The sequence below is a fragment of the Oncorhynchus gorbuscha genome, linkage group LG16, assembly GCF_021184085.1.
Source record: "Oncorhynchus gorbuscha isolate QuinsamMale2020 ecotype Even-year linkage group LG16, OgorEven_v1.0, whole genome shotgun sequence".
In the NCBI taxonomy this organism is placed as follows: Eukaryota; Metazoa; Chordata; class Actinopteri; order Salmoniformes; family Salmonidae; genus Oncorhynchus; species Oncorhynchus gorbuscha.
The window spans coordinates 35,556,497-35,628,585 of NC_060188.1; the positions used below are offsets into that span (position 1 = coordinate 35,556,497).

At 45.5% G+C, this 72,089-nt stretch overlaps 2 protein-coding genes across 4 annotated transcripts; both read right to left on the bottom strand.

The window, feature by feature from the left end:
• Positions 1-23,739: 23,739 nt before the first annotated feature.
• Positions 23,740-45,551, bottom strand: LOC123999756 (NACHT, LRR and PYD domains-containing protein 12-like; the record flags this gene model as incomplete). The annotated part of the gene is made up of 8 exons (XM_046305784.1): positions 23,740-25,575; positions 26,770-26,840; positions 27,301-27,347; positions 28,579-28,752; positions 31,891-32,064; positions 34,589-34,762; positions 43,341-43,514; positions 43,717-45,551. Coding segments are annotated over 8 exons (2,676 nt in total), but the record flags the coding sequence as incomplete, so codon positions are not given.
• On the bottom strand, positions 45,413-56,263 carry LOC123999680. 3 transcript variants are annotated; one of them, XM_046305663.1, is made up of 7 exons: positions 56,133-56,263; positions 54,989-55,088; positions 53,791-54,002; positions 48,350-48,466; positions 46,574-46,690; positions 46,215-46,299; positions 45,413-46,085 (listed from the first exon to the last, which is right to left on the bottom strand). In XM_046305663.1, exons 4-7 carry the CDS (start codon positions 48,415-48,417, stop codon positions 45,804-45,806), a joined length of 552 nt encoding a protein of 183 aa, XP_046161619.1. In that variant the 5' UTR covers positions 48,418-48,466; positions 53,791-54,002; positions 54,989-55,088; positions 56,133-56,263; the 3' UTR covers positions 45,413-45,803. The 3 variants fall into 3 exon arrangements, with proteins under 3 accessions (XP_046161619.1, XP_046161617.1, XP_046161618.1); XM_046305661.1 differs by lacking the exon at positions 53,791-54,002; XM_046305662.1 differs by lacking the exons at positions 46,574-46,690; positions 53,791-54,002.
• Positions 56,264-72,089: the final 15,826 nt, after the last annotated feature.

A 72,089-nucleotide genomic window follows, 5' to 3' on the forward strand; every position in this document is an offset into this window, starting at 1 on the left:
AAGGAGATCAATACTACAATCATACGACCGGTGAGGAGGAAGGGAGTTGGCTCGGGACCGACTGAAGACCGTGCGCAGATCATGATATTCCTCCGGCACTCCTGTCAAATCGCCAGGTTCCTCCTGAGAAGTAGGGACAGAAGAAACGGGAGGGATGGCAGACATTAAACACTTCACATGACAAGAAACGTTCCAGGATAGGATAGAATTACTAGACCAATTAATAGAAGGATTATGACATACTAGCCAGGGATGACCCAAAACAACAGGTGTAAACGGTGAACGGAAAATCAAAAAAGAAATAGTCTCACTGTGGTTACCAGATACTGTGAGGGTTAAAGGTAGTGTCTCAAATCTGATACTGGGAAGATGACTACCATCTAAGGCGAACATGGGCGTAGGCTTATCTAACTCTCTGAAAGGAATGTCATGTTTCCGAACCCATGCTTCGTCCATGAAACAACCCTCAGCCCCAGAGTCTATCAAGGCACTACATGTAGCACCCGAACCGGTCCAGCGTAGGTGGACCGACAAAGTAGTACAGGACCTTGATGGAGAGACTTGAGTAGTTGCGCTCACCTGTAGCCCTCCGCTTACAGATGAGCTCTGGCTTTACTGGACATGAATTAACAAAATGTCCAGCAACTCCGCAATAGAGGCACAGGCGGTTGGTGATCCTCCGTTCCCTCTCCTTATTCGAGATGCGAATCCCTCCCAGCTGCATGGGCTCAGTCTCAAAGCCAGAGGAGGGAGATGGTTGCGATGCGGAGCAGGGAAACACCGTTGATGCGAGCTCTCTTCCACGAGCCCGGTGACGAAGATCTACCCGTCGTTCTATGCGGATGGCGAGAGCAATCAAAGAGTCCACATCTGAAGGAACCTCCCGGGAGAGAATCTCATCCTTAACCACTGCGTGGAGTCCCTCCAGAAAACGAGCGAGCAGCGCCGGCTCGTTCCACTCACTAGAGGCAGCAAGAGTGCGAAACTCAATGGAATAATCCGTTATGGACCGTTCACCTTGGCATAAGGAAGCCAGGGCCCTAGAAGCCTCCCCACCAAAAACTGAACGGTCAAAAACCCGAATCATCTCCTCTTTAAAGTTCTGGAATTTGTTAGAGCAATCAGCCCTTGCCTCCCAGATAGCTGTGCCCCATTCTCGAGCCCGGCCAGTAAGGAGTGAAATGACGTAAGCAACCCGAGCTCTCTCTCTAGAGTATGTGTTGGGTTGGAGAGAGAACACAATCTCACACTGCGTGAGAAAGGAGCGGCACTCAGTGGGCTGCCCGGAGTAGCAAGGTGGGTTATTAACCCTAGGTTCTGGAGGCTCGGCAGGCCAGGAAGTAACAGGTGGCACGAGACGTAGACTCTGGAACTGTCCAGAGAGGTCGGAAACCTGAACGGCCAGGTTCTCCACGGCATGGCGAGCAGCAGACAATTCCTGCTCGTGTCTGCCGAGCATGGCTCCTTGGATCTCGACGGCAGTGTAACGAGCGTCTGAAGTCGCTGGGTCCATTCCTTGGTCGGTTCCTTCTGTCATGCAGGTGAAAGAGGACCCAAAAGCGACTTAACAGAAACAGAGTTTATTTAAATCCAAACAGGGAATAACAAAAATCCTCTAGTCTGTAGAGGGGAATAACTAGAGAAGCGGCCACAGACTGCAGGTCGCTTCGGGTAGGCGCAGGCCGTAGTTGATAGAGCCACCTGCTCACACGCAGCATCTGATGAAGGCAAAAAACACGACAGGACAGGGCGAAACACAATCACAGCATGGTGAATACAAAACAAGGAACCGACGGGACAGGAACGGATCACAAAGGAATAAATAGGGACTCTAATCAGGGGAAAGGATCGGGAACAGGTGTGGGAAGACTAAATGATGATTAGGGGAATAGGAACAGCTGGGAGCAGGAACGGAACGATAGAGAGAAGAGAGAGCGAGAGAGTGAGAGAGGGAGGGGGAGAGAGAGGGATAGAAGGAGGGAAAGAACCAAATAAGACCAGCAGAGGGAAACGAATAGCATGGGGAGCACAGGGACAAGACATGATAATAAATGACAAACATGACAGCAGGCCCATAATTCACAGCGCCTTTAGTTTAAAACATAATAAAAACTTAAAACACATAGTTACGTTCTAGCTGTGGGTCCAGGTCGGACATTATGTGAAGGCCTATGTGAGGCTACCCCGAATCCCGAGTTTCGGCTCGATAGGTCCTTCGGTGCCCGAGTAAAACCCTAATTGGTGCTGAAAATCCACTTTTTTCCATGCCTTGCTATGGGGTCCTTGAATGAGCTATCGGACCGAAACGTTGGGGTCCGTCTCTATGGGCCGATCCGGTTTCAATGCACCTAGTCTTGTGTCTCTGAGACTTTTCTAAATGTCGCCATTTTCGTAATGGTCAAAATGAATTGAAGTCATTGCAAATGCACGAGGCTATTTCTCGGTCCGAGAACCTTCTAGAGCCACCTAACTCACCACGCACTATCGACCCGAGGTCTAGAACAGGTTTCTAAAGTTTCGGAACTCTAGGTCTGACGGTTCTTTTTTAGCTCGAACAAAGCTAACTATTGGAGGCACTGTCTGTCTCTACAAACCCCAATACGTCCCTCCTTCCAAGTTGTGTGTCTGTGTGATTTAGTTTTCCTTTGAAATTTTATGGGAAAAATGACTGATTTACAGTTCATGGGGGTTGCCTAATCACACATATGAAGTTTTGGACAGATCTGACTTTTTTAACCGCTCGAAACAGCCCCTGAGACACCAATTAAGGCACTTCCGGTTGGCACAGGAAGCTATAAGTCAACACATATCCTCACTGGGCTATGCTTTTACAGAATCCTGAGTTTTAAGTCCTTACGTTAAGAATTGACTGATTTACACAGGGTTGAATGCACTATGTCTATCAAACTGCAGGCAGGTAATGGAAAAACACTTTTAGGGTGATTTTAACCACTTCCGGTTGGTCCAGGAAGCTTAGAATCAACACAGGTAGACCTCATACTGGCCTGATGGACTGTTACCAAAGACAGGTTCATACAGCATTCATAACCCATATAGACTTCAGGTTGAATTTAGGGGTAAAGGCAATGTATTCCTATGGGGAGAGAAGTCAATGCAAACTCTTTGAAGTAAACACCTTCTTTTAACTATTAAGGGTTAATGCCACACGGTCAACGTTAGGCTTGCACGGATCGGAAGGACCTTAGGAACGTACCTGAGGTCGAATTGTGCTTCTCACCCTAACGGTTCTCTCACTGTCACCCAAAAGCAAATGACGTTGTGGGGCAGGCTTCATTTTGGGCCTAATTTTCTAATGGTCGCTGCGCTTAGACCGAGCGAGCTACGGTCAAGCGGGATATCTCGTTGAACTCGGCACGGTCTAGAGATTATTATGTTTATGCCATTGCCTGCTCTCTGTGTCTTTGAGAACCACACTTTTCACTCCATCCTTGCTGTGTGTGCGTGTGAGAGATTTTCTTTGACATCTGTTGGGAGAAATGACTGATTTACAGTTCATGAGGGTTACCTAGTCACACATATGAAGTTTTGAAAAGATCTGACCTTTTTAACCCATGGAAACTGCCACTGTGACACCATTAAAGGCACTTCCGGTTGGCACAGGAAGCTATAAATAAACTCATATCATGATTGGGGTATGCCTTTACAGAATCCTGAGTTTTAAGTCTTTACGTTAAGAACTGAGTTATTTACGGAGGGTTTAGTGAGTGTGTGTTATTTCAGAAAATCATAGAAAATCACAGAAATCTCGCAGAGCTCCGCAGCACACTTTAAAAAGATTCGTAAGAACACCCTGCAACTGGATCTGTAACCGTTGAAAAAAAAAACACCTATCCGTGAACAATACCAAGGTGTCGTTGTACGATTTCTCTTAAATGACGATAGATAAATGGCTGGTTCTTTTTTTATTGACACCGGAGGCCATAACTGGCCATAACTGGCCATAAATGGCCATAACTCAAAAACCGTTGAGGCCTAGACGCCATCTTGTTCGGGGCCAACTGCCCATTATGCCGCCCCTACGCTCACCGAGTTTCGGCTTCTAAATATTTTCAGTTTTCGAGATAAGGCCCCGTCGTGAATCGTGATGTTTTGTCCAATAGCAATATGATTGCTTATGCCCTCTTGTGGGAATTTCCGGGACATCGGAAAAATGACCTAAATCTTATTATTTTTGTAAAACGGAAACCGAATGTCCGACAAAGTTAATTTGATGACTTCCTGGTAGGTCCGGCCCTGCCGCTCGGCCCGACGCCATCCGTGAATTTTACAAACGATTTCGGACGTCTAGTAAGGGACCGTACATTTGCAATATGGACTTTCTCACTAACCATACAGGTACTGCCGAAATCTTCCCTTAAGGTATGGACGGGCTCGGGAGTGGGGCACAGCTATCTGGGAGGCAAGGGCTGAGTGCACTAACGAGTATCAGAACTTTAAAGAGGAGATGATACGGGTTTTTGATCGTTCAGTTTTTGGGAAGGAGGCTTCCAGGGCCCTGGCTTCCCTATGTCAAGGTGATCGATCCATAACGGATTACTCTATAGAGTTTCGCACTCTTGCTGCCTCCAGTGACTGGAACGAGCCGCCGTTGCTCGCTCGTTTTCTGGAGGGACTCCACGCTGAAGTTAAGGATGAGATTCTCTCCCGGGAGGTTCCTTCCAGCGTGGATTCTTTGATTGAACTCGCCATCCGCATAGAACGACGGGTAGATCTTCGTCACCGAGCTCGTGGAAGAGAGCTCGCGTTAACGGTGTCCCCCCTCTCCGCATCTCAACCATCTCCTCCCACTGGCTCAGGTGTTGAGCCCATGCAGCTGGGAGGTATTCGCATCTCGACTAAGGAGAGGGAACGGAGAATCACCAACCGCCTCTGCCTCTATTGCGGTTCTGCTGGACATTTTGTCATTTCATGTCCAGTAAAAGCCAGAGCTCATCAGTAAGCGGAGGGCTACTGGTGAGCGCTACTACTCAGGTCTCTCCATCAAGATCCTGTACTACCTTGTCGGTCCATCTACGCTGGACCGGTTCGGCAGCTTCCTGCAGTGCCTTGATAGACTCTGGGGCTGAGGGCTGTTTTATGGACGAAGCATGGGCTCGGAAACATGACATTCCTCTCAGACAGTTAGGGGAGCCCACGGCCATGTTCGCCTTGGATGGTAGTCTCCTCCCCAGTATCATATGTGAGACACTACCTTTAACCCTCACAGTATCTGGTAACCACAGTGAGACCATTTCTTTTTTGATTTTTCGTTCACCTTTTACACCTGTTGTTTTGGGTCATCCCTGGCTAGTATGTCATAATCCTTCTATTAATTGGTCTAGTAATTCTATCCTATCCTGGAACGTTTCTTGTCATGTGAAATGTTTAATGTCTGCTATCCCTCCTGTTTCTTCTGTCCCCTCTTCACAGGAGGAACCTGGCGATTTGACAGGGGTGCCGGAGGAATATCATGATCTGCGCACGGTCTTCAGTCGGTCCAGAGCCACCTCCCTTCCTCCTCACCGGTCGTATGATTGTTGTATTGATCTCCTTCCGGGGACCACTCCCCCCCGGGGTAGACTATACTCTCTGTCGGCTCCCGAACGTAAGGCTCTCGAAGATTATCTGTCTGTTTCTCTCGACGCCGGTACCGTTGTGCCTTCTTCCTCTCCCGCCGGAGCGGGGTTTTTTTTGTTGTTTTTTTGCGTGGATTATCGAGGGCTGAATGACATAACGGTTAAGAATCGTTATCCGCTTCCCCTTATGTCGTCAGCCTTTGAGATTCTGCAGGGAGCCAGGTTCTTTACTAAGTTGGACCTTCGTAACGCTTACCATCTCGTGCGCATCAGGGAGGGGGACGAGTGGAAAACGGCGTTTAACACTCCGTTAGGGCATTTTGAATACCGGGTTCTGCCGTTCGGTCTCGCTAATGCTCCAGCTGTCTTTCAGGTATTAGTGAATGATGTACTGAGAGACATGCTGAACATCTTTGTTTTCGTTTACCTTGACGATATCCTGATTTTTTCACCGTCACTCCAGATTCATGTTCAGCACGTTCGACGTGTCCTCCAGCGCCTTTTAGAGAATTGTCTCTATGTGAAGGCTGAGAAGTGCGCCTTTCATGTCTCCTCCGTCACTTTTCTCGGTTCTGTTATTTCCGCTGAAGGCATTCAGATGGATCCCGCTAAGGTCCATGCTGTCAGCGATTGGCCCGTCCCTAAGTCACGTGTCGAGTTGCAGCGCTTTCTCGGTTTCGCGAATTTCTATCGGCGTTTCATTCGTAATTTCGGTCAAGTGGCAGCTCCTCTCACAGCCCTTACTTCTGTCAAGACGTGCTTTAAGTGGTCCGGTTCCGCCCAGGGAGCTTTTGATCTCCTCAAGAAGCGTTTTACATCCGCTCCTATCCTTGTTACTCCTGACGTCACTAAACAATTCATTGTCGAGGTTGACGCATCAGAGGTGGGCGTGGGAGCCATTCTGTCCCAGCGCTCCCATTCTGACGATAAGGTCCATCCTTGCGCGTATTTTCTCATCGCCTGTCGCCGTCGGAACGCAACTATGATGTGGGTAACCGCGAACTGCTCGCCATCCGCTTAGCCCTAGGCGAATGGCGATAGTGGTTGGAGGGGGCAACCGTTCCTTTTGTCGTTTGGACTGACCATAAGAACCTTGAGTACATCCATTCTGCCAAACGACTCAATGCGTGTCAAGCTCGTTGGGCGTTGTTTTTCGCTCGTTTCGAGTTCGTGATTTCTTATCGCCCGGGTACTAAGAACACCAAGCCTGATGCTTTATCCCGTCTCTTCAGTTCTTCTGTAGCCTCTACCGACCCCGAGGGGATTCTCCCTGAAGGGCGTGTTGTCGGGTTGACTGTCTGGGGAGTTGAGAGACAGGTAAAGCAAGCACTCACTCACACTCCGTCGCGGCGCGCTTGTCCTAGTAACCTTCTTTTCGTTCCTGTTTCTACTCGTCTGGCTGTTCTTCAGTGGGCTCACTCTGCCAAGTTAGCTGGCCACCCCGGCGTTCGGGGTACGCTTGCTTCTATTCGCCAGCGGTTTTGGTGGCCTACTCAGGAGCGTGACACGTGCCGTTTCGTGGCTGCTTGTTCGGACTGCGCGCAGACTAAGTCAGGTAACTCTCCTCCTGCCGGTCGTCTCAGACCGCTTCCCATTCCTTCTCGACCATGGTCTCACATCGCCTTAGACTTTATTACCGGTCTGCCTTCGTCAGCGGGGAAGACTGTGATTCTAACGGTTGTCGATAGGTTCTCTAAGGCGGCTCATTTTATTCCCCTCGCTAAGCTTCCTTCCGCTAAGGAGACGGCACAAATCATCATTGAGAATGTGTTCAGAATTCATGGCCTCCCGTTAGACGCCGTTTCGGACAGAGGTCCGCAATTCACGTCTCAGTTTTGGAGGGAGTTCTGTCGTTTGATTGGTGCTTCCGTCAGTCTCTCTTCCGGTTTTCATCCCCAGTCTAACGGTCAAGCAGAACGGGCCAATCAGACGATTGGTCGCATATTACGCAGTCTTTCTTTTCGAAACCCTGCGTCTTGGGCAGAACAGCTCCCCTGGGCAGAATACGCTCACAACTCGCTTCCTTCGTCTGCTACCGGGCTATCTCCTTTTCAGAGTAGTCTTGGGTACCAGCCTCCTCCGTTCTCGTCCCAGCTCGCCGAGTCCAGCGTTCCTTCCGCTCAGGCTTTTGTCCAACGTTGTGAGCGCACCTGGAGGAGGGTCAGGTCTGCACTTTGCCATTATAGGGCGCAGACTGTGAGAGCCGCCAATAAACGTAGGATTAAGAGTCCTAGGTATTGTCGCGGTCAGAGAGTGTGGCTTTCCACTCGTAACCTTCCCCTTACGACAGCTTCTCGCAAGTTGACTCCGCGGTTCATTGGTCCGTTCCGTATTTCTCAGGTCGTTAATCCTGTCGCAGTGCGACTTCTTCTTCCGCGACATCTTGGTCGCGTCCACCCAGTCTTCCATGTCTCCTGTGTCAAGCCCTTTCTTCGCGCCCCCCGTTCGTCTCCCCCCCCCGTCCTTGTCGAGGGCGCACCTATTTACAGGGTACGGAAGATCATGGACATGCGTTCTCGGGGACGTGGTCACCAGTACTTAGTGGATTGGGAGGGGTACGGTCCTGAGGAGAGGAGTTGGGTTCCATCTCGGGACGTGCTGGACCGTTCGTTGATCGATGATTTCCTCCGTTGCCGCCAGGGTTCCTCCTCGAGTGCGCCAGGAGGCGCTCGGTGAGTGGGGGGGGTACTGTCATGTTTTGTCATAGATTGTCATGTCTTGTCCCTGTGCTTCCTCTTCTATTCGTTTCCCCCTGCTGGTCTTATTAGGTTCTTTCCCTCTCTCTATCCCTCTCTCTCTCTCTCTCTATCGTTCCGTTCCTGCTCCCAGCTGTTCCTCATTCTCCTAACTACCTCGTTTACTCTTTCACACCTGTCCCCTATTTTGCCCTCTGATTAAGTCCCTATTTCTCTCTCTGTTTCCGCTTCTGTCCTTGTCGGATCCTTGTTTGCTGTACTGTGTTCTTGTTCCGTCCTGTCGTGTTTTTGCCTTCATCAGATGCTGCGTGTGAGCAGGTGTCTCTATCAGCTACGGCCTGCGCCTACCCGAAGCGACCTGCAGTCTGTGGCCGCTTCTCCTGTTATTCCCCTCTACAGACTAGAGGATTTCCGTTATTCCCCGTTTGGACATTACCTGTTAAGAATTCAGGATTAGTCGTTTTCTGTTTGGGCTGGAATAAACTCTGTTTCTGTTAAGTCGCTTTTGGGTCCTCATTCACCTGCATAACAAGCTTTGGTCTTTGTCATGGTAGCTAGCAACGTAGGTTACGCGGTTACTCCTCGTAGTTCCAGACAGGGCAGGTCACAGGGACGATTGAAAACAACAACCAGCAGGGATCTAGACAGCCACAAACTCAGAACAATCCACGGTCCCAGCTACAATGGCTAAGCTTGTCGCGGGCTGTGTTCAAGAAAACCCTGCTAGCTTGATATGCAGGTAGCTAGCAGCTAGGTTAGCTGCGACACCAAATAGTTCCTCAGAGCCATCCTTGGTCGGCAGGATCACTGGAAAGAGACAAGCAGTCCCAGCAACTGATGCCAACTGCGTCTCAGGATCCAGTTGGTCAGCGCATGCACAGAGTACATGTCCTGGTAATCCATCTGGCCATAAGGCCTTGTGAATGTTAACCTGTTTAAAGGTCTAACTCACATCGGCTACAGAGAACATGATCACACAGTCGTCTGGAACAGCTAATGCTCTCAGGAATGCTTCAGTGTTGCTTGCCTTGAAGCGAGCATAGAAGTAATTGAACTCATCTGGCAGGCTTGTGTCACTGGGCAGCTCATGGCTGTGCTTCCCTTTGTAGTCTGTAATAGTTTGCAAGCCCTGCCACATCCAACGAGTGTCGGAGCCGGTGTAGTACGAATCAATCTTAGTCCTGTATTGACGCTTTGCCAGTTTGATGGTTCGTCAGAGGGCATAGCGGGATTTCTCATAAGCTTCCGGGTTAGAGTCCTGCTCCTTGAAAGCGGCAGCTTTACCTTTTAGCTCAGTGCGGATGTTGCCTGTAATCCATAGCTTCTGGTTAGGGTATGTACGTACAGTCACTGTGGGGACGTGGTGTACTCCTCAATGCCATTGGAAGAATCCCGGAACATATTCCAGTCTGTGCTAGCAAAACAGTCCTGTAGCTTAGCATCTGCGTCATCTGACCACTTTTTATTGTCCGATTTAAGTTTCCCTGCATTAAAGTCTCCGGCCACTAAGAGCACCGCCACTGGATGAGCGTTTTCCTGTTGCTTATGGCCACATACAGCTCATTGAGTGTGGTCTTAGTGCCAGCATCGGTTTGTGGTGGTAAATATATAGCTACGAAGAATTTAGATGAAAACTCTCTTTGTAATGTAGTCTACAGCTTATTATGAGATACTCTACCTCAGACGAGTAAAACCTATTAGATTTTGTGCACCAGCTGTTGTTTACAAATATACACAGACCGCCACTCTTACCGGAGGCGACTGTTCTTTCTTGCCGATGCAGCATAAACCCCACCAGCTGTATGTTATTAATGTTGTCGTTCAGCCACGACTCGTGAAACATAAGATATTACAATTTTTAATATCCCGTTGTTAGGATATATGTGATCGTAGTTTGTCTATATGTTATCCAGTGATTGTACATTGGCTAATAGGACTGATGGAAAAAGCAGATTACCCACTCGCCGTCAGATCCTTACAAGGCACCCCGAACTACGTCCCCAATATCTCCGTCTCTATCTCCTGCGAATGACGGGGACGAGGGCCTTGTTGGGTGTCTGAAATCAATTGTTCGCATCCGACTCGTTAAAGAAAAAATATTTTTCCACTACGGGGTGAGTAATTACTGTCCTGATATCTAGAAGCTCTTTGGTCATAAGAGATGGTTGCAGAAACATTATGTACAAAATAAGTTTCAAATAACGCAAAAAAACACACACAATCGCACAATTGGTTAGGAGACCGTAAAACGTCAGCCATCTCCCCCAGTGTCATTGCATGAATATACTTGCACAGTACAGCTCGGGTTGGCATGACTGTGAAAGACCAATATGGGATTTATCATTTTAGGTCATTCAGAGTGTATGTCACTGTTACTCATAGAAGCTTTCACACAGGGCACATTTTCTTTGCCGGGAAGCCCGTTTGGAAAATGTTTGGCAAAATTACAGTATATTCACTTCTCCAGGCAACTCTACACCACAGCACATCAAGAGACTATGACGGATGGCTTCGCCATGTTCTCAGAATGCCCAGATATAGACTCATTATGGACTTATCTACCAATGTGGATGAAGTGGATTGAGTAATAGAATATTAGATCTTTTTCGGCCATTTTGGACAACTCTGGCTAGAGGGTCTTGTAATACTCTGATCTAGTGTGCCATGAATCTTGGTCATATATACTCTACCATACTCTTTTGCCTGAATTGACAACTTGTCTGGCCTGGATGGTCATATCATAGTAGGTTAGAGTGCATATGACCCAAAGGAGGCTGGTGGGAGGAGCTATATGAGGAAAAGCTCATTATAATGTCTGGAATGGAATGAATGGAACGTTATCAAACATAATGAAACCACATGTTTGACTCTGTTCCGTTTATCAATGAAACGTATTTATAAATCCCCTTTTTACATCAGCAGATGTCACAAAGTGCCATACAGAAACCCAGCCTAAAACTGTTATGCAGGTGAATGAGGACCCAAAAGCGACTTGGCGAAAACAGAGTCTTTAATCCAGTAAAGTAAATATACAATCATAAAGCACAATTCCACTCGTAATGACGAGAACAGACTGGAGACTCGATCATGAACTGCAGGTTGCCTCGGGAAGGCACTTGAACGTAGCAGACTCAGACACCTGCTCACCACGCAGCATCTGAGGGAAACACGACACGACAGGGCGATACACAGACACAGCACGGTGAACAATAGACAAGGATCCGACAGGGCAGAAACGGAAAACAAGGGGAGAAATAGGGACTCTAATCAGGGGAAAAGATAGGGAACAGGTGTGGGAAGACTAAATGATTGATTAGGGGAATAGGAACAGCTGGGAGCAGGAACGGAACGATAGAGAGAAGAGAGAGAGGAAGGGAGAGAGAAAAAGGGGAACGAACCTAAAAAGACCAGCAGGGGGAAAACGAACAGAAGGAAAAGCAAAATGACAAGACAATATAAGACAAAACATGACAGTACCCCCCCACTCACCGAGCGCCTCCTGGCGCACTCGAGGAGGAATCCTGGCGGCAACGGAGGAAATCATCAATAAGTGAACGGTCCAGCACGTCCCGAGACGGAACCCAACTCCTCTCCTCAGGACCGTAAACCCTCCCAATCCACTAAGTATTGGTGACCCCGTCCCCGAGAACGCATGTCCATGATCCTACGTACCTTGTAAATAGGTGCGCTCTCGACAAGGACTGGAGGGAGGGAGGGAAGACGAACGGGGGTGCGAAGAAAGGGCTTGACACAGGAGACATGGAAGACAGGATGGACGTGACGAAGATGTCGCGGAAGAAGCAGTCGCACAGCGACAGGATTGACGACCTGGGAGACACGGAACGGACCAATGAACCGCGGAGTCAACTTACGAGAAGCTGTCGTAAGAGGAAGGTTGCGAGTGGAAAGCCACACTCTCTGGCCGCAACAATACCTAGGACTTTTAATCCTACGTTTATTGGCGGCTCTCACAGTCTGTGCCCTGTAACGGCAAAGTGCAGACCTCACCCTCCTCCAGGTGCGCTCACAACGTTGGACAAACGCTTGAGCGGAGGGAACGCTGGACTCGGCAAGCTGGGATGAGAACAGAGGAGGCTGGTAACCCAGACTACTCTGAAACGGAGATAACCCGGTAGCAGACGAAGGAAGCGAGTTGTGAGCGTATTCTGCCCAGGGGAGCTGTTCTGCCCAAGACGCAGGGTTTCTGAAAGAAAGGCTGCGTAGTATGCGACCAATCGTCTGATTGGCCCTCTCTGCTTGACCGTTAGACTGGGGATGAAACCCGGAAGAGAGACTGACGGACGCACCAATCAAACGACAGAACTCCCTCCAAAACTGTGACGTGAATTGCGGGCCTCTGTCTGAAACGGCGTCTAACGGGAGGCCATGAATTCTGAACACATTCTCGATGATGATTTGTGCCGTCTCCTTAGCGGAAGGAAGTTTAGCGAGGGGAATGAAATGTGCTGCCTTAGAGAACCTATCGACAACCGTAAGAATCACAGTCTTCCCCGCAGACAAAGGCAGACCGGTAATGAAGTCTAGGGCGATGTGAGACCATGGTCGAGAAGGAATGGGGAGCGGTCTGAGACGACCGGCAGGAGGAGAGTTACCTGACTTAGTCTGCGCGCAGTCCGAACAAGCAGCCACGAAACGGCGCGTGTCACGCTCCTGAGTCGGCCACCAAAAGCGCTGGCGAATAGACGCAAGAGTGCCTCGAACACCGGGATGACCAGCTAACTTGGCAGAGTGAGCCCACTGAAGAACAGCCAGACGAGTGGAAACAGGAACGAAAAGAAGGTTACTAGGACAAGCGCGCGGCGACGCAGTGTGCGTGAGTGCTTGCTTAACCTGTCTTTCAATTCCCCAGACTGTCAACCCGACAACACGCCCATAAGGAAGAATCCCCTCGGGATCAGTAGGAGCCACAGAAGAACTAAAAAAGACGGGATAAGGCATCAGGCTTGGTGTTCTTGCTACCCGGACGGTAAGAAATCACAAACTCGAAACGAGCGAAAAACAACGCCCAACGAGCTTGACGAGCATTAAGTCGTTTGGCAGAACGGATGTACTCAAGGTTCTTATGGTCTGTCCAAACGACAAAGGAACGGTCGCCCCTCCAACCACTGTCGCCATTCGCCTAGGGCTAAGCGGATGGCGAGCAGTTCGCGGTTACCCACATCATAGTTGCGTTCAGATGGCGACAGGCGATGAGAAAAATAAGCGCAAGGATGAACCTTATCGTCAGACTGGAAGCGCTGGGATAGAATGGCTCCCACGCCTACCTCTGAAGCGTCAACCTCGACAATGAATTGTCTAGTGACATCAGGAGTAACGAGGATAGGAGCGGACGTAAAACGTTCTTTTAGAAGATCAAAAGCTCCCTGGGCGGAACCGGACCACTTAAAACACGTCTTGACAGAAGTAAGAGCTGTGAGAGGGGCAGCAACTTGACCGAAATTACGAATGAAACGCCGATAGAAATCAGCGAAACCTAGAAAGCGCTGCAACTCGACACGTGACCTTGGAACGGGCCAATCACTGACAGCTTGGACCTTAGCGGAATCCATCTGAATGCCTTCAGCGGAAATAATGGAACCGAGAAAAGTAACGGAGGAGACATGAAAAGAGCACTTCTCAGCCTTCACGTAGAGACAATTCTCTAAAAGGCGCTGTAGAACACGTCGAACGTGCTGAACATGAATCTCGAGTGACGGTGAAAAAATCAGGATATCGTCAAGATAGACAAAAACAAAGATGTTCAGCATGTCTCTCAGAACATCATTAACTAATGCCTGAAAAACAGCTGGCGCATTGGCGAGACCAAACGGCAGAACCCGGTACTCAAAATGCCCTAACGGAGTGTTAAACGCCGTTTTCCACTCGTCCCCCTCTCTGATGCGCACGAGATGGTAAGCGTTACGAAGGTCCAACTTAGTAAAGCACCTGGCTCCCTGCAGAATCTCGAAGGCTGATGACATAAGGGGAAGCGGATAACGATTCTTAACCGTTATGTCATTCAGCCCTCGATAATCCACGCAGGGGCGCAGAGTACCGTCCTTCTTCTTAACAAAAAAAACCCCGCCCCGGCCGGAGAGGAAGAAGGCACTATGGTACCGGCGTCAAGAGACACAGACAAATAATCCTCGAGAGCCTTACGTTCGGGAGCCGACAGAGAGTATAGTCTACCCCGAGGAGGAGTGGTCCCCAGAAGGAGATCAATACTACAATCATACGACCGGTGAGGAGGAAGGGAGTTGGCTCGGGACCGACTGAAGACCGTGCGCAGATCATGATATTCCTCCGGCACTCCTGTCAAATCGCCAGGTTCCTCCTGAGAAGTAGGGACAGAAGAAACGGGAGGGATGGCAGACATTAAACACTTCACATGACAAGAAACGTTCCAGGATAGGATAGAATTACTAGACCAATTAATAGAAGGATTATGACATACTAGCCAGGGATGACCCAAAACAACAGGTGTAAAAGGTGAACGAAAAATCAAAAAAGAAATAGTCTCACTGTGGTTACCAGATACTGTGAGGGTTAAAGGTAGTGTCTCAAATCTGATACTGGGAAGATGACTACCATCTAAGGCGAACATGGGCGTAGGCTTGTCTAACTCTCTGAAAGGAATGTCATGTTTCCGAGCCCATGCTTCGTCCATGAAACAACCCTCAGCCCCAGAGTCTATCAAGGCACTGCATGTAGCACCCGAACCGGTCCAGCGTAGATGGACCGACAAAGTAGTACAGGATCTAGATGGAGAGACCTGAGTAGTAGCGCTCACCAGTAGCCCTCCGCTTACTGATGAGCTCTGGCTTTTACTGGACATGAATTAACAAAATGTCCAGCAAGTCTGCAATAGAGGCACAGGCGGTTGGTGATCCTCAGTTCCCTCTCCTTAGTCGAGATGCGAATACCTCCCAGCTGCATGGGCTCAGTCTCTGAGCCAGAGGAGGGAGATGGTTGCGATGCGGAGCAGGGAAACACCGTTGACGCGAGCTCTCTTCCACGAGCCTGGTGACGAAGATCTACCCGTCGTTCTATGCGGATGGCGAGAGCAATCAAAGAGTCCACACTTGAAGGAACCTCCCGGGAGAGAATCTCATCTTTAACCACTGCGTGGAGTCCCTCCAGAAAACGAGCGAGCAGCGCCGGCTCGTTCCACTCACTAGAGGCAGCAAGAGTGCGAAACTCAATAGAGTAATCCGTTATGGATCGATCACCTTGGCATAGGGAAGCCAGGGCCCTAGAAGCCTCCCTACCAAAAACTGAACGGTCAAAAACCCGAATCATCTCCTCTTTAAAGTTCTGGTAATTGTTAGAGCAATCAGCCCTTGCCTCCCAGATAGCTGTGCCCCACTCTCGAGCCCGGCCAGTAAGGAGTGAAATGACGTAAGCAACCCGAGCTCTCTCTAGAGTATGTGTTGGGTTGGAGAGAGAACACAATATCACACTGGGTGAGAAAGGAGCGGCACTCCGTGGGCTGCCCGGAGTAGCAAGGTGGGTTATTAACCCTAGGTTCCGGAGGCTCGGCAGGCCAGGAAGTAACAGGTGGCACGAGACGAAGACTCTGGAACTGTCCAGAGAGGTCGGAAACCTGAGCGGCCAGGTTCTCCACGGCATGGCGAGCAGCAGACAATTCCTGCTCGTGTCTGCCGAGCATGGCTCCTTGGATCTCGACGGCAGTGTTACGAGCGTCTGTAGTCGCTGGGTCCATTCTTTGGTCGGATCCTTCTGTTATGCAGGTGAATGAGGACCCAAAAGCGACTTGTCGAAAACAGAGTCTTTAATCCAGTAAAGTAAATATACAATCATAAAGCACAATTCCACTCGTAATGACGAGAACAGACTGGAGACTCGATCATGAACTGCAGGTTGCCTCGGGAAGGCACTTGAACGTAGCAGACTCAGACACCTGCTCACCACGCAGCATCTGAGGGAAACACGACACGACAGGGCGATACACAGACACAGCACGGTGAACAATAGACAAGGATCCGACAGGGCAGAAACGGAAAACAAGGGGAGAAATAGGGACTCTAATCAGGGGAAAAGATAGGGAACAGGTGTGGGAAGACTAAATTATTGATTAGGGGAATAGGAACAGCTGGGAGCAGGAACGGAACGATAGAGAGAAGAGAGAGAGGAAGGGAGAGAGAAAAAGGGGAACGAACCTAAAAAGACCAGCAGGGGGAAAACGAACAGAAGGAAAAGCAAAATGACAAGACAATATAAGACAAAACATGACAAAAACCCCAAACAGCAAGCAATGCAGATGTACCTGTAGAAGCATTCCAGCTATTACAATGAGCCTGTCCTTTTATAGCTCCTCCCACCAGCCTCCTCTGGGACATTTGCACTCTTACCTTCTACTCGGTACAGATAAAGGGGGTTCCTTCCGTCTTCTCTTGATTTTTTCTTTGCTGCCGCTTGCTCTTTGGGAGACTAAGCCGGGTTGATGTGAAGCACTCGGACAATCACTGTTGTCAAAAGGGTAAGCCGGGTTGATGTAAAGCACTCGGACAATCACTGTTGTCAAAAGGGCTATATAACTAATATCTGTTTTCATTAATTTTGATGTGTTGCACCAATGCATCATTTCTGGGAGGATTTGCTCTTTTTCTATTATTTTCATGTATAAACATTAGCTTTATTGTTATCTTGATTGTTATTGCAATCATAAAGGAGCATTGTGAATTGCTCTAAAATGGAAATGTTCTCTTCTGAATTATAATTTGAGGAGTGGTGAATGACATTTGTCGTGGAATTTTCCTGTATTACAAAATCATGAGTGAGCAAACCACACACAAGTCAGAGTTATCATAAAGTCCATCTTTAATTATATGAGCTTCACCATAGCCCTGTGACTCTCAGATCAATTCAGTGTCTATACATGAATTCTCTGAGAGTGCTTACAAAACAGTCCTTAGTATCATTTATAGCCAAGACACACCCATCAAAACTCACATGACAAATAGCAGATCTTAGGAACATTATACAAAAAACCTTTTACCAGAGAGAGGAGTATCCCATAATTTATGGCATTAGCTATAAATTATCGTTCAGTTTGGTCTCCTAAACCAAAGCTCTTATCTTGTTCTTGGTAACACTTAGAACCAAAAACATTACCTCATTCAATGGCATATATCAAATACACCCCCTCCTGGACAAGCTTACAGAGAGACGTGACTGGCACACAGACATTGTGGAGCCAACCTAACTGGTTCTCCATTAATCACACCATCCCTTCACATGGTTTAGGAATAGTTTACAGACACATTCACAAAAAGTAACTTTCCCACATAAGCATGCTTATGAAAATGAATAAAACACCTTATTTTTAAATGTTACCTAAAGAATTCTGATTCTGCCACGACATATTTCACATTCACATTACTGAGTACCACTCTCCATATTTTCAGTCATAGTGGTGGCTACATCATGTTATGGGTATACTTGTAATCATTAAGGAATGGGGAGTTTTTCAGGATAAACCTGATTCAGTCTGCTTACCACCAGACACTGGGAGATGAATTCACCTTGCAGCAGGACAATAACCTAAAACACAAGGCCAAATCTACATTGGAGTTGTTTACCAAGAAGACAGTGAATGCTCCTAAATGGCCGAGTTACAGTATTTACTTAATAAATCTTCTTGGCAAGACCTGAAAATGGTTGATCATCAACCAATTTGACAGAGCTTGAATTTTGAAAAGAATAATGGAAAAATGTTGCGCAATCCAGGCGTGGAAAGCTCTTAGAGACGTACCCAGAATGACTCAAAGCTGTAATCGCTGGCGAAGATGCTTCTACAAAGTATTGACTCAGGGTGTGAATACTTATGAGATTAGATATTTCTGTATTTTACTTTCAATACATTTTCTAAAGTTTCTAGCGAAACTTATTGCAGGAAATTAACAATAAACTGTATTTTTTATCTTACTGGGTTCAAGAGGTTAACTTAGGTACCCCAAAAGGCTAGGGGTGGCTCTGACTGCATATGTGGGTATGGATATGGGTATGCAGACCTGTGAGCCCTTCATGATGAGTTCAGATTTTTTATGGCCCCCATCTAAGTTGCCAATCTCTGACCGCTACATCAACTAAAGCACATGTCGTCCCCCATGAATGATCCAGTGCCCCCTTGGGGCAATCAATGTAATTTTGGAAATTATGGATCTCTATGGCAAGATGCATCATCCACCCAAGTTATTGCACGTGACTAATTTACATACAGTTGATTACTATAGTACCCCCCTTGGGGCAAGCAGTGTAATTTGGTAAATACAGAATCTCTATGGCAAGATTTAATTATTGATTTATTTTATTTAACCTTTATTTAATAAGGCAAGTCCGTTAAGAACAAATTCCTATTAACAATGATGGTCTACCAAAAGGCAAAATGCATCCTGCTGGGACGGGGACTGGGATAAACAAAAAAAGTAGGACAAAACACACATCACGACAAGAGAGAGACCTAAGACAACAATACAGCATGGTAGCAACACAACATGGCAGCAGCACAACATGGTAGCAGCACAACATTGTACAAACATTATTGGGCACAGAACAAATGGCAAGAAGATGTATCATTCACTTAAGTTTCGTAAAAATCAGGCCAGTGGTGTCTGCGATATTCCGTGGGTTAGCTAGACTCCTATCCCTGACAATCTGTGCCAAATTTCATCACTCTGAGTCAAACACATCAAGAGATATAAACATGTGCCTGTTATAGTGACACAGTGTGGTTTGCATGACTGTTTTTGCATATGTTGAGTCTTAATCTTGGTTGCCCAGAAGTAAAATTTCGGCAAATGTTTCTGGGGGGAATGACGTTAACCACTGAACCACCAACATAATTTGGAATGACGGAAACTCTCCGCCAACATATTATTATAATTTTCTGTAGTCGCAAACTCCGGCACTGAGAATTCCCAGAAAATAGTCCTAATTTAAAACCTTCCTGACTATTTTAGCCGTATCAATTTCTATTCAGGGTTCATCATCGTCTTTGTCTGAGTCAGACTTTGCTCCTCTCTCCTTTTCCCTTTGTTCTCAGCTCTCTTCCTCACCTCGGCTAACCATATCCTAGCTGCATTTAGCCCCTCTGCCCGTTGTTTATCTGCCTTGTCTCCCCTAACCCTATTTATTTGTTTAATCATTGATTCCAGTTTTTCTTTATTTAAACGTTCATCAAATTTGTACTTACTCCTCCATGTCTGGCTAAAATAGGTGTTACTCTTATCTTCTTCCTGCATATATTTCTCATCTCCCGTTAATTTAGGGACCTCCTCTGAGGATTTACTACTCATGTTTAATAAATCCTTGCCGCTCCTAGTAGCTATCGTATTTATCACTATCTATGTGTATATATTTCTATGATCTATGTATGTGCTGTTTACCATTACCTAGTCACTATGGTTGTTCTACTGCCTGACTATGTGTGTGTCTCTTTAATGCTTACAATCTATGTGTATGGATATCTATTTGTGTTTTCTCCTTTTTGGAAACCTTATCCATAGCTTTGACTGTCGATCGGATATTCTGTCTTACCTATACAACTATAAGCCCAGGGGTCGTATATCCCTAGTTAACATCTTATTTCAGGTTGTGTCGGAGGGCTTTTAAAGTACCCTAATATCTCGTATCTCACTCCACTACTTTAGGTTTCCCTCTCTCCGGGAACCTCTTGTCTATAGATGTGGCTTTTATCCCATTCCTCTAGATTTTGGCTTCCCTCTCCTCCTCATTTTGACTTTATTTCAGTACTGTTTGTTGAATCGGAACGATAGTCAATTCTCCCAGAGTTTAATTGACCATTCAAGTTATCTTGTACACCTTCCTGTCTCCCCAAGCCTAATCCTATGGGTTATCCTATTTGTACAAGATCACTGTCCTATCCCCCAGCACCTATTTAATATCCCCTCTTAATCTCGGACGAACATGCCTCTCATGATTAAGTTGATTTTATTTATGGTAGTGCACGTTACCTCAGGTCATTTCAGACCTGCCAGTGTATTTTGGTCATACAAAACCCAGTGTACTGTATATTGGTCATACAAAACCCTGTGGGAATAGTAAAGCTCCCATTATTGATCAATTCTAAAAAATTTAGAACATCAAATCAAAGATAACTTAAATCATTCCCCCCAGAATCTAGAATATAGGCTACTGACCTTGTCACCGACTGGGAAAAGCAATGTTCGTTGGATCTAGTCACTGTCCCTGTCAGTTTGGGGTGTATACCGGCCTGTTCTTTAACCTCAATTCAGAGGCCAGGTCTTAAAATAACGGGACTAGACCCGCTCGTGCACGATTTTCGGCGTACGACCTTCAGATGACAGAGACGGGTATTTAGATCCGGCTCGAAGGACCAATTGATAGAGGAATTAAATTCCTATATGTTTAATACCCAATTAAATTAATTTGTAAGAAACTTATTTGCATAACATGGGCGGAGACCAGTCTCAAAATCAAGCACTAGCGTTTATTCTCGAGAGTACTGAACATGATACATTTTATACAGGTTATAACTGAAAATGATGTCATTAGGTTTCAAACTGTCCCGTCCCTCCTCCACTCCGGTACAATGGCAGTATAGTTCTCAAGCCTTCCTACATTGTCTCTCACCAAAATTTAGATCATTTATGACCAAGCCAAGGTCTTCCTGTGTAGATAAGCATTCTAGCCAGTCTGACGATAAGTTCATTCGTTTCTACCAGGGAACAGACAGTCATTGTTCTAATTCTTGATTATAATTACACACATTATATTCAGTACTAGGATTAAAATAAAATTCTTACATCTATACAGTAACATAATAGTATTCTGATTTGTCAGTCCTGATTGAAATGTATGCATAATTTGTAATTATTGATAAAAAAATCCCTTAACAGCAAAACGATTTGAACGTCAAAATAAATGCTTCTTTCAACAAGAGGAGAAATGACATGTCAATCAGCATCAAACTGCCAGTAGCGAATTACATGTTGGGGTTGCACCTAGCCAGAGGGGTGTCCGGGGTGGCACTGGACACCCCTGACATCTGAATGCCACCCCGGATACCCCTCTGGCTCCGCACCTGTTGTGATACGGCCTGGATTCAAACCAGGGTGTCTGTAGTGATGCATCTAGCACTGAGATGCAGTGCCTTAGACCGCTGCGCCACTCGGGAGCCCTAGAGATGTAAATAAATGGTGTTTCTTTAAGAAGATGGACCTTGCTGACATGGACTTTTTCCTCACCGTATTCTCCTTGTGGTTATCCATGGTGGTTGGTTATTTACCTGGTAACAACAAGTGAAAACGAAACAAGAACTGAAGCACTCCTCGTTTTAGTCAATTAGCAACTGAATGAAATGGTGTTTCTTTGAAAAGATGGGCGTGTCTGATATGAAACATACATACAAGGGGAAAGAATCCACAGACACAGAGGCTGATTATCTTTCTGCACATCTCTTTATTTACAATGCTGGTTGCCATGGTTAACACAAACACAGGATATTAATTGCTACCTGAATTGACTCAGAATGGTGACATTAGTAGTCCTACAGGGAGGTCACAGAGAGGTGTGTGTGTGTTAGTCAAATTACTCAGTGTCCACAGCAACACTATTGATGATTCTCTACTCCCAGTGTACGTGGTGTACTATTGGTCTTAGCCCCCCCTCCCCCATTACCATTATTTACCATGACTTCTTTATGAAAAGTCATCTGACCATCGAGTCTTGAAGTGTTAATACTTTCTGGGTCTTGTCAGAGCTGGACATTAAAACTGGTTCTTCCCTTATTGAAATGGTGAATAAAAGAACGCACAGCTTTCACTTTCAATGAAGAGAAAATGAATAAATGTTTAGAGAGTTAATGTATGATTTAATACGGCCTGTATCTCTGTATTACAGCACGTCAAATAAAGATGAGTGGAAACAGGAAGTGTGACTTCTTTCCCTAATGTGGACATTGGAGACATGCCTCTGATCATTCTCCTGTATAGATACTGTTCCTGTAATAGTGGAGACATGACTCTGATCATTCTACTGTATAGATACTGTTCCTGTAATAGTGGAGACATGACTCTGATCATTCTCCTGTATAGATACTGTTCCTGTAATAGTGGAGACATGACTCTGATCATTCCCCTGCATAGATACTGTTCCTGTAATAGTGGAGACATGCCTCTGATCATTCTCCTGTATAGATACTGTTCCTGTAATAGTGGAGATAAGACTCTGATCATTCTCCTGTATAGATACTGTTCCTGTTATAGTGGAGACATGACTCTGATCATTCCCCTGTATAGATACTGTTCCTGTAATAGTGGCTTTTAGACTGGTTCCGTTACTGCTATGAATTGAATGTCACATTTCATATTTATCTTATCATCAGTTAGCAGAGTAGCTTCCACGATGGGAGAAAATTAATTTCTCTACACAAATGGAACACCTGGACCAAATGCCCTGTATAAAGTCCTGCACTTGATGTAAGAAACATTGTATGATCTATTGACAGTCAATGAATGCATTGATAAATGCCTCTAACCACATAGAACATCTACAGACTGTGCAGGGTGTCTGGGTAAAGAACAACACCTGATGGAACTACGGAAACCACACCGAAAAAATATGTAAACGCAGCATGCAACAATTTCAAACATTTACTGAGTTACAGTCCATATAAGGACATCGGTCATTTGAAGTAAATGCATTTTTTCCTAATCTATAGGTTTCACATGACTGGGAATACAGATGCTGTATGTGAAAGGGGGGGGGTGACTCTGTACCTTTCTCATTCATCATTATTAACAATTAATTTATGATTATTCATAATCATGGTCGCATCCACATGAATGTAGAAGTGTTCAGAAATATCTATTCCTACTGACAATATAAGTGAAGTGACTCCAAAATGACAAGACATTATTCACCATTCAGTTTCTATTGGGAAAAACAATCTAAAACACAAACAAAACAAACTGCAAATACATTCAACAAGTTACTAGGGTGACAAACTTTATGGAATCAATCACTGCAGGATTGCACACCGCAGCCCGTCTGGTGTTCAACCTTCCCAAGTTCTCTCACGTCACCCCGCTCCTCCGTTCTCTCCACTGGCTTCCAGTTGAAGCTCGCATCCGCTACAAGACCATGGTGCTTGCCTACGGAGCTGTGAGGGGAACGGCACCTCAGTACCTCCAGGCTCTGATCAGGCCCTACACCCAAACAAGGGCACTGCGTTCATCCACCTCTGGCCTGCTCGCCTCCCTACCACTGAGGAAGTACAGCTCCCGCTCAGCCCATTCAAAACTGTTCGCTGCTCTGGCCCCCCAATGGTGGAACAAACTCCCTCACGACGCCAGGACAGCGGAGTCAATCACCACCTTCCGGAGACACCTGAAACCCCACCTCTTTAAGGAATACCTAGGATAGGATAAGTAATACCTCTCACCCCCCCTTTAAGATTTAGATGCACTATTGTAAAGTGACTGTTCCACTGGATGTCATAAGGTGAATGCACCAATTTTACCAATTTGTAAGTCGCTCTGGATAAGAGTGTCTGCTAACTGACTTAAATGTAAATGTAAATGTAAAGAGCAAATACTAAAGGTGAGATTGGCTGGAAGACCAACAAAGTCCCCTGTCCCTGAGGTGAAGAGTACCCCTCCAGTCTATGGGTCTGGTCCCCCGGCCAGGATGGAAACTAACCCCTCCAGTCTATGGGTCTGGTCCCCTGACCGGGATGGAAACTAACCCCTCCAGTCTATGGGTCTGGTCCCCTGACCAGGATGGAAACGAACCCCTCCAATCTATGGGTCTGGTCCCCTGACCAGGATGGAAACTAACCCCTCCAGTCTATGGGTCTGGTCCACTGGCCAGGATGGAAACTAACTAACCCTTCCAGTCTATGGGTCTGGTCCCCTGACCAGGATGGAAACTAACTAACCCTTCCAGTCTATGGGTCTGGTCCCCTGGCCAGGATGGAAACTAACTAACCCTTCCAGTCTATGGGTCTGGTCCCCTGACCAGGATGGAAACTAACTAACCCTTCCAGTCTATGGGTCTGGTCCCCTGGCCAGGATGGAAACTAACTAACCCTTCCAGTCTATGGGTCTGGTCCCCTGACCAGGATGGAAACTAACTAACCCTTCCAGTCTATGGGTCTGGTCCCCTGGCCAGGATGGAAACAAACCCTTCCAGTCTATGGGTCTGGTCCCCTGACCAGGATGGAAACTAACCCCTCCAGTCTATGGGTCTGGTCCCCTGACCAGGATGGAAACTAACCCTTCCAGTCTATGGGTCTGGTCCCCTGACCAGGATGGAAACTAACCCCTCCAGTCTATGGGTCTGGTCCCCAGGCCAGGATGGAAACTAACCCCTCCAGTCTATGGGTCTGGTCCCCTGGCCAGGATGGAAACAAACCCTTCCAGTCTATGGGTCTGGTCCCCTGACCAGGATGGAAACTAACCCCTCCAGTCTATGGGTCTGGTCTCCTGGCCAGGATGGAAACTAACCCCTCCAGTCTATGGGTCTGGTCCCCTGGCCAGGATGGAAACAAACCCTTCCAGTCTATGGGTCTGGTCCCTTGACCAGGATGGAAACTAACTAACCCTTCCAGTCTATGGGTCTGGTCCCCTGACCAGGATGGAAACTAACTAACCCTTCCAGTCTATGGGTCTGGTCCCCTGGCCAGGATGGAAACTAACTAACCCTTCCAGTCTATGGGTCTGGTCCCCTGACCAGGATGGAAACTAACTAACCCTTCCAGTCTATGGGTCTGGTCCCCTGGCCAGGATGGAAACTAACTAACCCTTCCAGTCTATGGGTCTGGTCCCCTGACCAGGATGGAAACTAACTAACCCTTCCAGTCTATGGGTCTGGTCCCCTGGCCAGGATGGAAACAAACCCTTCCAGTCTATGGGTCTGGTCCCCTGACCAGGAATGGAAACTAACCCCTCCAGTCTATGGGTCTGGTCCCCTGACCAGGATGGAAACTAACCCTTCCAGTCTATGGGTCTGGTCCCCTGACCAGGATGGATACGAACCCCTCCAGTCTATGGGTCTGGTCCCCTGACCAGGATGGAAACTAACTAACCCTTCCAGTCTATGGGTCTGGTCCCCTGGCCAGGATGGAAACAAACCCTTCCAGTCTATGGGTCTGGTCCCCTGACCAGGATGAATACGAACCCCTCCAGTCTATGGGTCTGGTCCCCTGGCCAGGGCCAGATATTAGGTAAGGGTGAAATCAATACCTCCACTCTTTCAGGTTGTTGATGAGGTCACATGAAGAAGTATATGGTCCTCGCCTGCAAAGAGGACAACATCCAAGAAGTATTAGAAGTATGTGATCAGACAGAGAAAAAAGTGGACATTGTCCAAGAGGTATTAGAAGTCTGATCCTCTACCACATATATACAACACCAAATCCATGTGTATGTGTGTGTTTACAGCATCATACAATAGTAGAAACAGAATGATTAGTGACTGTGTGTGAGATAAAAGATTCTTCTTCAACTGAATACGACCCATTTCTATGTACTGAACACAACCTCTATTACTGTCCTGTCATATTGTGATCAATATTAAAACATTTCCCCCTCTTTTCTTCCATCTATTACTGTACTGTCATATTGTGATCAATATTAAAACATTTCCACCTCTCCTCTTCCATCTGGTTGATTAACCTTTATTAGTCACATCTGTCATATTGTTTCATTCAGTTGAATTGAGTTTATGCAGAAACAAGAATGTTGTGTCAAGAATTTTTTTTTTTTTACATTCTACAATATTTACAAACACCAAGAAGCCCAATAACAACACGATCAATGATTTGCAAATGAAACCAGTTTTTACAATACAGTGTGGTGATTCATTCTATTAATAAATGACAATTAGTTGACCATGTCTGTCAACTTCAATGGTGTTAATTCATTAATATTTACAATCATATTTTTACGCACTAGAGAGATATTCTACATTGTTGCTCCCCAGTGTGTCTGACTGAACATGACCCTGATTCGAGTGAAACATCATGTTGTGTTTGACACAGGGACCAACTGACACAGGGACACCGAGGAGTCATCCCAAACATACAACCCTGGAAAGAGGGACTTAGTGAATGTGTACAGGTGGGTCAGTGTGTCAGAGGAGGCTCTATAGAAGGACAGAGTGCCGGCTGGCCAGTCCAAATACACTCCTACTCTGTGGGAGCTGGAGGAGGGGACGTCTATGGTAATGTGTTTATTATTGTGCCAGGCAGTGTAACGGTTGTCAGAGCAGACCAGACTCCAGGACTTGTCATTGGCTCCAAGCCTACAGTCATTAACCCTTCCTCTCCTGCTGATTCCTTTATATGTCACTCCTATATCAGCACCTATCCCATTCCACTCTACCTCCCAGTAACAGCGCCCAGTCAGACCCTCTCTACACAACACCTGGTACCAGTCCTCAAATCTCTCTGGGTGATCAGGATATGGCTGCTTCTCTCTCCTACATGTCACCTTTCTGTTCTCCTCAGACAGAGAGAGGAGTCTGTTTACTGTGTTTGGGTCCAGTGTGAGATCACAGACATCTGATGGATGAAACCAGACACAATATTAGAAATCATCATCATTCACATTAGAATGTTAACTCACTTGTCACTAAATCATTTAATGTAGATGTTTCTAGGTATCAAAAGGAGAAGTTAAGGTAACTTGAGATTTGTTGAATGATCATATGTTATACTGTATGGTAATATAAAACACACATATTCCCATTAATTAAACACACACACACACCTGTATGCATGCATGAACATAAACACACATATCTAATGTAACACGAACACACAACACACACACAGACACACACATTGTCAAGACAACTCTTTGTAAACTTTGGTGTCCCTGATTTCAGCTTCTGTAGAACTACAGCTGATATTTAATATGACCAACCAAGTAGGTAATGATGGTGGTCTTTGACTTTGACTTAACTTGAATTAAGACTTATTCTTAGTCATATTCTTCACAGCAGTCATATTCTTCACTCACATTTTCTAATCCCAGGTTTCATTGTGTTCTCTCCACCATGTTCCACACTGTAGCGGTAAGCAGAAGAACAGACAGTCATTGAGGGACACACACACACACACACACACACACACACACACACACACACACACACACACACACACACACACACACACACACACACACACACACACACACACACACACACACACACACACACACACACACACACACACACACACAGACACTGGACACACACGACACACGCACACACACACACACACACACACACACACACACACACACACACACACACACACACACACACACACACACACACACACACACACACACACACACACACACACACACACACACACACACACACATATACTGGACACACACACACACACACACACACACACACACACACACACACACACACACACACACACACACACACACACACACACACACACACACACACACACACACACACACACACACGGTCAGCAAATAACTAAGAATGGTTGTCTGTGTGTGTGTGTTTCCAGTGTGTGTGTGTGTGTGTGTCTCCAGTTTGAATGTACAGTGTGTGTCCATTGTGTGTGTCCAGTGTGTGTGTTCATTGTGTGTCCTGTGTGTGTGTCTCCAGTGTGTGTGTTCATTGTGTGTCCAGTGTGTGTGTGTGTGTGTGTGTGTGTCTCCAGTTTGCATGTACAGTGTGTGTCCAGTGTGTGTGTGTGTGTGTTCATTGTTTTTCCTGTGTGTGTGTGTGTGTGTCCAGCGTGCATCCAGTGTGTGTGTGTGTGTGTGTGTGTGTGTGTGTCCAGCGTGCATCCAGTGTGTGTGTGTGTGTCCAGTATGTGTGTGTGTCCAGTGTCTGTGTGTGTGTCCAGTGTTTCCAGTGTGTGTGTATGTGTCCAGTGTGTGTGTGTGTGTGTCTAGTATGTGTCCAGTGTGTTTGTGTCCAGTGTTTCCAGTGTCTGTGTGTCCTGTGTGTGTCCAGTGTGTGTGTCCAGTGTCACACACACTGGACAAACACACTGGAAACACACACACAGGACACACACACACACACACACACACACACACACACACACACACACACACACACACACACACACACACACACACACACACACACACACACACACACACACACACACACACACACACACACACACACACACACACACACACACACCTTTGTCCATGTGGCGGTAAGAATGTTTGTCTTAACTAGCCTGATAAGTCACACATGTCTTATATGAACATTGACATAAACCCTCTACATACTTGAGTTTCTCCAGTCTGCAGTGTGGATCCTCCAGTCCAGCAGAGAGCAGTCTGACTCCTGAGACTCCTGGGTGATTGTAGCTCAGGTCCAGCTCTCTCAGGTGTGAGGGGTTGGACCTCAGAGCTGAGACCAGAGAAGCATAGCCTTCCGCTGTGACTAGACAGCCTGACAGCCTGCAAAGAGTCAAATCATATTAAAATCACACTGCTATTCTTTGGTGGTGAAAATAGTGGCAGTATATTTTTTCAACATATTCAGATACATCAGTGTCCTGAAACCTGCAATTTCTATTCATAAATGATTGTATCATTACTATAAATGAAATGATCAAAGTATTGCTGTATAGAGAAAAATGTATAGACTGCCTAGACCAGTTTAAAAAGCAGTATCAGTCAAAAGACAGACAGTGAGGTATCAGATTTAGATTGTACTGAGTATACAGTCCACACCATATCTATTTTGACAGTGAAGCTAACATTTTAAATGTGGCTCTATTCTCCAACATTTTGGATTTGGGATCAAATGTTTTATACGAGGTGACAGTATATAATGTCACCTTTTATTTGAGGATATTGTTTGCGTGTCCATTGTTGACTTTTTAATTTTTTTATTTAATCTTAATTTAACTAGGCAAGTCAGTTATTAGAAAACAAATTCTTATTTCCAATGACCGGCTACCCCGGCCAAACTCGGATGACGCTGGGCCAATTATGTGCCGCCCTTTGGGACTCCCAATATCGGATGTGGATTCAAACCAGGGACTGTGTGTGGAATTCATCTGAATTGAGCAGTGGTGTAAAGTTCTTAAGTAAAAATATTACTTGGGAAAAATTATTTCAAGTAATACTTCCTTTACTATTTTTATTTTTGACAACTTTTACTTTTACTTCACTACATTACTGAAGAAAATAATGTACTTTTTACTCCATACATTTTCCCTGACACCCAAAAGTACATTTTGAATGTTTAGCAGGACATAAAATGCTCTAATTCACATACTTATCAAAAGAACATCCCTGGTCCTCCCTACTGCATCTTATCTGGTAGACTCACTAAACAGAGAACATCCCTGGTCCTCCCTACTGCATCTTATCTGGCAGACTCACTAAACAGAGAACATCCCTGGTCCTCCCTACTGCCTCTGATCTGGAGGACTCACTAAACAGAGAACATCCCTGGTCATCCCTACAGCCTCTGATCTGGAGGACTCACTAAACAGAGAACATCCCTGGTCATCCCTACTGCCTCTGATCTGGAGGACTCACTAAACAGAGAACATCCCTGGATATCCCTACTGCATCTTATCTGGCAGACTCACTAAACAGAGAACATCCCTGGTCATCTCTACCTCCTCTGATCTGGAGGACTCACTAAACAGAGAACATCCCTGGTCCTCCCTACTACCTCTGATCTGGAGGACTCACTAAATAGAGAACATCCCTGGTCATCCCTACTGCCTCTGATCTGGAGGACTCACTAAACAGAGAACATCCCTGGTCATCTCTACTGCCTCTGATCTGGAGGACATATTCAACACAAATGCTTTGTTTTTAAATTATGTCTGAGTGTTGGAGTGTGACCCTGGCTATCCGTAAATTAAAATAAGAAAATTGGGCTGTCTGGTTTGCTTAATATAAGGACTTTTGATACCATAATACATTTTTTCCAACTACTTAAAAAATTGTTTAACCTTTATTTAACTTAGCAAGTCAGTTAAGAACAAATTCTATTTTACAATGACGGCCTACCAAGAACAGTGGGCTAACTGAAATCACTTAGAATGTATGTGTTGCCACCCTGGGATCACTACTCACTACTCATAAAGCACCCTGGGATCACTCACTACTCATAAAGCACCCTGGGATCACTACTCACTTCTCATAAAGCACCCTGGGGTCACTACTCACTACTCATAAAGCACCCTGGGGTCACTACTCACTACTCATAAAGCACCCTGGGATCACTCACTACTCATAAAGAACCCTGGGATCACTACTCACTTCTCATAAAGCACCCTGGGGTCACTACTCACTACTCATAAAGCACCCTGGGATCACTACTCACTACTCATAAAGCACCCTGGGATCACTACTCACTACTCATAAAGCACCCTGGGATCACTCACTTCTCATAAAGCACCCTGGGATCACTCACTACTCATAAAGCACCCTGGGATCACTCACTACTCATAAAGCACATGTACAACTTTTACTAATAACAAACTAAACATACCGTCAAATACTGTCATACCGTCCACATACTTTGGCAATGTCGCCCAACCTTAGTGTGTGTGTGTTCTTTGAGTGATACACATGCACACTGGATACACACAGACACAGGAAACACACACACACACACACACACACACACACACACACACACACACACACACACACACACACACACACACACACACACACACACACACACACACACACACACACACACACACACACACACACACACACACACACACACACACGGTCAGCAAATAACTAAGAATGGTTGTCTGTGTGTGTGTGTTTCCAGTGTGTGTGTGTGTGTGTCTCCAGTTTGAATGTACAGTGTGTGTCCATTGTGTGTGTCCAGTGTGTGTGTTCATTGTGTGTCCTGTGTGTGTGTCTCCAGTGTGTGTGTTCATTGTGTGTCCAGTGTGTGTGTGTGTGTGTGTGTGTGTGTGTGTGTGTGTGTCTCCAGTTTGCATGTACAGTGTGTGTCCATTGTGTGTGTCCAGTGTGTGTGTGTGTGTGTTCATTGTTTTTCCTGTGTGTGTGTGTGTGTGTGTGTGTCCAGCGTGCATCCAGTGTGTGTGTGTGTGTGTGTGTGTGTGTGTGTCCAGCGTGCATCCAGTGTGTGTGTGTGTGTGTCCAGTATGTGTGTGTGTCCAGTGTCTGTGTGTGTGTCCAGTGTTTCCAGTGTGTGTGTATGTGTCCAGTGTGTGTGTGTGTGTGTGTCTAGTATGTGTCCAGTGTGTTTGTGTCCAGTGTTTCCAGTGTCTGTGTGTCCTGTGTGTGTCCAGTGTGTGTGTCCAGTGTCACACACACTGGACAAACACACTGGAAACACACACACAGGACACACACACACACACACACACACACACACACACACACACACACACACACACACACACACACACACACACACACACACACACACACACACACACACACACACACACACACACACACACACACACACACACACACACACACACACCTTTGTCCATGTGGCGGTAAGAATGTTTGTCTTAACTAGCCTGATAAGTCACACATGTCTTATATGAACATTGACATAAACCCTCTACATACTTGAGTTTCTCCAGTCTGCAGTGTGGATCCTCCAGTCCAGCAGAGAGCAGTCTGACTCCTGAGACTCCTGGGTGATTGTAGCTCAGGTCCAGCTCTCTCAGGTGTGAGGGGTTGGACCTCAGAGCTGAGACCAGAGAAGCACAGCCTTCCGCTGTGACTAGACAGCCTGACAGCCTGCAAAGAGTCAAATCATATTAAAATCACACTGCTATTCTTTGGTGGTGAAAATAGTGGCAGTATATTTTTTCAACATATTCAGATACATCAGTGTCCTGAAACCTGCAATTTCTATTCATAAATGATTGTATCATTACTATAAATGAAATGATCAAAGTATTGCTGTATAGAGAAAAATGTATAGACTGCCTAGACCAGTTTAAAAAGCAGTATCAGTCAAAAGACAGACAGTGAGGTATCAGATTTAGATTGTACTGAGTATACAGTCCACACCATATCTATTTTGACAGTGAAGCTAACATTTTAAATGTGGCTCTATTCTCCAACATTTTGGATTTGGGATCAAATGTTTTATACGAGGTGACAGTATATAATGTCACCTTTTATTTGAGGATATTGTTTGCGTGTCCATTGTTGACTTTTTAATTTTTTTATTTAATCTTAATTTAACTAGGCAAGTCAGTTATTAGAAAACAAATTCTTATTTCCAATGACCGGCTACCCCGGCCAAACTCGGATGACGCTGGGCCAATTATGTGCCGCCCTTTGGGACTCCCAATATCGGATGTGGATTCAAACCAGGGACTGTGTGTGGAATTCATCTGAATTGAGCAGTGGTGTAAAGTTCTTAAGTAAAAATATTACTTGGGAAAAATTATTTCAAGTAATACTTCCTTTACTATTTTTATTTTTGACAACTTTTACTTTTACTTCACTACATTACTGAAGAAAATAATGTACTTTTTACTCCATACATTTTCCCTGACACCCAAAAGTACATTTTGAATGTTTAGCAGGACATAAAATGCTCTAATTCACATACTTATCAAAAGAACATCCCTGGTCCTCCCTACTGCATCTTATCTGGTAGACTCACTAAACAGAGAACATCCCTGGTCCTCCCTACTGCATCTTATCTGGCAGACTCACTAAACAGAGAACATCCCTGGTCCTCCCTACTGCCTCTGATCTGGAGGACTCACTAAACAGAGAACATCCCTGGTCATCCCTACAGCCTCTGATCTGGAGGACTCACTAAACAGAGAACATCCCTGGTCATCCCTACTGCCTCTGATCTGGAGGACTCACTAAACAGAGAACATCCCTGGATATCCCTACTGCATCTTATCTGGCAGACTCACTAAACAGAGAACATCCCTGGTCATCTCTACCTCCTCTGATCTGGAGGACTCACTAAACAGAGAACATCCCTGGTCCTCCCTACTACCTCTGATCTGGAGGACTCACTAAATAGAGAACATCCCTGGTCATCCCTACTGCCTCTGATCTGGAGGACTCACTAAACAGAGAACATCCCTGGTCATCTCTACTGCCTCTGATCTGGAGGACATATTCAACACAAATGCTTTGTTTTTAAATTATGTCTGAGTGTTGGAGTGTGACCCTGGCTATCCGTAAATTAAAATAAGAAAATTGGGCTGTCTGGTTTGCTTAATATAAGGACTTTTGATACCATAATACATTTTTTCCAACTACTTAAAAAATTGTTTAACCTTTATTTAACTTAGCAAGTCAGTTAAGAACAAATTCTATTTTACAATGACGGCCTACCAAGAACAGTGGGCTAACTGAAATCACTTAGAATGTATGTGTTGCCACCCTGGGATCACTACTCACTACTCATAAAGCACCCTGGGATCACTCACTACTCATAAAGCACCCTGGGATCACTACTCACTTCTCATAAAGCACCCTGGGGTCACTACTCACTACTCATAAAGCACCCTGGGGTCACTACTCACTACTCATAAAGCACCCTGGGATCACTCACTACTCATAAAGAACCCTGGGATCACTACTCACTTCTCATAAAGCACCCTGGGGTCACTACTCACTACTCATAAAGCACCCTGGAATCACTACTCACTACTCATAAAGCACCCTGGGATCACTACTCACTACTCATAAAGCACCCTGGGATCACTCACTTCTCATAAAGCACCCTGGGATCACTCACTACTCATAAAGCACCCTGGGATCACTCACTACTCATAAAGCACATGTACAACTTTTACTAATAACAAACTAAACATACCGTCAAATACTGTCATACCGTCCACATACTTTGGCAATGTCGCCCAACCTTAGTGTGTGTGTGTTCTTTGAGTGATACACATGCACACTGGATACACACAGACACAGGAAACACACACACACACACACACACACACACACACACACACACACACACACACACACACACACACACACACACACACACACACACACACACACACACACACACACACACACACACACACACACACACACACACACACACACACACACACACACTGGAGACACACACACTGAGACACACACAATGGAGACACACACAATGGACAAACACACACAGTTCAAAATGCTGGAGCAGAGCACCAAATGTAAAACTGTAAGCTTCACTGTCCAAACACATATGGTGTGGACTATGTGTGTCTGGTAAACACATGTGGATCTGGTGAACAGTTTTTACTAGTTGACTAACTACAGGAATACTGACCTCAGAGTCTCCAGTTTACAGTGGAGATTCCCCAGTCCAACAGAGAGCAGTTTCAGTCCTGAATCCTTCAGGTCATTGTTACTCAGATCCAGCTCTCTCAGGGGTGAGGGGTTTGAACTGAGAACTGAGCCCAACACTTTACAGGATGTGTCTGTGAGTTTACAGACAGTGAGTCTGCAAACACAGAAGATATACAATGACAGACAGGTTGTATTAAAATGTTACAGTGTAACCTGTGCACAAATAATGTGCTGGGTTTGACCTCAGAGCTGAGACCAGAGAAGAACAGCCTTCCTCTGTGACTAGACAGCCTGACAGTCTGCAGAGTCAAATCATATTAAAATCACATTGCTATTCTTTGGTGGTGAAAATAGTGGCAGTATATTTTTCAAAATGTTCAGATATATCAGTGTCCTGAAACCTTCCATATCTATTCATAAATTAATGTATCATTATTTTAAATTATCATAATATTACTTGCAGAGAGAAAAATGTTTATGTTTAGTATGAATATTTGACTAGACTGACCAGACCAGTTTAAAAATCAGTATCTGTTATGCAGGTGAAGGAGGACCCAAACGCGACTTAACAGAAACAGAGTTTATTAATGCGCAAATCCGAATAACTGAAATCCTCTAGATAGTTGAGGGGAAAACAACTGGAGAGCGGCCACAGACTGCAGGTCGCTTCGGGTAGGCGCAGGCCGTAGTCAACAGAGACACCTGCTCACACGCAGCGTCTGAAGAAGGCACAAAACACGACAGGACAGGGTGATACACAATCACGGCAAAAACACGACAGGACAGGGCGAAACGCAATACAGCATGGAATACAAAACAAGGAACCGACGGAACAGGGACGGAACACAAAGGAATAAATAAACAGCTGGGAGCAGGAACGGAACGACAGAGAGAAGAGAGAGCGAGAGAGTGAGAGAGGGAGGGGGAGAGAGAGGGATAGAACCAAACAAGACCAGCAGAGGGAAACGAATAGCATGGGGAGCACAGGGACAAGACATGACAATAAATGACAAACATGACAGTACCCCCACTCACCGAGCGCCTCCTGGCGCACTCGAGGAGGAATCCTGGCGGCAACGGAGGAAATCATCGATGAGCGAACGGTCCAGCACGTCCCGAGACGGAACCCAACTCCTCTCCTCAGGACCGTAACCCTCCCAATCCACTAGGTATTGGTGACCCCGTCCCCGAGAACGCATGTCCATGATCTTATGTACCTTGTAAATAGGTGCGCTCGACAAGGACGGGAGGGGGGAGGGAAGACGAACGGGGGTGCGAAGAAAGGGCTTAACACAGGAGACATGGAAGACAGGATGGACGCGACGAAGATGTCGCGGAAGAAGCAGTCGCACAGCGACAGGATTGACGACCTGGGAGACACGGAACGGACCAATGAACCGCGGAGTCAACTTACGAGAAGCTGTCGTAAGAGGAAGGTTGCGAGTGGAAAGCCACACTCTCTGGCCGCAACAATACCTTGACTCTTAATCCTGCGTTTATTGGCGGCTCACCGTCTGTGCCCTGTAACGGCAAAGTGCAGACCTCACCCTCCTCCAGGTGCGCTCACAACGTTGGACAAACGCTTGAGCGGAGGGAACGCTGGACTCGGCAAGCTGGGATGAGAACAGAGGAGGCTGGTAACCCAGACTACTCTGAAACGGAGATAACCCGGTAGCAGACGAAGGAAGCGAATTGTGAGCGTATTCTGCCCAGGGGAGCTGTTCTGCCCAAGACGCAGGGTTTCTGAAAGAAAGGCTGCGTAGTATGCGACCAATCGTCTGATTGGCCCTCTCTGCTTGACCGTTAGACTGGGATGAAACCCGGAAGAGAGACTGACGGACGCACCAATCAAACGACAGAACTCCCTCCAAAACTGTGACGTGAATTGCGGGCCTCTGTCTGAAACGGCGTCTAACGGGAGGCCATGAATTCTGAATACATTCTCAATAATGATTTGTGCCGTCTCCTTAGCGGAAGGAAGTTTAGCGAGGGGAATGAAATGTGCCGCCTTAGAGAACCTATCGACAACCGTCAGAATCACAGTCTTCCCCGCAGACAAAGGCAGACCGGTAATGAAGTCTAAGGCAATGTGAGACCATGGTCGAGAAGGAATGGGGAGCGGTCTGAGACGACCGGCAGGAGGAGAGTTACCCGACTTAGTCTGCGCGCAGTCCGAACAGGCAGCCACGAAACGGCGCGTGTCACGCTCCTGAGTCGGCCACCAAAAGCGCTGGCGAATAGACGCAAGAGTGCCTCGAACACCGGGATGACCAGCTAACTTGGCAGAGTGAGCCCACTGAAGAACAGCCAGACGAGTGGAAACAGGAACGAAAAGGAGGTTACTAGGACAAGCGCGCGGCGACGCAGTGTGCGTGAGTGCTTGCTTAACCTGTCTTTCAATTCCCCAGACTGTTAACCCGACAACACGCCCATAAGGAAGAATCCCCTCGGGATCAGTAGAAGCCACAGAAGAACTAAACAGACGGGATAAGGCATCAGGCTTGGTGTTCTTGCTACCCGGACGGTAAGAAATCACAAACTCGAAACGAGCGAAAAACAACGCCCAACGAGCTTGACGGGCATTAAGTCGTTTGGCAGAACGGATGTACTCAAGGTTCTTATGGTCTGTCCAAACGACAAAAGGAACGGTCGCCCTCCAACCACTGTCGCCATTCGCCTAGGGCTAAGCGGATGGCGAGCAGTTCACGGTTACCCACATCATAGTTGCGCTCAGATGGCGACAGGCGATGAGAAAAATAAGCGCAAGGATGAACCTTATCGTCAGACTGGGAGCGCTGGGATAGAATGGCTCCCACGCTACCTCTGAAGCGTCAACCTCGACAATGAATTGTCTAGTGACGTCAGGAGTAACGAGGATAGGAGCGGACGTAAAACGTTCTCTTAGAAGATCAAAAGCTCCCTGGGCGGAACCGACCACTTAAAACACGTCTTGACAGAAGTAAGAGCTGTGAGAGGGGCAGCAACTTGACCGAAATTACGAATGAAACGCCGATAGAAATTAGCGAAACCTAAGAAGCGCTGCAACTCGACACGTGACCTTGGAACGGGCCAATCACTGACAGCTTGGACCTTAGCGGAATCCATCTGAATGCCTTCAGCGGAAATAACGGAACCGAGAAAAGTAACGGAGGAGACATGAAAAGAGCACTTCTCAGCCTTTACGTAGAGACAATTCTCTAAAAGGCGCTGTAGAACACGTCGAACGTGCTGAACATGAATCTCGAGTGACGGAGAAAAAATCAGGATATCGTCAAGATAGACAAAAACAAAAATGTTCAGCATGTCTCTCAGAACATCATTAACTAATGCCTGAAAAACAGCTGGCGCATTGGCGAGACCGAACGGCAGAACCCGGTACTCAAAATGCCCTAACGGAGTATTAAACGCCGTTTTCCACTCGTCCCCCTCTCTGATGCGCACGAGATGGTAAGCGTTACGAAGGTCCAACTTAGTAAAGCACCTGGCTCCCTGCAGAATCTCGAAGGCTGATGACATAAGGGGAAGCGGATAACGATTCTTAACCGTTATGTCATTCAGCCCTCGATAATCCACGCAGGGGCGCAGAGTACCGTCCTTCTTCTTAACAAAAAGAACCCGCCCCGGCCGGAGAAGAAGAAGGCACTATGGTACCGGCGTCAAGAGACACAGACAAATAATCCTCGAGAGCCTTACGTTCGGGAGCCGACAGAGAGTATAGTCTACCTCGAGGAGGCGTGGTCCCTGGAAGGAGATCAATACTACAATCATACGACCGGTGAGGAGGAAGGGAGTTGGCTCGGGACCGACTGAAGACCGTGCGCAGATCATGATATTCCTCCGGCACTCCTGTCAAATCGCCAGGTTCCTCCTGAGAAGTAGGGAGAGAAGAAACGGGAGGGATGGCAGACATTAAACACTTCACATGACAAGAAACGTTCCAGGATAGGATAGAATTACTAGACCAATTAATAGAAGGATTATGACATACTAGCCAGGGATGACCCAAAACAACAGGTGTAAACGGTGAACGGAAAATCAAAAAAGAAATAGTCTCACTGTGGTTACCAGATACTGTGAGAGTTAAAGGTAGTGTCTCAAATTTGATACTGGGAAGATGACTACCATCTAAGGCAAACATGGGCGTAGGCCTGTCTAATGGTCTGAAAGGAATGTTATGTTTCCGAGCCCATGCTTCGTCCATGAAACAACCCTCAGCCCCAGAGTCAATCAAAGCACTGCATGTAGCACCGAACCGGTCCAGCGTAGATGGACCGACATAGTAGTACAAGATCTAGATGAAGGGACCTGAGTAGTAGCGCTCACCAGTAGCCCTCCGCTTACTGATGGGCTCTGGCCTCTTACTGGACATGAAATAACAAAATGTCCAGCCACTCCGCAATAGAGGCACAGGCGGTTGGTGATCCTCTGTTCCCTCTCCTTATTCGAGATGCGAATCCCTCCCAGCTGCATGGGCTCAGTCTCAAAGCCAGAGGGAGATGGTTGCGATGCGGAGCAGGGAAACACCGTTGATGCGAGCTCTCTTCCACGAGCCCGGTGACGAAGATCTACCCGTCGTTCTATGCGGATGGCGAGAGCAATCAAGGAGTCCACATCTGAAGGAACCTCCCGGGAGAGAATCTCATCCTTAACCACTGCGTGGAGTCCCTCCAGAAAACGAGCGAGCAGCGCCGGCTCGTTCCACTCACTAGAGGCAGCAAGAGTGCGAAACTCAATGGAATAATCCGTTATGGACCGTTCACCTTGGCATAAGGAAGCCAGGGCCCTAGAAGCCTCCTCACCAAAAACTGAACGGTCAAAAACCCGAATCATCTCCTCTTTAAAGTTCTGGAATCTGTTAGAGCAATCAGCCCTTGCCTCCCAGATAGCTGTGCCCCATTCTCGAGCCCGGCCAGTAAGGCCAGTAAGGAGTGAAATGACGAAAGCAACCCGAGCTCTCTCTCTAGAGTATGTGTGGGGTTGGAGAGAGAACACAATCTCACACTGCGTGAGAAAGGAGCGGCACTCAGTGGGCTGCCCGGAGTAGCAAGGTGGGTTATTAACCCTGGGTTCAGGAGGCTCGGCAGGCCAGGGAGTAACAGGTGGCACGAGACGTAGACTCTGGAACTGTCCAGAGAGGTCGGAAACCTGAGCGGCCAGGTTCTCCACGGCATGGCGAGCAGCAGACAATTCCTGCTCGTGTCTGCCGAGCATGGCTCCTTGGATCTCGACGGCAGTGTAACGAGCGTCTGAAGTCGCTGGGTCCATTCTTTGGTCGGTTCCTTCTGTTATGCAGGTGAAGGAGGACCCAAACGCGACTTAACAGAAACAGAGTTTATTAATGCGCAAATCCGAATAACTGAAATCCTCTAGATAGTTGAGGGGAAAACAACTGGAGAGCGGCCACAGACTGCAGGTCGCTTCGGGTAGGCGCAGGCCGTAGTCAACAGAGACACCTGCTCACACGCAGCGTCTGAAGAAGGCACAAAACACGACAGGACAGGGTGATACACAATCACGGCAAAAAACACGACAGGACAGGGCGAAACGCAATACAGCATGGAATACAAAACAAGGAACCGACGGAACAGGGACGGAACACAAAGGAATAAATAGGGAGTCTAATCAGGGGAAAGGATCGGGAACAGGTGTGGGAATTAAATGATGATTAGGGGAATAGGAACAGCTGGGAGCAGGAACGGAACGACAGAGAGAAGAGAGAGCGAGAGAGTGAGAGAGGGAGGGGGAGAGAGAGGGATAGAACCAAACAAGACCAGCAGAGGGAAACGAATAGCATGGGGAGCACAGGGACAAGACATGACAATGAATGACAAACATGACAGTATCAGTCAAAAGACAGACAGTGAGGTGTCAGATTTAGATTGTATTGAGCATACAGTCCACACCATATCTATTTTGACAGTGAAGCTAACATTTTAAAAGTGTCTCTATACTATTACATTTTGGATTTGAGATCAAATGTTTCAAATGAGGTGACAGTACATAATGTCACCTTTTATTTGAGGGTATTTTCATAGATACAGTTCCTTGCAAAAGTATTTTTCCCACTTGGCGTTTTTCCTATTTTGTTGCATTACATGTCATTTAAATGAATTTTTATTTGGATTTCATGTAATGGACAAACACAAAATAGTCCAAATTGGTGAAGAGAGAAAAAAAATATATATTAAAAACAGAAAAGTGGTGCGTGCATATATGTATTCACCCCCTTTGCTATGATCTTTGATCTGGTGCAACCAATTACCTTCAGAAGTCATATAATTAGTTAAAGTCCACTTGTGTGTAATCTAAGTGTCACATGATCTCAGTACATATACACCTGTTCTGAAAGGCCCCAGAGTCTACAACACCACTAAGCAAGGGGCACTACCAAGCAAGGGGCACCACCAAGCAAGGGGCACCACCAAGCAAGGGGCACCACCAAGCAAGCGGCACCACCAAGCAAGGGGCACCACCAAGTAAGGGGCACCACCAAGCAAGCGGCACCACCAAGCAAGGGGCACCACCAAGCAAGGGGCACCACCAAGCAAGGGGCACCACCAAGTAAGGGGCACCACCAAGCAAGCGGCACCACCAAGCAAGGGGCACCACCAAGCAAGGGGCACCACCAAGCAAGCGGCACCACCAAGCAAGGGGCACCACCAAGCAAGGGGCACCACCAAGCAAGCGGCACCACCAAGCAAGGGGCACCACCAAGCGGCACCAAGAATACCAAGAAGCTCTCCAAACAGGTAAGGGACAAAGTTGTGGAGAAGTAAAGATCAGGGTTGGGTTATGAAAAAAACAAAGACACCAAAGATAACCCTGAAGGAGCTGCAAAGCTCCACAGTGGAGATTGGAGTACCTGTCCATAGGACCACTTTAAACCGTACACTCCACAGAGCCGGGCTTTACAGAAAAGTGGCCTGGAAAAAAGTGATTGTTCAAAGAAAAAAATAAGCAAACACATTTGGTGTTCGCCAAAAGGCATGTGGGAGACTCCCCAAACATATGGAAGAAAGTACTCTGGTCAGATGAGACAGAAATTGAGCCTTTTGGCCATCAAGGGAAACGCTATCATCCCAAGAACAATATCCCCACAGTGAAGCAGGGTGGTTGCTGCATCTTGCTGTGGAGATTTTTTTCATCAGCAGGGACTGGGAAACTGGTCAGAATTGAAGGAATGATGGGATGGCGCTAAACACAGGGAAATTCTTGAGGGAAACCTGTTTCAGTCTTCCAGAGATTTGAGACTAGGACCTTCCAGCAGGACAATGACCTAAGCATACTGCTTAAGCAACACTCGAGTGGTTTAAGGGGAAACAATTAAATATCTTGGAATGGCCTAGTCAAAGCCCAGACCTCAATCCAGTTGAGAATCTGTGGTATGACTTAAGGATTGTTGTACACCAGCAGAACCCATCCAACTTGTAATTGTTTTGGGTCTTTTTTATTTAACTAGGCAAGTCAGTTAAGAACAAATTCTTATTTACAATGGCAGCCTAGGAACAGTGGGTTAACTGCCTTGTTCAGGAGCAGAACGACAGATTTTTACTTTGCCAGCTCCGAGATTTACTCTAGCAACCTTTCGGTTACAGGCCCAAAGCTCAAACCACTAGGCTACCTGCTGGTTACAGGCCCAACGCTCTAACCACTAGGCTACCTGCTGGTTACAGGCCCAACATTCTAACCATGAGGCTAACTGCTGGTTACAGGCCCAACACTCTAACCACGAGGCTACCTGCTGGTTACAGGCCCAACGCTCTAACCACAAGGCTACCTGCTGGTTACAGGCCCAACGCTCTAACCACGAGGCTACTTGCTGGTTACAGGCCCAACGCTCTAACCACGAGGCTACCTGCTGGTTACAGGCCCAACGCTCTAACCACGAGGCTACCTGCTAGTTACAGGCCCAACGCTCTATCCACGAGGCTACCTGCTGGTTACAGGCCCAACGCTCTAACCACGAGGCTACCTGCTGGTTACAGGCCTAACGCTCTAACCACGAGGCTACCTGCTGGTTACAGGCCCAACACTCTAACCACGAGGCTACCTGCTGGTTACAGGCCCAACGCTCTAACCACGAGGCTACCTGCTGGTTACAGGCCCAACGCTCTAACCACGAGGCTACCTGCTGGTTACAGGCCCAACGCTCTAACCACGAGGCTACCTGCTGGTTACAGGCCCAACGCTCTAACCACGAGGCTACCTGCTGGTTACAGGCCCAACACTCTAACCACTAGGCTACCTGCCGCTCCAACTTGAAGGAGCTGGAGCAGTTTTGCCTTGAAGAATGGGAAAAAATCCCAGTGGCTTGATGTGTCAAGCTTATAGAGACATATCCCAATAGACTTACAGCTGAAATTACTGCAAAAGGTGCCTCTACAAAGTATTGTCTTTGGGGGGTGAATAGTTATGCACGCTCAAGTTTTCAGTTTTTTTGTCTTATTTCTTGTTTGTTTCCGAATCAAAAATATTTAGCATCTTCAAAGTGGTAGGCATGTTGTGTAAATCAAATGATACAACCTCCCCCCAAATAAATATTAATTATATGTTGTAAGGCAACAAAATAGGAAAAATGCCAAGGGGGTGAATACTTTCACAAGATACTGTATCTGTTTCACAATTTAGAAAAATGTACGCACTTTATGTATCTAGTCCCCCTATTTGAAGAACTCATAAGTATTCTAAACAATTCACTTATAGTGGTGAACACCAACTACAGGAATACTGACCTCAGAGTCTCCAGTTTACAGTGGGGATTCCCCAGTCCAGCAGAGAGCAGCCTCACTCCTGAATCCTTCAGGTCATTGTTACTCAGATCCAGCTCTCTCAGGTGTGAGGGATTTGACGTCAGAGCTGAGACCAGAGAAGCACAGCCTTCCTCTGTGACTCCACAGCCTGACAGGCTGACAAAGAGATCATCATGTATTTCACAAACACTGTTCATTTAACGAGTAGTGTTGAAGGACAATGGCAGATGCATTTGGTTTATTTCCTCAAACAACATATAGATTCATCTTCCGCATTGTATGGTCATGTTATACTAATGTGAAAATCAATGCATTTCTTCCTGATGATTAGTTCTTATAGGTCATTTGATGTACTCACAGAACAGCTCTGGAAGCTTTGACCACTGGCAGCAGCCTCAGAAGACCTTCCTCTGATCTAGAGTATTTCTTCAGGTCAAACACATCCAGCTCCTTTTCTGAAGTCAGCAACACAAAGACCAGAGCTGACCACTGTGCAGGGGACAGTTCTTCACTGGAGACACTTCCTGATCTCAGGAAGTTTTGGATCTCCTCCACGAGAGAATGGTCATTCAGTTCATTCAGACAGTGGAACAGATTGATGCACCTCTCTGGAGAGGGATTCTCCCTGATTTTCTCCTTGATGTACTTGACTGTTTCTTCATGGCTCTGTGAGTTGATTCTTGTCTTTGTCAGTAGACCTCGTAAGTACTTCTGATTGGACTCCAGTGAGAGGCCCAGAAGGAAGCGGAGGAAAAGGTCCAGGTTTCCTGTCTCACTTTGTAAGGCTTTATCCACAGCACTCTTATAGAAAGTAACTTCAGTCTTGTATTTTGTTTGAAGTTTGTCTATTAGATTCTCATTGTTGTTGATGAATGAGAGGAACACATATACAGCAGCCAGAAACTCCTGAATGCTCAGATGAACAAAGCAGTACACCTTGTCCTGGTACAGCCCACATTCCTCTTTAAAGAGTTGTGTGCACAATCCTGAGTACACTGAGGCTTCATTGATATCAATGTCAGCCACTTTCAGGTCTTCTTCATAGAAAATCAGATTGCCATTCACAAGCTGTTGAAAAGCCAGTTTTCCCAGTGACAGAATGCTCTCTTTATTCCAGTGTGGACCTCTCACTTCTTTCCCAAGATACTTTTCATTCTTCTGTTTGGTATGAAACACCACAAGGTGTGTGTACATCTCAGTCAGAGTCTTGGGCATCTCTTTTCTCTTATGTTTCAGCATGTGTTCAAGGACTATTGCAGAAATCCAACAGAAGACTAGAATGTGGCACATGATGTGGAGGCTTCTTGATGTCTTTATGTGCGAGATGATTCTGCTGGCCAGGTCCTTATCACTGAATCTCTTCCTGAAGTACTCCTCCTTCTGTGGGTCATTGAACCCTCGTACCTCTGTCACCTGGTCAACACACACTGAAGGGACCTTATTGTCTGCTGCAGGTCGGGTTGTTATCCAGATGAGAGCAGAGGGAAGCAGATTTCCCTTGATGAGATTTGTCAGCAGAACATCCACTGAGGTTGACTCTGTGACGTCCCAACAGATCTTGTTCTTCTGGAAGTCTAGGGGCAGTCGGCACTCATCTAGACCATCAAAGATGAACAGAACTTTGTACTTGTTGTAGTTGGAGATTCCTGATTGTTTGGTTTCCATTGAGAAGTGATTGAGAAGTTTAATGAAAGTGTGTTTGTCCTCTTTCATCAAATTCAGCTCCCGAAAAGGGAATGAAAATACAAATTGGACATCCTGATTTGCTTTTCCTTCAGCCCAATCCAGAATGAACTTCTGCACAGAGACTGTTTTTCCAATGCCAGCGACCCCCTTTGTCAGCACAGTTCTGATAAGTTTGTCTTGTCCAGTTAAGGGTTTGAAGATGTCGTTACATTTGATTGGAGTCTCTGGTCTTGCTTGTTTCTTGGTTGTTGTCTCAATCTGTCTCAGCTCATGTTCATTATTGACCTCTCCTGTTCCACCCTCTGTGATGTAGAGCTCTGTGTAGATCTTATTGAGAAGTGTTGGGTTCCCTTGTTTAGCGATCCCCTCAAATACACATTGAAACTTCTTCTTGAGATTAGATTTGAGTTCACGTTGGCAAATCACAGCAAGCTCATCGGAATCTAGAAATAAAACAGAGGAAATTAATATTACATCTGTTTTAATGACTACAGTATTGTAGGACTGTTATAAAGTTTTAAATGATAATAATTTATTATCTTTAACTGACTGTATAAATGTGTAAATGTTTTCATAATGCATTACAGACTGGTGTGACTGATTATATTATGATTGGTATTATTGATGGTATTATTAATGTTGTCTTTCTCCCTAAATTAATCACCACAACACATCCCTGCTGCTACTTGATGAGGCCACTAGGTGTTGTGTTAAGGCTGCTACAATATCATTGAGTTACACAGCTACTTTAGCTGTACTTTAGCTACAGCGTTTAAATGTTATAAAACAGCATTCATCATGAGGCAGACAGCTCTTAAATTTCTCCAGTGTGTCAGCAAGCTCCTTCTGGTTCATTTTCCTCAGGACGTGCAGTGTGATCTTCAGAGCCCCCTCTCTGGCACTGCTCTCCTGCTTCTCATCTTCAGCATCCACCACTTCCTGCTTCTGACTCTCAAAGCCTTGTGGGAGTTCTGGACTAAGAACCCTCTTGAACATCTTCAGCTCGTTCTTCACAAATGTCATAATTTTCTCTTCAAGCAACTGAAATAAATCAAGTAAATGAGTTAAGCAAGAGAATAAATGCTTTCTCATTAACACATTAATGAATGATTGACAGATCAACTTTTCTTGAGGTAAACAAAAACAAATGTACAAAACAGGACCACATACACTGAATATGGAGGCCAGGTCTGTTTGATGACTCTTGGAAGACTGACCACTGAGAATCTCTGACTCTGTTCTCGCCTGTTGGTTTCTGTGGACAAAACATGAGATTACATCTCCTCATCCAGGGAGTGCACACACACACACACACACACACACACACACACACACACACACACACACACACACACACACACACACACACACACACACACACACACACACACACACACACACACACACACACACACACACACACACACACACACACACACACACACACACACACACACACACACACACACACAGGGAGGGACAGACAGTGTTGTTTAACTCACTGACCATGACCCATGAGTTCTTCTTACCTTTGTTCAGTAGAAAAGTCTCCCTCTCTAAACTTCATAGGATGATCCATAGACCAGTCACTCTTCATGGACACACAGCTTGGTACAGGGGAGGTTGGTCTCTCCTGCTTGATTGGGCTTCAACACAACAGAGACAAACATTACATCTCTCATCTACTCTGAGCTCAGATGGGGAAACATAAGAAGAGTTTCATTCCAAAACGCTCTATATCCATTTTCAGAAATGTTCGCAAATGAGCTTTTATTGTTTAAAGAATTTATGTTTATGTTAAGTTATGTTTATGTTTTTTTGCTAAATGAGGAGATGGTACGTGGGTACCTGCTTCTATAAACCAATGAGGAGATGGCACGTGGGTACCTGCTTCTATAAACCAATGAGGAGATGCAGCGCAAATAGAACTGACTTTTAGAGGCTCGTTGGCGCGCGAGCAGTGTGTCATTTTTAATAACAAAATTCATTTTGCTACGCGAGCGTTGTAGTCGCCCCGCTAAAAGGCTGGTGTCGTTACTCTGCCTTCTCCGGGGGCATGTTGAGGTAAATTTACTAACCGGGAGGGTTGAATTATGTAATTTATTGGTGGACTGGAAAAGGTACTCTTGTCTTTTCTATTCCGAGGTTGTTTACTCGCAATATCAGATATTAAGATGTTTTTTTATAGTGAATGTATACTAGTGATTATTTACCCGGTGTTTGTAAAGAATTGTTATTCTCTTATGCAAGTGATCAGCCTACTGCTAAATACATGGCTACAACTCACAGTAAAGGATGTGGGGCCCCCTACAGGATAACTCACGCACACACACCCCCATCCAGCACACACACAGTCTCCTTTAGCTGAACGGATGTGACGGCGGGATTCTAGAGTGACGGACGGCCCAGCTGAGCCAATGGCGGAAGACTACAGACGGACGGCCCAGCTGAACCAATCCAAAGATCCGATCTCCCAGGATCAACCTACTTTCTGTTTTGTATAAATTGTATTGTAACGGTTCACTCTTTCTCTTTTCCTGCTGTTCTGTGCGAGCGAATGGAAGGGCCGTATATACACGTGTACCAGATATTCTCACTCTGAATAAACCTGTCGCTTGTCGTACAATCTACCACCTTGTCTGAATCGATCCTTAACCGGCTCACCCTTCTACATATCCTTTTATCAACATGTTCAATACCTGCTATTGAGGCGCCCTGAAAATAATATTCAAAAGTTCGGTCCTTGGACACAGAGGGGTTAAACACTAAAGTTAACTAGGATGCTGCTGGTAGAGTAGCTCGCTAGCTTACTGAGTCAATGTGCAGGGGTACCAGGTAGTTGAGATAATAATGAGACTATAAGGAGTACCAGTACTGAGTCAATGTGCAGGGGTACCAGGTAGTTGAAGTAATAATGAGACTATAAGGAGTACCAGTACTAAGTCAATGTGCAGGGGTACCAGGTAGTTGAAGTAATAATGAGACTATAAGGAGTACCAGTACTGAGTCAATGTGCAGGGGTACTAGGTAGTTGAGGTAATTGAGGTGATATGTACATGTAGGTAGGGCTATAAGTGACTAGGCAGTCAGGATATAGATTGCATCTCCTCATCCAGGGAGCTCAGACACACACACACACGGAGGGAATGTTGTGTTTGTTAAAGTTTTTGGACTATGGGAAATGGACAAAATGATTAGCCTATGGATTATGAAAACAACAAAAAGAAATGGGAAGATGGGAGAGGAGAAATGACTAGAGACAGTGTTGTTTAACTCACTGACCATGACCCATGAGTTCTTCTTACCTTTGTTCAGTAGAAAAGTCTCCCTCTCTAAACTTCATTGGAGGTTCCATAGACCGGTCACTCTTCATGGACACACAGCTGGGTACAGGGGAGGCTGGTCTCTCCTGCTTGATTGGGCTTCAACACAACAGAGACAAACATTACATCTCTCATCTACTAAATGTATGGTGTTTTTGTTTTATGTCAGTTTCAATGTCTGTTATGCTATAAATGGTGAACTATATAAAGTGAACTAGAAGAAAAATTAAATAGAAAATGTTATATTTTGCAATTCTGAGTATTTACTAGTTTAGTAAGGAATTACACATTATTCAGTACTAAGCATAAGACCACAAATTAGTTTAGTTTTCTCCCTGGATACACCTGGATACACCACCCCTCACAGGAAAAGTTCCCTCTACTATAGTACATTCATTGTCAATTCATCAACCAGCATCGACCCGCTCTCCAACTTCTCGCACAAGCAGTCAACTCAGCCACCACCAAAAAGCTGTGTCGTTACTCTGCCTTCTCGCGCAAATGAGGGGCATGTTGAGGTAAATTCACTAACCGTTGCATGATGTCATTTTTGTCAGGCTGGAAGATGCACTCTTATCTTTTCTATTCCGAGGCTGTTTAGTCCCAATATGAGATATTAAGAAAATATTTTAAAATGCATGTATACTAAGGTTGAGGTTAGAGCATCCAACTAGTGATTATTTGGCTGTATATTTTTCATAAATATTTAGCCATTAAACGTTATAAATTTATATACAGAAATTGGTGAGGCAGCTGAGAAATAAAGTGTATTTTTCTTGTTCATTCCTTAGTTCAGTCAAACCTGCCCCACCTATCCCAAGCCAATTGTTGGACTTTCACATAGAGGTTACTAGGTCACCCAGTTCAAACCACATTTGAAAAATATAACTAATGTGTCTTGTTTATCAAGTGTTCTCCCTTGCAATAATAAATATAATGAAATAACAAAACAATAAAAGTAAAATGCTTAGACAGGTTTTGATTAACAAAATAATCTAAATGATATTTAGTACTATAATTGTATTTACTAACATAATATTATTACTAAAATAGTTTCTAAAAGTCTTCTAGGCTACCCTACCCTATAATTCGTGTTAAGGCTAAAATAGGTAATTACGTAGGGTTAGAGTTTCTGTATAGCACTTTGTGAAATCTGCTGATGTAAAAAGGGCTTTAAAAATAAATTTGATTGATTGTTAGTTTTAGGGTTTTTAAGGCAAAAAACAGTATGGGTTTATAGCTCTCTTGCTCATCCGTGTGGCCTTCTGTGGGTACTACATAACTAATTCACAACACCTGCTAGGCTCATAATCTGAAGTAGCAACTGCGTCAGATCTACAAATCAATGAGCTAGACCTTTCCATTTGGCTCGCAACTCAGTGAACCTGCGCAGCATTCACTCAATTCGATGTCAACGAATGAAGATTCCAATGCATATCAAATTACCCAGCAGCCATTTAGATACAAAAATCGTCACAACAATGAAATCATTCTTAATGAAAACAATCTATTCTGGCTGCTTAAATCGGCCACATCTTGAAAACTAGGACAGAGACATGCGTTTTGTTTAAGTTGAACACTTTTTTCTGAAAACCAATATGGGCTCCCAAGTGGTGCAGCGGTCTAAGGCACTGCATCTCAGTATAATAAGTTACCTGAGGTCAGCGTTCACGGTTAACGTCGGCAGGCCTAATTGATAACAATATCAAAGCTGCCATTGTGACGCAGAACAATGAGCTGGGAATAAAACGTTCAGAAGGTGAGTTGGTGCCACGGTGCTCAATAGAACTAATTGGAGCTGGAAGGGTGAAAAATGTTTTTCATGATTACTTCATAACTAGAGACATTAACATTAAGGTAATGTTATGAAACTGGGCTCCATGGCGGGTGCAATTAACTCGTTTTTATCAGAAAAAAAAACAATGTTGAAAATGTCATGTGTTCAGCCTACTGAGGCACCACGAAAATAAAAGTTTGGTCCTTGGACACAGAGGGTTTAAACACTAAAGTTACGTCCATCTAGTGAAGAGAGGAGAACCGGACAGAGGTGGCCAGCATCCGTCAACGAGAGAGGGAGCCCTCCACGGGATTTAACAGGTGGAAGAAACATCCGGGTATCTCCATTGGTCCCCGTAAACTCAGGCAGTCGGTGATGTAGTGATAAAGCACTAAATAAACTTAAGTTTTATAATAACTCCCCTTAGGGTTGTGCCGTGGCGGAGATCTTTGTGGGCTATACTCTGCCTTGACTCAGGATGGTATGTTGGTGGTTGAAGATATCCCTCTAGTGGTGTTGGGGCTGTGGTTTGGCAAAGTGTGTGGGGTTATATCCTGCCTGTTTGGGCCTGTCCGGGGATATCGTCGGATGGGGCCACAGTGTCTCCCGACCCCTCCTGTCTCAGCCTCCAGTATTTCTACTGCAGTAGTATGATCTCTGTAATTCTCTCTCTCTTTCATTCTTTCTTTCTCTCTCTCAGAGGACCTGAGCCCTTGGACCATGCATCAGGACTACCTGGCCTGATGACTCCTTGCTGTCCCCAATCCACCTGGCCGTGCTGCTGCTCCAGTTTAAACTGTTCTGCCTGCGGCTATGGAACCCTGACCTTTCTCACGGGACGTGCTACCTGTCCCAGACCAGCTGTTTTCATCTCTCTAGAGACAGCAGGAGCGGGAGAGATACTCATCGTCTATGAAAAGCTAACTGACATTTACTCCTGAGGTGCTGACCTGTTGCATTCTCGACAACCACTGTGATTATTATTATTTGACCCTGCTGATCATCTATGAATATTTGAACATCTTGTTCATATTCTGTTATAATCTCCACCCGGCACAGCCAGAAGAGGACTGGCCACCCCTTATAGCCTGGTCCTCTCTAGGTTCTTCCTAGGTTCTGGCCTTTCTAGGGAGTTTTTCCTAGCCACCGTGCTTCTACACCTGCATTTCTTGCTGTTTAGGGTTTTAGGCTGGGTTCCTGTACAGCACTTTGTGACATCAGCTGATGTAAGAAGGGCTTTATAAATACATTTGATTTGATCTGGTAGCTGGGATATAACCAGGATGCTGCTGGTATAGTAGCTAGCTTAGCTAGCTGTACCGACTAGCTTGGCTAGCTAGCAGGCCGTTGTCTGTACCTCATCTCGATGATGATGACGAATCCGGTGAACCACAAATTGAAACAAGGATAGAGAGTGAAAAGGATCTGGCTACACTCATACTGTTCCTGACCATTAAGCAAAAATTGAATAATAAACTTCGGCATCTCAACACTGTAGTGAACTCTGTAATTATTCCCCAAGATCACCTCAGCCCACTCAACCGGGCAATATCCTTGCCACACCGTACGGGGACGTGGACAGTTCTGTACTAGAACGCAGGAATTTCCAGAACAGTGGAACAAAATAACTAAACCCAGTCTTTAGTGGGTTACATTAGTAATATATATATATATAATATAAACTCTTTAGTGGGTTACATTAGTACTATTTATATGTTTTAATGATTATGTTAAACAAACATTCCATTCTTGTTGTTGTTTACATTTTGAGATCTGGGCCCATGTTCACAAAGCATCTCAGAGTATAGAATTGGTCATAGAAGTGCTGAGGATAAAGACAATTTACTCTTATGGATATATGTGGGGGTTTAAGAGCAGAAGAGACATGTTTGGTGTTTGCTGTAACTAATGGACAAAGTTGTATTGTAATGTACTGTATTGTAAAAAAGTTGACGTGGGCCATTGTTCAAACAAAGAGATGCCTCCCTGACCACCAGTGTGTTTGGATATAATGAAGATCAATTCAGTGAAGAAGAACCTCTATAGAGTTCTGACCAAAGAACCCTGTAAAGGGTTCTATATATACTGTATACTCACACTTCCTAACCTCCTATAAAGGGTTATATATATATATACTGTATACTCAGACACTTCCTAACCTCCTATAAAGGGTTCTATATAGAACTTTAGTGGTTCCGAATATTACCGTTTTTTCCAACTGCTTACACAAGTTTTCAAAACGGTCTCCTTTTTTTCAAAACTCTACACACAATTCCCAAAACTGCACACACAAAATGCAAAATGCCTCACATCTCCTTCAAAATGTAACACTGCATTCAAAATGCCATAAACACATGTCAGAATGAAGTATTTGCATCAAATGGCAAACACTGCTTTCGTAATACCACTACATTGGATATACCATGTAAACACTGTTGTTCTAAATCTAAAGCTCTGTGGTCTTTCATAGGCTTATATCTACATTTCAATACAATGTTCTACAGTGAAAGTAATCGGCTGAGAGGGGTAACAAGTACACTGTAAACACCAATGCAATGTAGAAACAGAAAATATTTATTAGGCCAAACATTACTGTTGTATACATTAGCATACAATAAAACCATAAACATATGTAAACCAAAAGTATATTCTTTAGAATACAATAAAGAACACAATTGTGTGTGTGGCGTCCCAAGGGGGCAGTACAGGAATTGGTAGGGGGGGGCAGTCACCAGTGCTAAGCTACACTTCATCTCTTCTCCGGCCTGAGTCTGGCCACTATACTTCGTCCACATCACAAGATAGGTTTTCTCTTGCCAAACATCGAGGGAAGAATCTCCTAGCATGGCGTATCCAACCTTGGATAGAGGCAACCTCTATGTCCCCACATGGAGGGAAGTATCTCCTAGCATGGCGTATCCAACCTTGGACAGAGGCAACCTCTATGTCCCCACATCGAGGGAAGAATCTCCTAGCATGGCGTATCCAACCTTGGACAGAGGCAACCTCTATGTCCCCACATCGAGGGAAGAATCTCCTAGCATGGCGTATCCAACCTTGGACAGAGGCAACCTCTATGTCCCCACATCGAGGGAAGAATCTCCTAGCATGGCGTATCCAACCTTGGACAGAGGCAACCTCTATGTCCCCACATCGAGGGAAGAATCTCCTAGCATGGCGTATCCAACCTTGGACAGAGGCAACCTCTATGTCCCCACATCGAGGGAAGAATCTCCTAGCATGGCGTATCCAACCTTGGACAGAGGCAACCTCTATGTCCCCACATCGAGGGAAGAATCTCCTGGCATTGTGTATCCAAGCTTGGATAGAGGCAACCTCTATGTCCCCACATAGACCATATTTATAATTGCAGTCTCTTGTACATCTGTAAACAAGCGTCCTCGTCCTCCATGATGTCTTTGCCTTTCCACTCTGTACAGTATTCAAACACAGTATGTGTTCAGCATAGGAACTGTAAACAATGTACAAAAAAATGTAGTACAGCATGATAACCAACCTTATTCATTCAATGCAGTGCAGTAAATTGATGGCTTAGAGTTACAAATGTTTATGCAATACTATGAAGTCATACGTATTTTACAGTACATTACTGTAATGTTAAAATAGTCATTAGATAGTTGCATACCTATTCTCATTTCTGAAGGTCTCATGGTCAAAACGGGGTTAATCACATGATCAACAAATTTTGCCCTAATCTCATTAGAGATGCCTCTCCTTCCTTCTCTTCTTTGGCCTCGTCCTCTTCCTCTCCCTCCTACTCCTTTTGCTCGCTGTCCATTGTTGGCATCCATTGTTCAAAACAGGTCATCTGACCTTTGACCTATTTATAGGCCTATACTACAGTAAAGCAGTGATTGGTTAGTGATCAGTTAAGCTATTAGTGTTTGCACATGTGAGGAGTGTGTGTGTGACCTGGTGAATAAGTGTAGCATTTTGATTGGTTGTGTTTGGAAAAGGAAAGCAAGTCACTTCCTGTTAGATTTTTGTGTTTTAGGTTGAGAATTGTGTGTAGTATTTTGAAAAAAAGTGTTTTATGCCATTGACAATTGAGTCAAAGGCTGAGAAATAGCTTATGGTTTTTCACATTTGGTGTGTAGTTTTGCACTTTGAGTGAGAGGTTTCAAAAATCGTGTGACATGAAAAGATTTTGTGTGTAAAGCAGTTGGAAAAAACTGTAAGCAAGATCAATTTGTAGGTCGCTCTGGATAAGAGCGTCTGCTAAATGACTTAAATGTAAATGTAAATGTAAGATGGAACTCTTTTTGGTTTAAACAGGAGTGAAGAGTGTGTTGATATAACGGAAATATTGTCAGAATTCCTCTTGTAACAACAATTAGAATTAGTAAAAACAACAAGGTTATGGATGCCAACATATTATTATTGGCAATAATTAAGAGTAGGCTAAATGATTATGTCATGTTAACATTCTATAGATGTGTGTTTATGTTTGCTGGTAAATGTGTGTGTGTGTGTGTGTGTGTGTGTGTGTGTGTGTGTGTGTGTGTGTGTGTGTGTGTGTGTGTGTGTGTGTGTGTGTGTGTGTGTGTGTGTGTGTGTGTGTGTGTGTGTGTGTGTGTGTGTGTGTGTGTGTGTGTGTGTGTGTGTTTGCTGGTGAGACAGCCACATATCACAGTCAAATATACAGGATGCAAACATTTCATTCCATCTATATAGTGTTTTGAAAAACAAACATTTAATTAAAATCTTAGAACAACAATGAATGTACCCCATAAGCAATGAAAAATAACAAGTGTGAAAATATTGTGTATATAAGATTTTAGAAACAAACTCTTTAATAATTCTTAAACAAATTGTCATCTCACCTCTTAGCTTTGGTGTCTTGTTCCCCCGAGATACTCATTTTAGTGGCATGGCCACCCTGCTCTCTCTCCCCAGAGAGACTCATTTTAGAGGCAGTTACCCCTAAATAGAAATCCAACATGTTGGTTGTGGTTAACACAGTGACAACTAAACAGAGATCCAACATGTTGGTTGTGGTTAACACAGTGACAACTAAACAGAGATCCAACATGTTGGTTGTGGTTAACACAGTGACAACTAAACAGAGATCCAACATGTTGGTTGTGGTTAACACAGTGACAACTGAACAGAGATCCAACATGTTGGTTGTGGTTAACACAGTGACAACTAAACAGAGATCCAACATGTTGGTTGTGGTTAACACAGTGACAACTAAACAGAGATCCAACATGTTGGTTGTGGTTAACACAGTGACAACTAAACAGAGATCCAGCATGTTGGTTGTGGTTAACACAGTGACAACTAAACAGAGATCCAACATGTTGGTTGTGGTTAACAACTAAATATTGGTCAATTGTTCTCTTTTATTCATTATCTCTTAGAAATAAAACATTTACTAACAGACACATCCAAACAGTCAGGTGATTTAATGCATCACATGAACATGTAGTTGTGATTTATATTATTCACCTTTTATCCATGTAGTGGAACTAAGAATAATAATAATAATGTCTCACTTTCTCTTTTAATAATTTCTCTCATTCTAGTGTTTTGCTTTGTTCAACAGGTATGATATTATTATGCTGTTACTGAATTCAGTTCATAATAACAATGTTAAGAAAAGTATGTACAGTGGTTTATACCAAATTACACAGGAAGCAGGAGCACATTGTAATTTTGAAAACAACAAATGTTCTGATATTCTGAAAGATGATTTACAACAATGATACATTAACATTTTTGCAAATTGTAAAATAACCACAATATACAAATCGTATAATACGATATATGAACAATACGTTTTTGAATTTTACTTGCCTATATGCCCCAGTTAGCGCCATTTTGTAAGATTGAAATGTCACGTACCTTTCCCAGGTGAAATGGACTGTTAGATCCGAGTGTTTTCCTGTCATTCACTATACTAAAATAACACCATACATTTTATGTCCCTACACACTTTACAATAATCACTGAGAAGATTCTTACCTTGCAGCCTGAATTCACAACCAGAACATGTCAAGTCATTGAGATATTGCCCGTTGTGCTGAGAGAGCACCTTCCTGATGACAAGTGTCTCCGTATCTATGTTCTAGGTTCAGTTGATCTTTGTATGTAATAATATCTGGTCAAAGTCTAGTGACACAACACCATAGTATATCATAACCATAACAGCAGTTGGCCAGTAAAGGCCATGACATACTATAAAACAGGGTTTGTCAACTAGGCTTGGCTTCGGGACAATTTTTTGCTGAGTTAAAGTCTGTGGGCCAGAACATAATTAGCATATAATATTAGCACAATGAAAAGGCATACACTACAAATGGAACAACATTTTAACACATTTGATTAGTACATAATACATTCAGTGACAATAAATAATTTTGATCTGATTAAGTTAATAAAATCACCAATATCTCTATTAAATTCTACTACTACCTACTGTAGTCTACACTACTTTATTAATGGGGTAAACAGGTCTATGTAGCCTACTGTAGTCTACGCTACTTTATTAATGGGGTAAAACAGGTCTATGTAGCCTACTGTAGTCTACACTACTTTATTAATGGGGTAAAACAGGTCTATGTAGCCTACTGTAGTCTACACTACTTTATTAATTGGTAAAAACAGGTCTATGTAGCCTACTGTAGTCTACACTACTTTATTAATGGGGTAAAACAGGTATATGTAGCCTACTGTAGTCTACACTACTTTATTAATGGGGTAAAACAGGTCTATGTAGCCTACTGTAGTCTACACTACTTTATTAATTGGTAAAACAGGTCTATGTAGCCTACTGTAGTCTACACTACTTTATTACATTTACATTTACATTTAAGTCATTTAGCAGACACTCTTATCCAGAGCGACTTACAAATTGGTGCATTCACCTTATGACATCCAGTGGAACAGTCACTTTACAATAGTGCATCTAAATCTTAAAGGGGGGGGGTGAGAGGGATTACTTATCCTATCCTAGGTATTCCTTAAAGAGGTAGGGTTTCAGGTGTCTCCGGAAGGTGGTGATTGACTCCGCTGTCCTGGCGTCGTGAGGGAGTTTGTTCCACCTTTGGGGGGCCAGAGCAGCGAACAGTTTTGACTGGGCTGAGCGGGAGCTGTACTTCCTCAGTGGTAGGGAGGCGAGCAGGCCAGAGGTGGATGAACGCAGTGCCCTTGTTTGGGTGTAGGGCCTGATCAGAGCCTGGAGGTACTGAGGTGCCGTTCCCCTCACAGCTCCGTAGGCAAGTACCATGGTCTTGTAGCGGATGCGAGCTTCAACTGGAAGCCAGTGGAGAGAACGGAGGAGCGGGGTGACGTGAGAGAACTTGGGAAGGTTGAACACCAGACGGGCTGCGGCGTTCTGGATGAGTTGAAGGGGTTTAATGGCACAGGCAGGGAGCCCAGCCAACAGCGAGTTGCAGTAATCCAGACGGGAGATGACAAGTGCCTGGATTAGGACCTGCGCCGCTTCCTGTGTGAGGCAGGGTCGTACTCTGCGGATGTTGTAGAGCATGAACCTACAGGAACGGGCCACCGCCTTGATGTTGGTTGAGAACGACAGGGTGTTGTCCAGGATCACGCCAAGGTTCTTAGCGCTCTGGGAGGAGGACACAATGGAGTTGTCAACCGTGATGGCGAGATCATGGAACGGGCAGTCCTTCCCTGGGAGGAAGAGCAGCTCCGTCTTGCCGAGGTTCAGCTTGAGGTGGTGATCCGTCATCCACACTGATATGTCTGCCAGACATGCAGAGATGCGATTCGCCACCTGATTATCAGAAGGGGGAAAGGAGAAGATTAGTTGTGTGTCGTCTGCATAGCAATGATAGGAGAGACCATGTGAGGTTATGACAGAGCCAAGTGACTTGGTGTATAGCGAGAATAGGAGAGGGCCTAGAACAGAGCCCTGGGGGACACCAGTGGTGAGAGCGCGTGGTGAGGAGACAGATTCTCGCCACGCCACCTGGTAGGAGCGACCTGTCAGGTAGGACGCAATCCAAGCGTGGGCCGCGCCGGAGATGCCCAACTCGGAGAGGGTGGAGAGGAGGATCTGATGGTTCACAGTATCGAAGGCAGCCGATAGATCTAGAAGGATGAGAGCAGAGGAGAGAGAGTTAGCTTTAGCAGTGCGGAGCGCCTCCGTGATACAGAGGAGAGCAGTCTCAGTTGAATGACTAGTCTTGAAACCTGACTGATTTGGATCAAGAAGGTCATTCAGAGAGAGATAGCGGGAGAGCTGGCCAAGGACGGCACGTTCAAGAGTTTTGGAGAGAAAAGAAAGAAGGGATACTGGTCTGTAATTGTTGACATCGGAGGGATCGAGTGTAGGTTTTTTCAGAAGGGGTGCAACTCTCGCTCTCTTGAAGACGGAAGGGACGTAGCCAGCGGTCAGGGATGAGTTGATGAGCGAGGTGAGGTAAGGGAGAAGGTCTCCGGAAATGGTCTGGAGAAGAGAGGAGGGGATAGGGTCAAGCGGGCAGGTTGTTGGGCGGCCGGCCGTCACAAGACGCGAGATTTCATCTGGAGAGAGAGGGGAGAAAGAGGTCAGAGCACAGGGTAGGGCAGTGTGAGCAGAACCAGCGGTGTCGTTTGACTTAGCAAACGAGGATCGGATGTCGTCAACCTTCTTTTCAAAATGGTTGACGAAGTCATCTGCAGAGAGGGAGGAGGGGGGGGGAAGGAGGATTCAGGAGGGAGGAGAAGGTGGCAAAGAGCTTCCTATGGTTAGAGGCAGATGCTTGGAATTTAGCGTGGTAGAAAGTGGCTTTAGCAGCAGAGACAGAGGAGGAAAATGTAGAGAGGAGGGAGTGAAAGGATGCCCGGTCCGCAGGGAGGCGAGTTTTCCTCCATTTCCGCTCGGCTGCCCGGAGCCCTGTTCTATGAGCTCGCAATGAGTCATCGAGCCACGGAGCGGGAGGGGAGGACCGAGCCGTCCTGGAGGATAGGGGACATAGAGAGGCAAAGGATGCAGAGAGGGAGGAGAGGAGGAGAGGAGGGTTGAGGAGGCAGAATCAGGAGATAGGTTGGATTGGTAAAACAGGTCTATGTAGCCTACTGTAGTCTACACTACTTTATTAATGGGGTAAAACAGGTCTATGTAGCCTACTGTAGTCTACACTACTTTATTAATGGGGTAAACAGGTCTATGTAGCCTACTGTAGTCTACACTACTTTATTAATTGGGTAAACAGGTCTATGTAGCCTAATGTAGTCTACACTACTTTATTAATGGGTAAAACAGGTTGTCAGGGGGACATCAAGCAACACAACACCATATTTTCAGCAAGCTGGTGACAGAATCAGAGGAGGCCATCCACGATGATCTCCTGCTTCACAACAATGCTGGCTGAGTAAAGGAAAAACTCCAGAGCCATTCTGTGAGCTGCATGACCAGGTTGTGGATCTTGTCTGAAAAAGCTCAATGAGGACAGCAGCTGACCATCTTCGTATTCTGGAGATTTAGGAATTCCTCTCAGATGTTGCTTTTTTGGCGACATTCTGTAACTTAAACAGGTTAAATCTGCAGTTACAAGGAAGAGGGAAAACAGTTGTTGACTTGAGGCCTTTACTAGGAAGCTTGAATTGTTCGATATGGACTCTGGAAGGCTACTGCTCTTCAGCACACTGAAGAAACGACAGGCAAAGGGACCAGACAACTTCGCCTCCAGATTTGAAGACTACAGCAGCCCAACGATATAATTTTGTTTGAATGTGATATTCTTACAGTCCGCCCCGGTGGATAATTCTCTTCCCTTGCTAAGAAAACAGTACCCTCACTGGATAAGGCCACAATTCAAAATGAGCTGGTTGAATTCCATCGAGCTTGTTCTGCCATTAAAGGATCAGGTTATTAGGATCAGGTTATCAGGATATCAGGATCAGGTTATCAGGATCAGGTTATCAGGTCCAGGTTATCTGGATCAGGTTATCAGGATCAGGTTATCAGGATCAGGTTATCAGGATCGGGTTATCAGGATCAGGTTATCCCGATACAGACATTCAGATACAGACATCGCCTTTTTTCTTTCAATTATTGTTTTATGTAGGAAGCTATGTACTGTACATTTCTGGCCAATTGTAAGTAGGCCTGATAAATAAATATAAATCCCATGTTGTTTTCTTGTGAAAGATGCTGTTCAGCCACATAGCCTAGCTCAGCCAGTAAAGTTATTTTATATGGGCCTTCGATCTGAAGAAATAGACTCCAATTTAAGCCCTCTTGTTGTTTTTATTTTTTTCCATTTTAAATTTATTAAGTTTTCTTGTTTTTCAATCAACCAACAAGACACATTCCACATTCACAGATGTGACAGGCTTCAAATTAAAAAAAAATAAATAATAATAATAATAATACATTTGAAAAAAAAAATACAATTAAAATAAAAGATTAAGAAAAATAATAAAAGTTGTTATTTTATTTAAAAAAATTCCTTGGTGCATATATATATATATATATACATACATACCCACATATACACAATAATTTGTTTTTAGGTTTTACAGCACCTTACACAACATGTATCTGACATCCAGTGGGACAGTCACTTAACAATAGTGCATCTAAAACTTAGGGGGGGTGAGGTGAGGGGATTACACATTTCCCTAGTCACCCCGTTCACTCTGTCCAGTTTGAAATATAGTTGAATAGTGGAGAGTTGAAGGGGTTTAATGGCACAGGCAGAGCCCAGCCAACAGCGAGTCTATCAAAGATGACAAGTGCCTGGCTGTCTCTTGTGGAGGTCATAAGTGAGCTTTTCCAGAGGAAGAAAGTCAACAATCTGGTCAATCCACATTTTAAATGTTTTCCAGGAGGGGTCAATATTTTAAATGAGGCCCACAATAGAATAATGCATTTCGTAGCAAAGTATGTAATAGTCATAAGCAAATTTTCTCTGTCAGGATCAAGAGCAAAGTCCTGCTGGGCATTAAGAAGATAGATACACGGGGTCATATCAAATTGTACCTCTAGTATTTTCTCTGCAGCAGTATGTATAGATTCTTCAGTAGGATCTGGCAATCTCTCTACAGCTCCAAAATACATGCATATAGGTTCCACTTACAGAGGTACATCTTTTACAGTTAGGAGACATATCTGTTTTCATTCTATGGAGTCTCAAAGGAGTATAATAACATTTGTACAAAAATTTGTAATTAGATTCTTTCATTTTTACATTAGTAGAGGTTGCAAACCACCGCCCATAACTCATCACTGATAGTCAGACCAAGGTCCTTTTCCCAAATTATTTTCAAAGGAGTAAAGGAGGAGCCTCCTTTCTCAGAAAGGAGTCTATAGATGTAAGATATTTTGCCTTTAATGGATTGTGCTGTGACAAGAAGGGTTTCAACTTTTAAACTTCCTCTTGGAGGTAAATGAGGAAATTACATGTCTAATTTGAAGATATAAAAAAATGGGATCTTGGCACATCGAATTCACTGCAGAGCTCTTGAAAGGATTTCAGTGAAGTGGTTTTCTGATGAAATAGGTCTGAAAAGGTCCTGATCCCTGGCGTATGCCAAAGATTAAAGTTGGCATCCCTCAGGGCTTTTGGCAAGTCTGGGTTGCCTACTATAGGCGAGTGAGAACATATTTGGGAGGAAATGCCCAGGTATTTCTTACAGTCCCTCCACGCTAATAAGGTGCTGTAAATCACAAAGGTTTTGGCTATGTTGCCCACTTCACTAAAGTTATTAATGAATATAATTGACCTTAAGGGCAATGAACCACAGGATTGTGCTTCTATCTGAATCCACTTTGACTCTTGTCTGTTTGTGATCCATGTTAGCATGTTGCGGATTTGGGCAGACCAGTAGTACAATTGAAGGGAGAGAAGGGCAAGACCACCCTTAGATTCAGGTTTCGAGTGGATCCTAGGTTTTTTATTGCCCCATATAAATTTGGTGATGCTTTGGTTAGTTGTTTTGAAGGAGGAAACTGGAAGATAGCATGGGAGCATCTGAAATAAGTAGTTCAGTCTAGGGAGGACGTTCATACGGATGACAGTAATTCTTCCTACTAAGCTAATTGGGAGGGAGATCCAGGTTTGGAGATCGTTCTTGATTCGATCCAGGAGTGGAAGATAATGTCCCTTGAAAAGGCTATTCAGATCTGGTGTTATGAAGATCCCGAGGTATTGAAACCCCTGTGTTTACCATTAGAAATGACATAGTGTCTTCATAGAGCTGGTGAGTGTAATATTGAGAGGGCAGACAGTGGATTTGTTCAAATTGATCTTATAACCTGAAAACTTGCCATACTGAGCATTTGTGTCTAAAATGAGAGGGGGGGATTTCTCAGGGTTGCATATGTGGAGCAAGACATCACTCACGTAAAGCGAAATCTTGTGCTGCAGGCCGCCTGCAGAAACTGTCATGTTTTGTCATTAATTATCATGTCTTGTCCCTGTGCTTCCCCTTCTATTCGTTTCCCTCTGCTGGTCTTATTAGGTTCTTTCCCTCTTTCTATCCCTCTCTCTCCCCCTCCCTCTCTCACTCTCTCGCTCTCTCTTCTCTCTATCGTTCCGTTCCTGCTCCCAGCTGTTCCTATTCCCCTAATCAATCATTTAGTCTTCCCACACCTGTTCCCGATCCTTTTCCCTGATTAGAGTCCCTATTTCTCTCCTTGTTTTCCGTACCTGCCCTGTCGGATCCTTGTCTATATTCACCGTGCTGTGTCTATGTTTTGCCCTGTCGTGCCGTGTTTCCCTCAGATGCTGCGTGGTGAGCAGGTGTCTGAGTCTGCTAGGTTCAAGTGCCTTCCCGAGGCAACCTGCAGTTCTTGATCAAGTCTCCAGTCTGTTCTCGTCTTTACGAGTAGTATTATGCCTTTTGTTTTGTTAAGTATCTTACTGGATTAAAAACTCTGTTTTCGCCAAGTCGCTTTTGGGTCCTCATTCACCTGCATAACAGAAGGATCCGACCAAGGAATGGACCCAGCGACTACAGAGGCTCGTAACACTGCCGTCAAGATCCAAGGAGCCATGCTCGGCAGACACGAGCAGGAATTGTCTGCTGCTCGCCATGCCGTGGAGAACCTGGCCGCTCAGGTTTCCGACCTCTCTGGACAGTTCCAGAGTCTTCGTCTCGTGCCACCTGTTACTTCCTGGCCTGCCGAGCCTCCGGAACCTAGGGTTAATAACCCACCTTGCTACTCCGGGCAGCCCACGGAGTGCCGCTCCTTTCTCACCCAGTGTGATATTGTGTTCTCTCTCCAACCCAACACATACTCTAGCGAGAGAGCTCGGGTTGCTTACGTCATTTCACTCCTTACTGGCCGGGCCCGAGAGTGGGGCACAGCTATCTGGGAGGCAAGGGCTGATTGTTCTAACAATTACCAGAACTTTAAAGAGGAGATGATTCGGGTTTTTGACCGTTCAGTTTTTGGTGGGGAGGCTTCTAGGGCCCTGGCTTCCCTATGCCAAGGTGATCGATCCATAACGGATTACTCTATAGAGTTTCGTACTCTTGCTGCCTCTAGTGACTGGAACGAGCCGGCGCTGCTCGCTCGTTTTCTGGAGGGACTCCACACAGTGGTCAAAGATGAGATTCTCTCTCGGGAGGTTCCTTCCAGTGTGGACTCTTTGATTGCTCTCGCCATCCGCATAGAACGACGGGTAGATCTTCGTCACCAAGCTCGTGGAAGAGAGCTCGCGTCAACGGTGTTTCCCTGCTCCGCATCACAACCATCTCCCTCCTCTGGCTCAGAGACTGAGCCCATGCAGCTGGGAGGTATTCGCATCTCGACCAAGGAGAGGGAACGGAGGATCACCAACCGCCTGTGCCTCTATTGCGGATTTGATGGACATTTTGTCAATTCATGTCCAGTAAAGGCCAGAGCTCATCAGTAAGCGGAGGGCTACTGGTGAGCGCTACTACTCAGGTCTCTTCATCTAGATCCTGTACTACTATGTCGGTCCATCTACGCTGGACCGGTTCGGGTGCTACATGCAGTGCCTTGATTGACTCTGGGGCTGAGGGTTGTTTCATGGACGAAGCATGGGTTCGGAAACGTAACATTCCTTTCAGACAGTTAGACAAGCCTACGCCCATGTTTGCCTTAGATGGTAGTCATCTTCCCAGTATCAGATTTGAGACACTACCTTTAACTCTCACAGTATCTGGTAACCACAGTGAGACTATTTCTTTTTTGATTTTTCGTTCACCTTTTACACCTGTTGTTTTGGGTCATCCCTGGCTAGTATGTCATAATCCTTCTATTAATTGGTCTTGTAATTCTATCCTATCCTGGAACGTATCTTGTCATGTGAAGTGCTTAATGTCTGCCATCCCTCCCATTTCTTCTGTCCCCACTTCTCAGGAGGAACCTGGCGATTTGACAGGAGTGCCGGAGGAATATCATGATCTGTGCACGGTCTTCAGTCGGTCCCGAGCCAACTCCCTTCCTCCTCACCGGTCGTATGATTGTAGTATTGATCTCCTTCCGGGGACCACTCCTCCTCGGGGTAGACTATACTCTCTGTCGGCTCCCGAACGTAAGGCTCTCGAGGATTATTTATCTGTGTCTCTTGACGCCGGTACCATAGTGCCTTCTTCCTCTCCGGCCGGGGCGGGGTTCTTTTTGTTAAGAAGAAGGACGGTACTCTGCGCCCCTGCGTGGATTATCGAGGGCTGAATGACATAACGGTTAAGAATCGTTATCCGCTTCCCCTTATGTCATCAGCCTTTGAGATTCTGCAGGGAGCCAGGTGCTTTACTAAGTTGGACCTTCGTAACGCTTACCATCTCGTGCGCATCAGAGAGGGGGACGAGTGGAAAACGGCGTTTAACACTCCGTTAGGGCATTTTGAGTACCGGGTTCTGCCGTTTGGTCTCGCCAATGCGCCAGCTGTTTTTCAGGCATTAGTTAATGATGTTCTGAGAGACATGCTGAACATCTTTGTTTTTGTCTATCTTGACGATATCCTGATTTTTTCACCGTCACTCGAGATTCATGTTCAGCACGTTCGACGTGTTCTACAGCGCCTTTTAGAGAATTGTCTCTACGTAAAGGCTGAGAAGTGCTCTTTTCATGTCTCCTCCGTTACTTTTCTCGGTTCCGTTATTTCCGCTGAAGGCATTCAGATGGATTCCGCTAAGGTCCAAGCTGTCAGTGATTGGCCCGTTCCAAGGTCACGTGTCGAGTTGCAGCGCTTTTTAGGTTTCGCTAATTTCTATCGGCGTTTCATTCGTAATTTCGGTCAAGTTGCTGCCCCTCTCACAGCTCTTACTTCTGTCAAGACGTGTTTTAAGTGGTCCGGTTCCGCCCAGGGAGCTTTTGATCTTCTAAAAGAACGTTTTACGTCCGCTCCTATCCTCGTTACTCCTGACGTCACTAGACAATTCATTGTCGAGGTTGACGCTTCAGAGGTATGCGTGGGAGCCATTCTTTCCCAGCGCCTCCAGTCTGACGATAAGGTTCATCCTTGCGCTTATTTTTCTCATCGCCTGTCGCCATCTGAGCGCAACTATGATGTGGGTAACCGTGAACTGCTCGCCATCCGCTTAGCCCTAGGCGAATGGCGACAGTGGTTGGAGGGGGCGACCGTTCCTTTTGTCGTTTGGACAGACCATAAGAACCTTGAGTACATCCGTTCTGCCAAACGACTTAATGCCCGTCAAGCTCGTTGGGCGTTGTTTTTTGCTCGTTTCGAGTTTGTGATTTCTTACCGTCCGGGTAGCAAAAACACCAAGCCTGATGCCTTATCCCATCTGTTTAGTTCTTCTGTGGCTTCTACTGATCCCGAGGGGATTCTTCCTTATGGGCGTGTTGTCGGGTTAACAGTCTGGGGAATTGAAAGACAGGTTAAGCAAGCACTCACGCACACTGCGTCGCCGCGCGCTTGTCCTAGTAACCTCCTTTTCGTTCCTGTTTTCACTCGTCTGGCTGTTCTTCAGTGGGCTCACTCTGCCAAGTTAGCTGGTCATCCCGGTGTTCGAGGCACTCTTGCGTCTATTCGCCAGCGCTTTTGGTGGCCGACTCAGGAGCGTGACACGCGCCGTTTCGTGGCTGCTTGTTCGGACTGCGCGCAGACTAAGTCGGGTAACTCTCCTCCTGCCGGTCGTCTCAGACCGCTCCCCATTCCTTCTCGACCATGGTCTCACATCGCCCTAGACTTCATTACCGGTCTGCCTTTGTCTGCGGGGAAGACTGTGATTCTTACGGTTGTCGATAGGTTCTCTAAGGCGGCACATTTCATTCCCCTCGCTAAACTTCCTTCCGCTAAGGAGACGGCACAAATCATCATCGAGAATGTGTTCAGAATTCATGGCCTCCCGTTAGACGCCGTTTCAGACAGAGGTCCGCAATTCACGTCACAGTTTTGGAGGGAGTTCTGTCGTTTGATTGGTGCGTCCGTCAGTCTCTCTTCCGGGTTTCATCCCCAGTCTAACGGTCAAGCAGAGAGGGCCAATCAGACGATTGGTCGCATACTACGCAGCCTTTCTTTCAGAAACCCTGCGTCTTGGGCAGAACAGCTCCCTGGGCAGAATACGCTCACAACTCGCTTCCTTCGTCTGCTACCGGGTTATCTCCGTTTCAGAGTAGTCTGGGTTACCAGCCTCCTCTGTTCTCATCCCAGCTTGCCGAGTCCAGCGTTCCCTCCGCTCAAGCGTTTGTCCAACGTTGTGAGCGCACCTGGAGGAGGGTGAGGTCTGCACTTTGCCGCTACAGGGCACAGACTGTGAGAGCCGCCAATAAACGCAGGATTAAGAGTCCAAGGTATTGTTGCGGCCAGAGAGTGTGGCTTTCCACTCGCAACCTTCCTCTTACGACAGCTTCTCGTAAGTTGACTCCGCGGTTCATTGGTCCGTTCCGTGTCTCCCAGGTCGTCAATCCTGTCGCTGTGCGACTGCTTCTTCCGCGACATCTTCGTCGCGTCCATCCTGTCTTCCATGTCTCCTGTGTCAAGCCCTTTCTTCGCACCCCCGTTCGTCTTCCCTCCCCCTCCCGTCCTTGTCGAGAGCGCACCTATTTACAAGGTACGTAAGATCATGGACATGCGTTCTCGGGGACGGGGTCACCAATACTTAGTGGATTGGGAGGGTTACGGTCCTGAGGAGAGGAGTTGGGTTCCGTCTCGGGACGTGCTGGACCGTTCGCTTATTGATGATTTCCTCCGTTGCCGCCAGGGTTCCTCCTCGAGTGCGCCAGGAGGCGCTCGGTGAGTGGGGGGTACTGTCATGTTTTGTCATTAATTATCATGTCTTGTCCCTGTGCTTCCCCTTCTATTCGTTTCCCTCTGCTGGTCTTATTAGGTTCTTTCCCTCTTTCTATCCCTCTCTCTCCCCCTCCCTCTCTCACTCTCTCGCTCTCTCTTCTCTCTATCGTTCCGTTCCTGCTCCCAGCTGTTCCTATTCCCCTAATCAATCATTTAGTCTTCCCACACCTGTTCCCGATCCTTTTCCCTGATTAGAGTCCCTATTTCTCTCCTTGTTTTCCGTACCTGCCCTGTCGGATCCTTGTCTATATTCACCGTGCTGTGTCTATGTTTTGCCCTGTCGTGTCGTGTTTCCCTCAGATGCTGCGTGGTGAGCAGGTGTCTGAGTCTGCTAGGTTCAAGTGCCTTCCCGAGGCAACCTGCAGTTCTTGATCAAGTCTCCAGTCTGTTCTCGTCTTTACGAGTAGTATTATGCCTTTTGTTTTGTTAAGTATCTTACTGGATTAAAAACTCTGTTTTCGCCAAGTCGCTTTTGGGTCCTCATTCACCTGCATAACAGAAACACCCATAACACTTGGATTGCTCCTTATCTGCCCCCAACAAGTATAGCAGGGGGTAGAGCGAGCATCCTTGTCTTGTGCCCCGTTCCAGAGGGAATCTGTCAGATTTCAGTCCATTAGTAGTCACCATGTCATTTGGATGAGAGTATAGTGATTTGATCCATTTAATAAAATTTGGGCCCATATTGAAATTATCTAAGACTGAAAACAGAAAGCTCCACTCCATCCTGTCAAACGCCTTCTCAGCATCCAGTGAAGCCAGCAGCACAGGGTTCTTCTGTGCGTTTACTTGATCAATAATATCAAAAAGATGGCGAATGTTATCAGAAGAGTATCTGTCTCTAATAAATCCAGTTTTGTCCGCTTTTATTATTTTGGGAAGAAGAGTGTTTAGTCTTTTGGCGAGCAATTTGGTCATTATTTTATAGTCAAAATCCAAAAAGCTTATGGGCCGGAAGGACGAGCAGGATAGGGGGTCCTTGTCCTTTTTAGCAACACTGTAATGCGAGCTGTGTGCATTGATTCTGGGGAAAAAATCCTCCAGCATTGGCATGAAGATAGGGCTGAGCTGGGGCCAAAAAGCTTTGTAGAACTCTCTGGGGAATCCATCTGGGCCTGGGGACTTAATAGGTGGCATGGAGGTAATTGCCTCCAGGATCTCCTCAGGAGTGAAGGGGGAGTTGAGATCTTCTTGGTCGGTCTCTGATAGTTTAGGTAGCGAGATTCCCTCTAGGAAAGAGTGGAGTTCTGCCTCTGTGTGTTTTCTCTCAGAGGTATATAGTTTGCAGTAAAAATCAGGAAAAGTTAAATTGATCTTTTTTGGGTTATATGTGACCTGGTCCTCTGCTGTTCGGATAGCCATGATTGTATGCTCTGACTGCTCCTTTTTTAATTGGTAAGCAAGCAATCTACTGGGCCTATTGCTATACTCATGGTATTTCTGTTTAGTAAAGAAAACTTTTTTTTTTATCTCCCGAGTGTAGTCCAAATTCAGTTTGGCTTTGGCTGCTTTAAGATGACTCCAGGAGGTGCTGTCTGGGGATTGTTTATGTATTTTTTCACAGCATTCCAGCTCCCTCTCAAGATCTAGCCTGTGTGCTTCCATTGCTTTTTTCTTAGAGGAAGCATATGCAATTAGATGACCTCTTAGTGTGGCTTTAGCAACGTCCCACATTGTGGCCGGAGAGGTGTAGTCTATCCATGTAGTTAACAATGTATGGAACGCTTCGTTTGATAGCATGGAGGTGTTGAATTTCCAGCTCTTTGACCTCGGGATGTTTTTGCAGAGGTCAAAGCGGAGGTGGACAAAGGCACGATCTGATGGGTCCGATTGTACATGTGGCTGAATTTATGAAACTCTTTGGCTCTTGTTGTTTTTAAAGTTAAATTAAAATGAAGACTTTGTTGTTGAAATGAATTACTCGACTGGTGTAGGTTTTCTCCATCTGTTGCTGTGCAACACTTGCATAACAAGTTACCTATATTTTCAGCACCAGGCGCTGTTCACCTCCTACTGATTGCGCTGCAGTTGCCGCTTTAGGTTTCAACACCACAAAATGGTTATTAGTCTCCTGCATTCTCTCCTCATGAATGAAGTTAACATGTCACTTGTGCATTATTTAGGTGGGTAAACATTGTAGATACACTACACCACCATTTAGAATACAGTAGGAACTCTTTCCATTTGTCCTATTGAAACACACAGAAAACTTTAGTATTTAGCCTAAAGCAACATATGATTTTACAGTAGACTATAGATGTAGGATACAGTATAGTCACATGGCTCAGTGTTAAAATGTTAGAGCAGCACATTGGTCTGAACAACCTATATCCTCTTAGTGAATGTCTCTTAATGAGAAACAATCATCAAAATGTATGAGAATACTGCGTTATGAAATGCAAATACTATTGAGTCTGTAGACAAATTGAAATAGTGATTCTGATGTCAGTGGATCTGTGTGAGGGGTGCATCAGATGAATTAAGGCATTTTGGAGGGGCTGAATGTCACACCATTGATAAAGCAGATCAACTGAGCGAGGGTTAGTTAGGAAAGAAAACTACAAATTGGCGCCATATTTGTAGTTCACAACTCTTCTGGTTTCTGTAGCAATGTCAGTTGTTAGCCTATTTGTTACATACATTATTTAAAACAATCCCACATTATATATGAAAATGTAGCTGTGATTCAAACGAAAGAACGATGGAGCAACAACAATTTATTAATCAGAAAATTCTGAAAGGATCACAGCTGAGACAGGAGATAGAAATGTAAAAGTAATTTCAGACTAAGCCGACATATGCAGCATTTACTGTGAATGTAGTCTCCACGAAAGGGGGGAACATTTCCTTTAAATGTCAACAACTTGTCGGCCTATGTATGCTGTATATGAATATGTGTAGCCTGGTCTATATGATGAGTAACGTTATATTCAACCCAGCCCATGTAGTGTTTCAGGTGTTCAGATAGTGAAAACTGATGTGTTTTAAGCTCTCGCCCAAAGCCTGATGGCTTGGCATGTGGACTTAAAATTTCTGATCAATCAAATATGTTCTTATTCTTGTCATTACAAGTCTGTAGTAGAACAATCAAGCTGTTTCCCCAGTTTACTGAGGAGTATATTACACCCCAGCTAAAAGCCTACAGAACTATTTATTAAAATAAAGTACACCAATGTAGGAGTCCTCAATTGTAGTGAGAACATTGTGTAATATGTTTAAGGGCTGTTTCATGATTGTGATTCCAAAACATTTTTTCCAGTGCTTAGGAACTTGGTTTGAATACACCTGCGCTTTCTGTGAAGAACTACAACTCCCTGTTTCAAGTTGCATCGCGTCCAGCAGCCGCGATCGGAAATGGCGCCAAAATTGTAGTTCTAACCCCTTTACGGTTGGTTTAGAACAATTATTTATTAAATGTGCTACTGTGACCACACCATGGCCTCCAGTCTACCCTCTCCAGCAAAGTACATTTATCAAAAATGACGAGTCTACAAGGCTTGATCTCTAAATTGGTTTCTTTGTAGGCTACATAGTGAACCCTTAAGGGTTCTGTAGCTCAGTTGGTAGAGCATGGCGCTTGTAACGCCAGGGTAGTGGGTTTGATCCCCGGGACCACCCATACGTAGAATGTATGCACACATGACTGTAAGTCGCTTTGGATAAAAGCGTCTGCTAAATGGCATATATTATTATTATTATTAAAGCTAGAATCCTTAGTTGATAAAACTATTGTTGTCAAGGCTCAGGAAAAGACCCAGATGCAGACAGTTTCGAAGAAACAAACGTTTATTACAAAAACAAGGGGGTAGGAAAACGACACGTCAAGGGCAAACAGAGGTCAGTAATCCAGAGAAGAGTCCGAAAGGTACAGAACAGCAGGCAGGGTCAGGGTCAGGGCAGGCATGCTCAGGGCCAGGGCAGGCAGGCAGGCTCAGGGTCAGGGTCAGGGCAGGCCGGCTCAGGGTCAGGGTCAGGCCAGGCAGGCTCAGGGTAGGCGGGCTCAGGGTCAGGGCAGGGTCAGGTCAGGCAGGCTCAGGGTCAGGGCAGGCAGGCTCAGGGCAGGCAGGGTCAGAGTCAGGTCAGGCAGGCTCAGGGTCAGGGCAGGCAGGCTCAGGGTCAGGCAGGCAGGCAGGCTCAGGGTCAGGTCAGGTCAGGTCAGGCAGGCAGGCTCAGGCTCAGGCTCAGGCTCAGGCTCAGGCTCAGGCTCAGGCTCAGGCTCAGGCTCAGGCTCAGGCTCAGGCTCAGGGCAGGCAGGCAGGCTCAGGGTCAGGTCAGGCAGGCAGGCTTAGGGCAGGCAGAATGGTCAAAACCGGGAAAACTAGAAAACAAAAACTAGAGAATGACAGGAGCATAGTGAAAACCGCTGGTAGTCTTGACTGAACAAAACGAACTGGCAACAGACAAACAGAGAACACAGGTATAAATACATTATGGATAATAGGTGACACCTGGAGGGGGGTGGAGACAATCACCAAGACAGGTGAAACAGATCAGGATGTGACACTCAATAGTCCTTCAATAAAACGGAATGCTATTACGACCGTGGCCTTTTGTACAGGAGGTTGGCAATACCTTGACCATTTATTGATAACAGATAATTCCAAGAAGCTAGCCAGAAGCTAGCCAGGAGCTAGCTAGAAGCTAATTCAGAAGCTAGTTCAGAAGCTAGTTAGCTTCTTTACTGGCAAATCGTTAGTATTCAGCTAACCACGGTTTGTGGTCATCAGCTATCCTT

Bases quoted from the DNA above. Each gene is read 5' to 3' on its own strand.
- LOC123999680 (XM_046305661.1), bottom strand. From the start codon at position 55,071: ATGAGTCTCTCTGGGGAGAGAGAGCAGGGTGGCCATGCCACTAAAATG. The intron at 46,691-48,349 runs GTAAGAAGAACT...GTTGTGTTGAAG, and splicing joins GACTTTTCTACTGAACAAAG to CCCAATCAAGCAGGAGAGAC. The intron at 46,086-46,214 runs GTATGTGGTCCT...GATTTATTTCAG, and splicing joins ACCTGGCCTCCATATTCAGT to TTGCTTGAAGAGAAAATTAT.